We start from the raw sequence: 72089 nt of genomic DNA, 5'->3' as shown, positions 1-72089 counted from the left end.
GGGAGGTACTAGCTCCAACTCGGTTTTACAGTGAAAACTGCTGGAACTTCAAAACGGCACTAGGAAACAGACTGATAAAGCAGAGTAATAGTGTCTCCTGCAAACCGTTCCCTTGGTGCTAGATGAACGAACGTCTCTGTACATGCTCAGTTTTGAGAGATAAATGTGTGTGAAAGCCGTCCTTCACCTAGCTTGTTGGGAACACAAAGTTTCTTTTCAGTTGCAAACACCAATCCATGCATATATATGGGGAGGTACTAACTCCAACTCGGTTTGACAGTGAAAACTGCAGGAACTTCAAACCGGCACTAGGAAACACACTGAGAAACCAGAGTAAAGTTTCTCCTGCAACTCGTTCCTTTGGTGCTAGATGAACGAAAGTCTCTGTACATGCTCATTTCTGAGAGATATGTGTGTGTGAAAGCCGTCCTTCAATTAGCTTGTTGGGAACACAAAGTTTCTTTTCAGTTGCAAACACCATTCCATACATATATATGGGGAGGTACAAGCTCCAACTCGGTTTTACTGTGAAAACTGCAGGAACTTCAAACCGGCAGTAGGAAACAGACTGATAAAGCAGAGAAAAATTGTCCCTGCAACACGTTCCCTTGGTGCTAGACCAACGAACGTCTCTGTACATGCTCAGTTCTGAGAGATAAGTGTGTGTGAAAGCCGTCCTTCACCTAGCTTGTTATGAACACAAAGTTTCTTTTCAGTTTCAAACTCCAATCCATACATATATATGGGGAGGTACAAGCTCCAACTCGGTTTTACAGTGAAAACTGCAGGAACTTCAAACCGGCACTAGGAAACAGACTGAGAAAGCAGAGTAAAAGTGTCTCCTGCAACCCATTCCCTTGGTGCTAGACGAACGAACGTCTCTGTACATGCTCAGTTCTGAGAGAAAAGTGTGTGTGAAAGCCGTCCTTCAACTAGCTTGTTGGGAACACAAAGTTTCTTTTCAGTTGCAAACTCCAATCCATGCACATATATGGGGAGGTACTAGATCCAACTCGGTTTGACAGTGAAAACTGCAGGAACTTCAAACCGGCACTAGGAAACAGACTGAGAAACCAGAGTAAATTTTCTCCTGCAACTCGTTCCCTTGGTGCTAGATGAACGAACGTCTCTCCACTTGCTCAGTTCTCAAAGATAAGTGTGTGTGAAAGCCGTACTTTACCTAGCTTGTTGGGAACACAAAGTTTCTTTTCAGTTGCAAACACCGTTCCATACATATATATGGGGAGGTACAAGCTCCAACTCGGATTTACAGTGAAAACTGCAGGAACTTCAAAACGGCACTAGGAAACAGACTGGTAAAGCAGAGTAAAAGTGTCTCCTGCAACCCGTTCCCTTGGTGCTAGATGAACGAACGTCTCTGTACATGCTCAGTTCTGAGAGATAAATGTGTGTGAAAGCCGTCCTTCACCTAGCTTGTTGGGAACACAAAGTTTCTTTTCAGTTGCAAACACCGTTCCATACATATATATGGGGAGGTATAAGCTCCAACTCGGTTTTACAGTGAAAACTGCAGGAACTTCAAACCGGCCCTAGGAAACAGACTGAGAAAGCAGAGAAAAAGTGTCTCCTGCAAACCGTTCCCTTGGTGCTAGATGAACGAAAGTCTCGCCACTTGCTCAGTTCTGAGAGATAAGTGTGTGTGAAAGCCGTCCTTCACCTAGCTTGTTGGGAACACAAAGTTTCTTTTCAGTTGCAAACTCCATTCCATACATATATATGGGGAGGTACAAGCTCCAACTCGGTTTTACAGTGAAAACTGCTGGAACTTCAAAACGGCACTAGGAAACAGACTGATAAAGCAGAGTAATAGTGTCTCCTGCAAACCGTTCCCTTGGTGCTAGATGAACGAACGTCTCTGTACATGCTCAGTTTTGAGAGATAAATGTGTGTGAAAGCCGTCCTTCACCTAGCTTGTTGGGAACACAAAGTTTCTTTTCAGTTGCAAACACCGTTCCATACATATATATGGGGGGGTATAAGCTCCAACTCGGTTTTACTGTGAAAACTGCAGGAACTTCAAACCGGCACTAGGAAACAGACTGAGAAAGCAGAGAAAAGTGTCTCCTGCAAACCGTTCCCTTGGTGCTAGATGAACGAACGTCTCGCCACTTGCTCAGTTCTGAGAGATAAGTGTGTGTGAAAGCCGTCCTTCACCTAGCTTGTTGGGAACACAAAGTTTCTTTTCAGTTGCAAACTCCATTCCATACATATATATGGGGAGGTACTATCTCCAACTCGGTTTTACAGTGAAAACTGCAGGAACTTCAAACCGGCACTACGAAACAGACTGAGAAAGCAGAGAAATAGTGTCTCCTGCAACCCGTTCCCTTGGTGCTAGATGAACGAACGTCTCTCCACTTGCTCAGTTCTGAGAGATAAGTGTGTGTGAAACCGTCCTTCACCTAGCTTGTAGGGAACACAAAGTTTCTTTTCAGTTGCAAACTCCATTCCATACATATATATGGGGAGGTACAAGCTCCAACTCGGTTTTACAGTGAAAACTGCAGGAACTTCAAACCGGCACTAGGAAACAGACTGAGAAAGCAGAGAAAAAGTGTCTCCTGCAACCCGTTCCCTTGGTGCTAGATGAACGAACATCTCTCCACTTGCTCAGTTCTGAGAGATAAGTGTGAGTGAAAGCCGTCCTTCACCTACCTTGTTGGGAACACAAAGTTTCTTTTCAGTTGCAAACACCAATCCATGCATATATATGGGGAGATACTATCTCCAACTCGGTTTGACAGTGAAAACTGCAGGAACTTCAAACCGGCACTAGGAAACACACTGAGAAACCAGAGTAAAGTTTCTCCTGCAACTCGTTCCTTTGGTGCTAGATGAACGAACGTCTCTGTACATGCTCATTTCTGAGAGATATGTGTGTGTGAAAGCCGTCCTTCACCTAGCTTGTTGGGAACACAAAGTTTCTTTTCAGTTGAAAACTCCATTCCATACATTTATATGGGGAGGTACAAGCTCCAACTCGGTTTTACAGTGATAACTGCAGGAACTTCAAACCGGCAGTAGGAAACAGACTGATAAAGCAGAGAAAAATTGTCCCTGCAACACGTTCCCTTGGTGCTAGACCAACGAACGTCTCTGTACATGCTCAGTTCTGAGAGATAAGTGTGTGTGAAAGCCGTCCTTCACCTAGCTTGTTATGAACACAAAGTTTCTTTTCAGTTTCAAACTCCAATCCATACATATATATGGGGAGGTACAAGCTCCAACTCGGTTTTACAGTGAAAACTGCAGGAACTTCAAACCGGCACTAGGAAACAGACTGAGAAAGCAGAGTAAAAGTGTCTCCTGCAACCCATTCCCTTGGTGCTAGACGAACGAACGTCTCTGTACATGCTCAGTTCTGAGAGAAAAGTGTGTGTGAAAGCCGTCCTTCAACTAGCTTGTTGGGAACACAAAGTTTCTTTTCAGTTGCAAACTCCAATCCATGCACATATATGGGGAGGTACTAGATCCAACTCGGTTTGACAGTGAAAACTGCAGGAACTTCAAACCGGCACTAGGAAACAGACTGAGAAACCAGAGTAAATTTTCTCCTGCAACTCGTTCCCTTGGTGCTAGATGAACGAACGTCTCTCCACTTGCTCAGTTCTGAGAGATAAGTGTGTGTGAAAGCCGTACTTCACCTAGCTTGTTGGGAACACAAAGTTTCTTTTCAGTTGCAAACACCGTTCCATACATATATATGGGGAGGTACAAGCTCCAACTCGGTTTTACAGTGAGAACTGCAGGAACTTCAAACCGGAAATAGGAAACAGACTGAGAAATCAGAGTAAATGTGTCCCCTGCAACCCGTTCCCTTGGTGCTAGACGAACGAACGTCTCTGTACATGCTCAGTTCTGAGAGATAAGTATGTGTGAAAGCCGTCCTTCAACTAGCTTGTTGGGAACACAAAGTTTCTTTTCAGTTGCAAACACCAATCCATGCATATATATGGGGAGGTACTAACTCCAACTCGGTTTGACAGTGAAAACTGCAGGAACTTCAAACCGGCACTAGGAAACACACTGAGAAACCAGAGAAAAATTGTCCCTGCAACACGTTCCCTTGGTGCTAGACGAACGAACGTCTCTGTACATGCTCAGTTCTGAGAGATAAGTGTGTGTGAAAGCCGTCCTTCACCTAGCTTGTTATGAACACAAAGTTTCTTTTCAGTTTCAAACTCCAATCCATGCATATATATGGGTAGGTACGAGCTCCAACTCGGTTTGACAGTGAAAACTGCAGGAACTTCAAACCGGCACTAGGAAACAGACTGAGAAAGCAGAGAAAAAGTGTCTCCTGCAACTCGTTCCCTTGGTGTTAGATGAACGAACGTCTCTCCACTTGCTCAGTTCTGAGAGATAAGTGTGTGTGAAAGCCGTCCTTCAACTAGCTTGTTGGGAACACAAAGTTTCTTTTCAGTTGCAAACACCAATCCATGCATATATATGGGGAGGTACTAACTCCAACTCGGTTTGACAGTGAAAACTGCAGGAACTTCAAACCGGCACTAGGAAACAGACTGAGAAAGCAGAGAAAAATTGTCCCTGCAACACGTTCCCTTGGTGCTAGACGAACGAACGTCTCTGTACATGCTCAGTTCTGAGAGATAAGTGGGTGTGAAAGCCGTCCTTCACCTAGCTTGTTATGAACACAAAGTTTCTTTTCAGTTTCAAACTCCAATCCATGCATATATATGGGTACGTACTAGCTCCAACTCGGTTTGACATTGAAAACTGCAGGAACTTCAAACCGGCACTAGGAAACAGACTGAGAAACCAGAGTAAAGTTTCTCCTGCAACTCGTTCCCTTTGTGCTAGATGAACGAACGTCTCTCCACTTGCTCAGTTCTGAGAGATAAGTGTGTGTGAAAGCCGTACTTCACCTAGCTTGTTTGTAACACAAAGTTTCTTTTCAGTTGCAAACACCGTTCCATACATATATATTGGGAGGTACAAGCTCCAACTCGGTTTTACAGTGAGAACTGCAGGAACTTCAAACCGGCACTAGGAAACACACTGAGAAACCAGAGTAAAGTTTCTCCTGCAACTCGTTCCTTTGGTGCTAGATGAACAAACGTCTCTGTACATGATCATTTCTGAGAGATATGTGTGTGTGAAAGCCGTCCTTCAATTAGCTTGTTGGGAACACAAAGTTTCTTTTCAGTTGAAAACTCCATTCCATACATATATATGGGGAGGTACAAGCTCCAACTCGGTTTTACAGTGATAACTGCAGGAACTTCAAACCGGCACTAGGAAACACACTGAGAAACCAGAGTAAATTTTCTCCTGCAACTCGTTCCCTTGGTGCTAGATGAACGAACGTCTCTCCACTTGCTCAGTTCTGAAAGATAAGTGTGTGTGAAAGCCGTCCTTCAATTAGCTTGTTGATAACACAAAGTTTCTTTTCAGTAGCAAATTCCATTCCTTGCATATATATGGGGAGGTACAAGCTCCAACTCGGTTTTACAGTGAACTGCAGGAACTTCAAACCGGCACTAGGAAACAGACTGAGAAAGCAGAGAAAAAGTGTCTCCTGCAACCCGTTCCCTTGGTGCTAGATGAACGAACGTCTCTGTACATGCTCAGTTCTGAGAGATAAGTGTGTGTGAAAGCCGTACTTCACCTAGCTTGTTGGGAACACAAAGTTTCTTTTCAGTTGCAAACACCGTTCCATACATATATATGGGGAGGTATAAGCTCCAACTCGGTTTTACAGTGAAAACTGCAGGAACTTCAAACCGGCCCTAGGAAACAGACTGAGAAAGCAGAGAAAAAGTGTCTCCTGCAAACCGTTCCCTTGGTGCTAGATGAACGAAAGTCTCGCCACTTGCTCAGTTCTGAGAGATAAGTGTGTGTGAAAGCCGTCCTTCACCTAGCTTGTTGGGAACACAAAGTTTCTTTTCAGTTGCAAACTCCATTCCATACATATATATGGGGAGGTACTAGCTCCAACTCGGTTTTACAGTGAAAACTGCTGGAACTTCAAAACGGCACTAGGAAACAGACTGATAAAGCAGAGTAATAGTGTCTCCTGCAAACCGTTCCCTTGGTGCTAGATGAACGAACGTCTCTGTACATGCTCAGTTTTGAGAGATAAATGTGTGTGAAAGCCGTCCTTCACCTAGCTTGTTGGGAACACAAAGTTTCTTTTCAGTTGCAAACACCAATCCATGCATATATATGGGGAGGTACTAACTCCAACTCGGTTTGACAGTGAAAACTGCAGGAACTTCAAACCGGCACTAGGAAACACACTGAGAAACCAGAGTAAAGTTTCTCCTGCAACTCGTTCCTTTGGTGCTAGATGAACGAAAGTCTCTGTACATGCTCATTTCTGAGAGATATGTGTGTGTGAAAGCCGTCCTTCAATTAGCTTGTTGGGAACACAAAGTTTCTTTTCAGTTGCAAACACCATTCCATACATATATATGGGGAGGTACAAGCTCCAACTCGGTTTTACTGTGAAAACTGCAGGAACTTCAAACCGGCAGTAGGAAACAGACTGATAAAGCAGAGAAAAATTGTCCCTGCAACACGTTCCCTTGGTGCTAGACCAACGAACGTCTCTGTACATGCTCAGTTCTGAGAGATAAGTGTGTGTGAAAGCCGTCCTTCACCTAGCTTGTTATGAACACAAAGTTTCTTTTCAGTTTCAAACTCCAATCCATACATATATATGGGGAGGTACAAGCTCCAACTCGGTTTTACAGTGAAAACTGCAGGAACTTCAAACCGGCACTAGGAAACAGACTGAGAAAGCAGAGTAAAAGTGTCTCCTGCAACCCATTCCCTTGGTGCTAGACGAACGAACGTCTCTGTACATGCTCAGTTCTGAGAGAAAAGTGTGTGTGAAAGCCGTCCTTCAACTAGCTTGTTGGGAACACAAAGTTTCTTTTCAGTTGCAAACTCCAATCCATGCACATATATGGGGAGGTACTAGATCCAACTCGGTTTGACAGTGAAAACTGCAGGAACTTCAAACCGGCACTAGGAAACAGACTGAGAAACCAGAGTAAATTTTCTCCTGCAACTCGTTCCCTTGGTGCTAGATGAACGAACGTCTCTCCACTTGCTCAGTTCTCAAAGATAAGTGTGTGTGAAAGCCGTACTTTACCTAGCTTGTTGGGAACACAAAGTTTCTTTTCAGTTGCAAACACCGTTCCATACATATATATGGGGAGGTACAAGCTCCAACTCGGATTTACAGTGAAAACTGCAGGAACTTCAAAACGGCACTAGGAAACAGACTGGTAAAGCAGAGTAAAAGTGTCTCCTGCAACCCGTTCCCTTGGTGCTAGATGAACGAACGTCTCTGTACATGCTCAGTTCTGAGAGATAAATGTGTGTGAAAGCCGTCCTTCACCTAGCTTGTTGGGAACACAAAGTTTCTTTTCAGTTGCAAACACCGTTCCATACATATATATGGGGAGGTATAAGCTCCAACTCGGTTTTACAGTGAAAACTGCAGGAACTTCAAACCGGCCCTAGGAAACAGACTGAGAAAGCAGAGAAAAAGTGTCTCCTGCAAACCGTTCCCTTGGTGCTAGATGAACGAAAGTCTCGCCACTTGCTCGGTTCTGAGAGATAAGTGTGTGTGAAAGCCGTCCTTCACCTAGCTTGTTGGGAACACAAAGTTTCTTTTCAGTTGCAAACTCCATTCCATACATATATATGGGGAGGTACAAGCTCCAACTCGGTTTTACAGTGAAAACTGCTGGAACTTCAAAACGGCACTAGGAAACAGACTGATAAAGCAGAGTAATAGTGTCTCCTGCAAACCGTTCCCTTGGTGCTAGATGAACGAACGTCTCTGTACATGCTCAGTTTTGAGAGATAAATGTGTGTGAAAGCCGTCCTTCACCTAGCTTGTTGGGAACACAAAGTTTCTTTTCAGTTGCAAACACCGTTCCATACATATATATGGGGGGGTATAAGCTCCAACTCGGTTTTACTGTGAAAACTGCAGGAACTTCAAACCGGCACTAGGAAACAGACTGAGAAAGCAGAGAAAAGTGTCTCCTGCAAACCGTTCCCTTGGTGCTAGATGAACGAACGTCTCGCCACTTGCTCAGTTCTGAGAGATAAGTGTGTGTGAAAGCCGTCCTTCACCTAGCTTGTTGGGAACACAAAGTTTCTTTTCAGTTGCAAACTCCATTCCATACATATATATGGGGAGGTACTATCTCCAACTCGGTTTTACAGTGAAAACTGCAGGAACTTCAAACCGGCACTACGAAACAGACTGAGAAAGCAGAGAAATAGTGTCTCCTGCAACCCGTTCCCTTGGTGCTAGATGAACGAACGTCTCTCCACTTGCTCAGTTCTGAGAGATAAGTGTGTGTGAAACCGTCCTTCACCTAGCTTGTAGGGAACACAAAGTTTCTTTTCAGTTGCAAACTCCATTCCATACATATATATGGGGAGGTACAAGCTCCAACTCGGTTTTACAGTGATAACTGCAGGAACTTCAAACCGGCACTAGGAAACACACTGAGAATCCAGAGTAAAGTTTCTCCTGCAACTCGTTCCTTTGGTGCTACATGAACAAACGTCTCTGTACATGCTCATTTCTGAGAGATATGTGTGTGTGAAAGCCGTCCTTCAATTAGCTTGTTGGGAACACAAAGTTTCTTTTCAGTAGCAAATTCCATTCCTTGCATATATATGGGGAGGTACAAGCTCCAACTCGGTTTTACAGTGAACTGCAGGAACTTCAAACCGGCACTAGGAAACAGACTGAGAAAGCAGAGAAAAAGTGTCTCCTGCAACCCGTTCCCTTGGTGCTAGATGAACGAACGTCTCTGTACATGCTCATTTCTGAGAGATAAGTGTGTGTGAAAGCCGTCCTTCACCTAGCTTGTTTGTAACACAAAGTTTCTTTTCAATAGCAAACTCCATTCCATACATATATATGGGGAGGTACAAGCTCCAACTCGGTTTTACAGTGAAAACTGCAGGAACTTCAAACCGGCACTAGGAAACAGACTGAGAAAGCAGAGAAAAAGTGTCTCCTGCAACCCGTTCCCTTGGTGCTAGATGAACGAACATCTCTCCACTTGCTCAGTTCTGAGAGATAAGTGTGAGTGAAAGCCGTCCTTCACCTACCTTGTTGGGAACACAAAGTTTCTTTTCAGTTGCAAACACCAATCCATGCATATATATGGGGAGATACTATCTCCAACTCGGTTTGACAGTGAAAACTGCAGGAACTTCAAACCGGCACTAGGAAACACACTGAGAAACCAGAGTAAAGTTTCTCCTGCAACTCGTTCCTTTGGTGCTAGATGAACGAACGTCTCTGTACATGCTCATTTCTGAGAGATATGTGTGTGTGAAAGCCGTCCTTCACCTAGCTTGTTGGGAACACAAAGTTTCTTTTCAGTTGAAAACTCCATTCCATACATTTATATGGGGAGGTACAAGCTCCAACTCGGTTTTACAGTGATAACTGCAGGAACTTCAAACCGGCAGTAGGAAACAGACTGATAAAGCAGAGAAAAATTGTCCCTGCAACACGTTCCCTTGGTGCTAGACCAACGAACGTCTCTGTACATGCTCAGTTCTGAGAGATAAGTGTGTGTGAAAGCCGTCCTTCACCTAGCTTGTTATGAACACAAAGTTTCTTTTCAGTTTCAAACTCCAATCCATACATATATATGGGGAGGTACAAGCTCCAACTCGGTTTTACAGTGAAAACTGCAGGAACTTCAAACCGGCACTAGGAAACAGACTGAGAAAGCAGAGTAAAAGTGTCTCCTGCAACCCATTCCCTTGGTGCTAGACGAACGAACGTCTCTGTACATGCTCAGTTCTGAGAGAAAAGTGTGTGTGAAAGCCGTCCTTCAACTAGCTTGTTGGGAACACAAAGTTTCTTTTCAGTTGCAAACTCCAATCCATGCACATATATGGGGAGGTACTAGATCCAACTCGGTTTGACAGTGAAAACTGCAGGAACTTCAAACCGGCACTAGGAAACAGACTGAGAAACCAGAGTAAATTTTCTCCTGCAACTCGTTCCCTTGGTGCTAGATGAACGAACGTCTCTCCACTTGCTCAGTTCTCAAAGATAAGTGTGTGTGAAAGCCGTACTTCACCTAGCTTGTTGGGAACACAAAGTTTCTTTTCAGTTGCAAACACCGTTCCATACATATATATGGGGAGGTACAAGCTCCAACTCGGATTTACAGTGAAAACTGCAGGAACTTCAAAACGGCACTAGGAAACAGACTGATAAAGCAGAGTAAAAGTGTCTCCTGCAACCCGTTCCCTTGGTGCTAGATGAACGAACGTCTCTGTACATGCTCAGTTCTGAGAGATAAATGTGTGTGAAAGCCGTCCTTCACCTAGCTTGTTGGGAACACAAAGTTTCTTTTCAGTTGCAAACACCGTTCCATACATATATATGGGGAGGTATAAGCTCCAACTCGGTTTTACAGTGAAAACTGCAGGAACTTCAAACCGGCCCTAGGAAACAGACTGAGAAAGCAGAGAAAAAGTGTCTCCTGCAAACCGTTCCCTTGGTGCTAGATGAACGAAAGTCTCGCCACTTGCTCAGTTCTGAGAGATAAGTGTGTGTGAAAGCCGTCCTTCACCTAGCTTGTTGGGAACACAAAGTTTCTTTTCAGTTGCAAACTCCATTCCATACATATATATGGGGAGGTACTAGCTCCAACTCGGTTTTACAGTGAAAAGTGCTGGAACTTCAAAACGGCACTAGGAAACAGACTGATAAAGCAGAGTAATAGTGTCTCCTGCAAACCGTTCCCTTGGTGCTAGATGAACGAACGTCTCTGTACATGCTCAGTTTTGAGAGATAAATGTGTGTGAATGCCGTCCTTCACCTAGCTTGTTGGGAACACAAAGTTTCTTTTCAGTTGCAAACACCGTTCCATACATATATATGGGGAGGTATAAGCTCCAACTCGGTTTTACTGTGAAAACTGCAGGAACTTCAAACCGGCACTAGGAAACAGACTGAGAAAGCAGAGAAAAAGTGTCTCCTGCAAACCGTTCCCTTGGTGCTAGATGAACGAACGTCTCGCCACTTGCTCAGTTCTGAGAGATAAGTGTGTGTGAAAGCAGTCCTTCACCTAGCTTGTTGGGAACACAAAGTTTCTTTTCAGTTGCAAACTCCATTCCATACATATATATGGGGAGGTACTATCTCCAACTCGGTTTTACAGTGAAAACTGCAGGAACTTCAAACCGGCACTACGAAACAGACTGAGAAAGCAGAGAAATAGTGTCTCCTGCAACCCGTTCCCTTGGTGCTAGATGAACGAACGTCTCTCCACTTGCTCAGTTCTGAGAGATAAGTGTGTGTGAAACCGTCCTTCACCTAGCTTGTAGGGAACACAAAGTTTCTTTTCAGTTGCAAACTCCATTCCATACATATATATGGGGAGGTACAAGCTCCAACTCGGTTTTACAGTGATAACTGCAGGAACTTCAAACCGGCACTAGGAAACACACAGAGAATCCAGAGTAAAGTTTCTCCTGCAACTCGTTCCTTTGGTGCTACATGAACAAACGTCTCTGTACATGCTCATTTCTGAGAGATATGTGTGTGTGAAAGCCGTCTTCAATTAGCTTGTTGGGAACACAAAGTTTCTTTTCAGTAGCAAATTCCATTCCTTGCATATATATGGGGAGGTACAAGCTCCAACTCGGTTTTACAGTGAACTGCAGGAACTTCAAACCGGCACTAGGAAACAGACTGAGAAAGCAGAGAAAAAGTGTCTCCTGCAACCCGTTCCCTTGGTGCTAGATGAACGAACATCTCTCCACTTGCTCAGTTCTGAGAGATAAGTGTGAGTGAAAGCCGTCCTTCACCTACCTTGTTGGGAACACAAAGTTTCTTTTCAGTTGCAAACACCAATCCATGCATATATATGGGGAGATACTATCTCCAACTCGATTTGACAGTGAAAACTGCAGGAACTTCAAACCGGCACTAGGAAACACACTGAGAAACCAGAGTAAAGTTTCTCCTGCAACTCGTTCCTTTGGTGCTAGATGAAAGAACGTCTCTGTACATGCTCATTTCTGAGAGATATGTGTGTGTGAAAGCCGTCCTTCACCTAGCTTGTTGGGAACACAAAGTTTCTTTTCAGTTGAAAACTCCATTCCATACATTTATATGGGGAGGTACAAGCTCCAACTCGGTTTTACAGTGATAACTGCAGGAACTTCAAACCGGCAGTAGGAAACAGACTGATAAAGCAGAGAAAAATTGTCCCTGCAACACGTTCCCTTGGTGCTAGACCAACGAACGTCTCTGTACATGCTCAGTTCTGAGAGATAAGTGTGTGTGAAAGCCGTCCTTCACCTAGCTTGTTATGAACACAAAGTTTCTTTTCAGTTTCAAACTCCAATCCATACATATATATGGGGAGGTACAAGCTCCAACTCGGTTTTACAGTGAAAACTGCAGGAACTTCAAACCGGCACTAGGAAACAGACTGAGAAAGCAGAGTAAAAGTGTCTCCTGCAACCCATTCCCTTGGTGCTAGACGAACGAACGTCTCTGTACATGCTCAGTTCTGAGAGAAAAGTGTGTGTGAAAGCCGTCCTTCAACTAGCTTGTTGGGAACACAAAGTTTCTTTTCAGTTGCAAACTCCAATCCATGCACATATATGGGGAGGTACTAGATCCAACTCGGTTTGACAGTGAAAACTGCAGGAACTTCAAACCGGCACTAGGAAACAGACTGAGAAACCAGAGTAAATTTTCTCCTGCAACTCGTTCCCTTGGTGCTAGATGAACGAACGTCTCTCCACTTGCTCAGTTCTCAAAGATAACTGTGTGAGAAAGCCGTACTTCACCTAGCTTGTTGGGAACACAAAGTTTCTTTTCAGTTGCAAACACCGTTCCATACATATATATGGGGAGGTACAAGCTCCAACTCGGATTTACAGTGAAAACTGCAAGAACTTCAAAACGGCACTAGGAAACAGACTGATAAAGCAGAGTAAAAGTGTCTCCTGCAACCCGTTCCCTTGGTGCTAGATGAACTAACGTCTCTGTACATGCTCAGTTCTGAGAGATAAATGTGTGTGAAAGCCGTCCTTTACCTAGCTTGTTGGGAACACAAAGTTTCTTTTCAGTTGCAAACACCGTTCCATACATATATATGGGGAGGTATAAGCTCCAACTCGGTTTTACAGTGAAAACTGCAGGAACTTCAAACCGGCCCTAGGAAACAGACTGAGAAAGCAGAGAAAAAGTGTCTCCTGCAAACCGTTCCATTGGTGCTAGATGAACGAAAGTCTCGCCACTTGCTCAGTTCTGAGAGATAAGTGTGTGTGAAAGCCGTCCTTCACCTAGCTTGTTGGGAACACAAAGTTTCTTTTCAGTTGCAAACTCCATTCCATACATATATATGGGGAGGTACTAGCTCCAACTCGGTTTTACAGTGAAAACTGCTGGAACTTCAAAACGGCACTAGGAAACAGACTGATAAAGCAGAGTAATAGTGTCTCCTAAACCGTTCCCTTGGTGCTAGATGAACGAACGTCTCTGTACATGCTCAGTTTTGAGAGATAAATGTGTGTGAAAGCCGTCCTTCACCTAGCTTGTTGGGAACACAAAGTTTCTTTTCAGTTGCAAACACCGTTCCATACATATATATGGGGAGGTATAAGCTCCAACTCGGTTTTACTGTGAAAACTGCAGGAACTTCAAACCGGCACTAGGAAACAGACTGAGAAAGCAGAGAAAAAGTGTCTCCTGCAAACCGTTCCCTTGGTGCTAGATGAACGAACGTCTCGCCACTTGCTCAGTTCTGAGAGATAAGTGTGTGTGAAAGCCGTCCTTCACCTAGCTTGTTGGGAACACAAAGTTTCTTTTCAGTTGCAAACTCCATTCCATACATATATATGGGGAGGTACTATCTCCAACTCGGTTTTACAGTGAAAACTGCAGGAACTTCAAACTGGCACTACGAAACAGACTGAGAAAGCAGAGAAATAGTGTCTCCTGCAACCCGTTCCCTTGGTGCTAGATGAACGAACGTCTCTCCACTTGCTCAGTTCTGAGAGATAAGTGTGTGTGAAACCGTCCTTCACCTAGCTTGTAGGGAACACAAAGTTTCTTTTCAGTTGCAAACTCCATTCCATACATATATATGGGGAGGTACAAGCTCCAACTCGGTTTTACAGTGATAACTGCAGGAACTTCAAACCGGCACTAGGAAATACACTGAGAATCCAGAGTAAAGTTTCTCCTGCAACTCGTTCCTTTGGTGCTACATGAACAAACGTCTCTGTACATGCTCATTTCTGAGAGATATGTGTGTGTGAAAGCCGTCCTTCAATTAGCTTTTTGGGAACACAAAGTTTCTTTTCAGTAGCAAATTCCATTCCTTGCATATATATGGGGAGGTACAAGCTCCAACTCGGTTTTACAGTGAACTGCAGGAACTTCAAACCGGCACTAGGAAACAGACTGAGAAAGCAGAGAAAAAGTGTCTCCTGCAACCCGTTCCCTTGGTGCTAGATGAACGAACGTCTCTGTACATGCTCATTTCTGAGAGATAAGTGTGTGTGAAAGCCGTCCTTCACCTAGCTTGTTTGTAACACAAAGTTTCTTTTCAATAGCAAACTCCATTCCATACATATATATGGGGAGGTACAAGCTCCAACTCGGTTTGACAGTGAAAACTGCAGGAACTTCAAACCGGCACTAGGAAACAGACTGAGAAAGCAGAGAAAAAGTGTCTCCTGCAACCCGTTCCCTTGGTGCTAGATGAACGAACATCTCTCCACTTGCTCAGTTCTGAGAGATAAGTGTGAGTGAAAGCCGTCCTTCACCTACCTTGTTGGGAACACAAAGTTTCTTTTCAGTTGCAAACACCAATCCATGCATATATATGGGGAGATACTATCTCCAACTCGGTTTGACAGTGAAAACTGCAGGAACTTCAAACCGGCACTAGGAAACACACTGAGAAACCAGAGTAAAGTTTCTCCTGCAACTCGTTCCTTTGGTGCTAGATGAACGAACGTCTCTGTACATGCTCATTTCTGAGAGATATGTGTGTGTGAAAGCCGTCCTTCACCTAGCTTGTTGGGAACACAAAGTTTCTTTTCAGTTGAAAACTCCATTCCATACATTTATATGGGGAGGTACAAGCTCCAACTCGGTTTTACAGTGATAACTGCAGGAACTTCAAACCGGCACTAGGAAACACACTGAGAAACCAGAGTAAAGTTTCTCCTGCAACTCGTTCCTTTGGTGCTAGATGAACGAACGTCTCTGTACATGCTCATTTCTGAGAGATAAGTGTGTGTGAAAGCCGTCCTTCACCTAGCTTGTTTGTAAAACAAAGTTTCTTTTCAATAGCAAACCCCATTCCATACATATATATGGGGAGGTACAAGCTCCAACTGAGTTTTACAGTGAAAACTGCAGGAACTTCAAACCGGCACTAGGAAACAGACTGAGAAAGCAGCGAAAAAGTGTCTCCTGCAACCCGTTCCCTTGGTGCTAGATGAACGATCGTCTCTCCACTTGCTCAGTTCTGAGAGATAAGTGTGTGTGAAAGCCGTCCTTCACCTAGCTTGTTGGGAAGACAAAGTTTCTTTTCAGTTGCAAACACCAATCCATGCATATATATGGGGAGGTACTATCTCCAACTCGGTTTGACAGTGAAAACTGCAGGAACTTCAAACAGGCACTAGGAAACACACTGAGAAACCAGAGTAAAGTTTCTCCTGCAACTCGTTCCTTTGGTGCTAGATGAACGAAAGTCTCTGTACATGCTCATTTCTGAGAGATATGTGTGTGTGAAAGCCGTCCTTCAATTAGCTTGTTGGGAACACAAAGTTTCTTTTCAGTTGCAAACTCCATTCCATACATATATATGGGGAGGTACAAGCTCCAACTCGGTTTTACTGTGAAAACTGCAGGAACTTCAAACCGGCAGTAGGAAACAGACTGATAAAGCAGAGAAAAATTGTCCCTGCAAGACGTTCCCTTGGTGCTAGACGAACGGACGTCTCTGTACATGCTCAGTTCTGAGAGATAAGTGTGTGTGAAAGCCGTCCTTCACCTAGCTTGTTATGAACACAAAGTTTCTTTTCAGTTTCAAACTCCAATCCATGCATATATATGGGTAGGTACTAGCTCCAACTCGGTTTGACAGTGAAAACTGCAGGAACTTCAAACCGGCACTAGGAAACAGACTGAGAAACCAGAGTAAAGTTTCTCCTGCAACTCGTTCCCTTGGTGTTAAATGAACTAACGTCTCTCCACTTGCTCAGTTCTGAGAGATAATTGTGTGTGAAAGCCGTACTTCACCTAGCTTGTTGGGAACACAAAGTTTCTTTTCAGTTGCAAACTCCAATCCATACATATATATGGGGAGGTACAAGCTCCAACTCGGTTTTACAGTGAAAACTGCAGGAACCTCAAACCGGCACTAGGAAACAGACTGAGAAAGCAGAGAAAATGTGTCTCCTGCAACCCGTTCCCTTGGTGCTAGATGAACGAACGTCTCTCCACTTGCTCAGTTCTGAGAGATAAGTGTGTGTGAAAGCCGTACTTCACCTAGCTTGTTGGGAACACAAAGTTTCTTTTCAGTTGCAAACACCGTTCCATACATATATATGGGCAGGTACAAGCTCCAACTCGGTTTTACAGTGAAAACTGCAGGAACTTCAAACCGGCACTAGGAAACAGACTGAGAAAGCAGAGTAAAAGTGTCTCCTGCAACCCGTTCCCTTGGTGCTAGATGAACGAACGTCTCTCCACTTGCTCAGTTCTGAGAGATAAGTGTGTGTGTAAGCCGTCCTTCACCTTGCTTGTTGGGAACACAAAGTTTCTTTTCAGTTGCAAACTCCAATCCATACATATATATGGGGAGGTACAAGCTCCAACTCGGTTTTACAGTGAAAACTGCAGGAACCTCAAACCGGCACTAGGAAACACACTGAGAAAGCAGAGAAAATGTGTCTCCTGCAACCCGTTCCCTTGGTGCTAGATGAACGAACGTCTCTCCACTTGCTCAGTTCTGAGAGATAAGTGTGTGTGAAAGCCGTACTTCACCTAGCTTGTTGGGAACACAAAGTTTCTTTTCAGTTGCAAACACCGTTCCATACATATATATGGGGAGGTACAAGCTCCAACTCGGTTTTACAGTGAGAACTGCAGGAACTTCAAACCGGAACTAGGAAACAGACTGAGAAATCAGGGTAAATGTGTCCCCTGCAACCCGTTCCCTTGGTGCTAGACGAACGAACGTCTCTGTACATGCTCAGTTCTGAGAGATAAGTGTGTGTGAAAGCCGTCCTTCACCTAGCTTGTTGGGAACACAAAGTTTCTTTTCAGTTGCAAACACCAATCCATGCATATATATGGGGAGGTACTAACTCCAACTCGGTTTGACAGTGAAAACTGCAGGAACCTCAAACCGGCACTAGGAAACACACTGAGAAAGCAGAGAAAATGTGTCTCCTGCAACCCGTTCCCTTGGTGCTAGATGAACGAACGTCTCTCCACTTGCTCAGTTCTGAGAGATAAGTGTGTGTGAAAGCCGTACTTCACCTAGCTTGTTGGGAACACAAAGTTTCTTTTCAGTTGCAAACACCGTTCCATACATATATATGGGGAGGTACAAGCTCCAACTCGGTTTTACAGTGAGAACTGCAGGAACTTCAAACCGGAACTAGGAAACAGACTGAGAAATCAGGGTAAATGTGTCCCATGCAACCCGTTCCCTTGGTGCTAGACGAACGAACGTCTCTGTACATGCTCAGTTCTGAGAGATAAGTGTGTGTGAAAGCCGTCCTTCACCTAGCTTGTTGGGAACACAAAGTTTCTTTTCAGTTGCAAACACCAATCCATGCATATATATGGGGAGGTACTAACTCCAACTCGGTTTGACAGTGAAAACTGCAGGAACTTCAAACCGGCACTAGGAAACACACTGAGAAACCAGAGAAAAATTGTCCCTGCAACACGTTCCCTTGGTGCTAGACGAACGAACGTCTCTGTACATGCTCAGTTCTGAGAGATAAGTGTGTGTGAAAGCCGTCCTTCACCTAGCTTGTTATGAACACAAAGTTTCTTTTCAGTTTCAAACTCCAATCCATGCATATATATGGGTAGGTACGAGCTCCAACTCGGTTTGACAGTGAAAACTGCAGGAACTTCAAACCGGCACTAGGAAACAGACTGAGAAACCAGAGTAAATTTTCTCCTGCAACTCGTTCCCTTGGTGCTAGATGAACGAACGTCTCTCCACTTGCTCAGTTCTCAAAGATAAGTGTGTGTGAAAGCCGTACTTCACCTAGCTTGTTGGGAACACAAAGTTTCTTTTCAGTTGCAAACACCGTTCCATACATATATATGGGGAGGTACAAGCTCCAACTCGGATTTACAGTGAAAACTGCAGGAACTTCAAAACGGCACTAGGAAACAGACTGATAATGCAGAGTAAAAGTGTCTCCTGCAACCCGTTCCCTTGGTGCTAGATGAACGAACGTCTCTCCACTTGCTCAGTTCTGAGAGATACGTGTGTGTGTAAGCCGTCCTTCACCTTGCTTGTTGGGAACACAAAGTTTCTTTTCAGTTGCAAACACCGTTCCATACATATATATGGGGAGGTACAAGCTCCAACTCGGTTTTACAGTGAGAACTGCAGGAACTTCAAACCGGCACTAGGAAACAGACTGAGAAAGCAGAGTAAAAGTTTCCCCTGCAAACCGTTCCCTTGGTGCTAGACGAACGAACGTCTCTGTACATGCTTAGTTCTGAGAGATAAGTATGTGTGAAAGCCGTCCTTCAACTAGCTTGTTGGGAACACAAAGTTTCTTTTCAGTTGCAAACACCGTTCCATACATATATATGGGGAGGTACAAGCTCCAACTCGGTTTTACAGTGAGAACTGCAGGAACTTCAAACCGGCACTAGGAAACACACTGAGAAACCAGAGTAAAGTTTCTCCTGCAACTCGTTCCTTTGGTGCTAGATGAACGAAAGTCTCTGTACATGCTCATTTCTGAGAGATATGTGTGTGTGAAAGCCGTCCTTCAATTAGCTTGTTGGGAACACAAAGTTTCTTTTCAGTTGCAAACTCCATTCCATACATATATATGGGAAGGTACAAGCTCCAACTCGGTTTTACTGTGAAAACTGCAGGAACTTCAAACCGGCAGTAGGAAACAGACTGATAAAGCAGAGAAAAATTGTCCCTGCAACACGTTCCCTTGGTGCTAGACCAACGAACGTCTCTGTACATGCTCAGTTCTGAGAGATAAGTGTGTGTGAAAGCCGTCCTTCACCTAGCTTGTTATGAACACAAAGTTTCTTTTCAGTTTCAAACTCCAATCCATACATATATATGGGGAGGTACAAGCTCCAACTCGGTTTTACAGTGAAAACTGCTGGAACTTCAAACCGGCACTAGGAAACAGACTGAGAATGCAGAGAAAAAGTGTCTCATGCAACCCGTTCCCTTGGTGCTAGATGAACGAAAGTCTCTGTACATGCTCAGTTCTGAGAGATAAGTGTGTGTGAAAGCCGTCCTTCACCTAGCTAGTTGGGAATACAAAGTTTCTTTTCAGTTGCAAACACCGTTCCATACATATATATGGGGAGGTACAAGCTCCAACTCGGTTTTACAGTGAAAACTGCAGGAACTTCAAACCGGCACTAGGAAACAGACTGAGAAAGCAGAGTAAAAGTGTCTCCTGCAACCCATTCCCTTGGTGCTAGACGAACGAACGTCTCTGTACATGCTCAGTTCTGAGAGAAAAGTGTGTGTGAAAGCCGTCCTTCAACTAGCTTGTTGGGAACACAAAGTTTCTTTTCAGTTGCAAACTCCAATCCATGCACATATATGGGGAGGTACTAGATCCAACTCGGTTTGACAGTGAAAACTGCAGGAACTTCAAACCGGCACTAGGAAACAGACTGAGAAACCAGAGTAAATTTTCTCCTGCAACTCGTTCCCTTGGTGCTAGATGAACGAACGTCTCTCCACTTGCTCAGTTCTCAAAGATAAGTGTGTGTGAAAGCTGTACTTCACCTAGCTTGTTGGGAACACAAAGTTTCTTTTCAGTTGCAAACACCGTTCCATACATATATATGGGGAGGTACAAGCTCCAACTCGGATTTACAGTGAAAACTGCAGGAACTTCAAAACGGCACTAGGAAACAGACTGATAAAGCAGAGTAAAAGTGTCTCCTGCAACCCGTTCCCTTGGTGCTAGATGAACGAACGTCTCTGTACATGCTCAGTTCTGAGAGATAAATGTGTGTGAAAGCCGTACTTCACCTAGCTTGTTGGGAACACAAAGTTTCTTTTCAGTTGCAAACACCGTTCCATACATATATATGGGCAGGTACAAGCTCCAACTCTGTTTTACAGTGAAAACTGCAGGAACTTCAAACCGGCACTAGGAAACAGACTGAGAAAGCAGAGTAAAAGTGTCTCCTGCAACCCGTTCCCTTGGTGCTAGATGAACGAACGTCTCTCCACTTGCTCAGTTCAGAGAGATAAGTGTGTGTGTAAGCCGTCCTTCACCTTGCTTGTTGGGAACACAAAGTTTCTTTTCAGTTGCAAACTCCAATCCATACATATATATGGGGAGGTACAAGCTCCAACTCGGATTTACAGTGAAAACTGCAGGAACTTCAAAACGGCACTAGGAAACAGACTGATAAAGCAGAGTAAAAGTGTCTCCTGCAACCCGTTCCCTTGGTGCTAGATGAACGAACGTCTCTCCACTTGCTCAGTTCTGAGAGATACGTGTGTGTGTAAGCCGTCCTTCACCTTGCTTGTTGGGAACACAAAGTTTCTTTTCAGTTGCAAACACCGTTCCATACATATTTATGGGGAGGTACAAGCTCCAACTCGGTTTTACAGTGAGAACTGCAGGAACTTCAAACCGGCACTAGGAAACAGACTGAGAAAGCAGAGTAAAAGTTTCCCCTGCAAACCGTTCCCTTGGTGCTAGACGAACGAACGTCTCTGTACATGCTTAGTTCTGAGAGATAAGTATGTGTGAAAGCCGTCCTTCAACTAGCTTGTTGGGAACACAAAGTTTCTTTTCAGTTGCAAACACCAATCCATGCATATATATGGGGAGGTACTAACTCCAACTCGGTTTGACAGTGAAAACTGCAGGAACTTTAAACCGGCACTAGGAAACACACTGAGAAACCAGAGTAAAGTTTCTCCTGCAACTCGTTCCTTTGGTGCTAGATGAACGAAAGTCTCTGTACATGCTCATTTCTGAGAGATATGTGTGTGTGAAAGCCGTCCTTCAATTAGCTTGTTGGGAACACAAAGTTTCTTTTCAGTTGCAAACTCCATTCCATACATATATATGGGGAGGTACAAGCTCCAACTCGGTTTTACTGTGAAAACTGCAGGAACTTCAAACCGGCAGTAGGAAACAGACTGATAAAGCAGAGAAAAATTGTCCCTGCAACACGTTCCCTTGGTGCTAGACCAACGAACGTCTCTGTACATGCTCAGTTCTGAGAGATAAGTGTGTGTGAAAGCCGTCCTTCACCTAGCTTGTTATGAACACAAAGTTTCTTTTCAGTTTCAAACTCCAATCCATACATATATATGGGGAGGTACAAGCTCCAACTCGGTTTTACAGTGAAAACTGCTGGAACTTCAAACCGGCACTAGGAAACAGACTGAGAATGCAGAGAAAAAGTGTCTCATGCAACCCGTTCCCTTGGTGCTAGATGAACGAAAGTCTCTGTACATGCTCAGTTCTGAGAGATAAGTGTGTGTGAAAGCCGTCCTTCACCTAGCTTGTTGGGAACACAAAGTTTCTTTTCAGTTGCAAACACCGTTCCATACATATATATGGGGAGGTACAAGCTCCAACTCGGTTTTACAGTGAAAACTGCAGGAACTTCAAACCGGCACTAGGAAACAGACTGAGAAAGCAGAGTAAAAGTGTCTCCTGCAACCCATTCCCTTGGTGCTAGACGAACGAACGTCTCTGTACATGCTCAGTTCTGAGAGATAAGTGGGTGTGAAAGCCGTCCTTCACCTAGCTTGTTATGAACACAAAGTTTCTTTTCAGTTGCAAACACCGTTCCATACATATATATGGGCAGGTACAAGCCCCAACTCGGTTTTACAGTGAGAACTGCAGGAACTTCAAACCGGCACTAGGAAACAGACTGAGAAAGCAGAGTAATAGTGTCCCCTGCAAACCGTTCCCTTGGTGCTAGACGAACGAACGTCTCTGTACATGCTTAGTTCTGAGAGATAAGTATGTGTGAAAGCCGTCCTTCAACTAGCTTGTTGGGAACACAAAGTTTCTTTTCAGTTGCAAACACCAATCCATGCATATATATGGGGAGGTACTAACTCCAACTCGGTTTGACAGTGAAAACTGCAGGAACTTCAAACCGGCACTAGGAAACAGACTGAGAAAGCAGAGAAAAATTGTCCCTGCAACACGTTCCCTTGGTGCTAGACGAACGAACGTCTCTGTACATGCTCAGTTCTGAGAGATAAGTGGGTGTGAAAGCCGTCCTTCACCTAGCTTGTTATGAACACAAAGTTTCTTTTCAGTTTCAAACTCCAATCCATGCAATATATGGGTACGTACTAGCTCCAACTCGGTTTGACAGTGAAAACTGCAGGAACTTCAAACCGGCACTAGGAAACAGACTGAGAAACCAGAGTAAAGTTTCTCCTGCAACTCGTTCCCTTTGTGCTAGATGAACGAACGTCTCTCCACTTGCTCAGTTCTGAGAGATAACTGTGTGTGAAAGCCGTACTTCACCTAGCTTGTTTGTAACACAAAGTTTCTTTTCAGTTGCAAACACCGTTCCATACATATATATTGGGAGGTACAAGCTCCAACTCGGTTTTACAGTGAACTGCATGAACTTCAATCCGGCACTAGGAAACAGACTGAGAAAGCAGAGAAAAAGTGTCTCCTGCAACCCGTTCCCTTGGTGCTAGATGAACGATCGTCTCTCCACTTGCTCAGTTCTGAGAGATAATTGTGTGTGAAAGCCGTACTTCACCTAGCTTGTTGGGAACACAAAGTTTCTTTTCAGTTGCAAACACCGTTCCATACATATATATGGGGAGGTTCAAGCTCCAACTCGGTTTTACAGTGAAAACTGCAGGAACTTCAAACCGGCACTAGGAAACAGACTGAGAAAGCAGAGTAAAATTGTCTCCTGCAACCCGTTCCCTTGGTGCTAGATGAACGAACGTCTCTCCACTTGCTCAGTTCTGAGAGATAAGTGTGTGTGTAAGCCGTCCTTCACCTTGCTTGTTGGGAACACAAAGTATCTTTTCAGTTGCAAACTCCAATCCATACATATATATGGGGAGGTACAAGCTCCAACTCGGTTTTACAGTGAAAACTGCAGGAACTTCAAACCGGCACTAGGAAACAGACTGAGAAAGCAGAGAAAAATTGTCCCTGCAACACGTTCCCTTGGTGCTAGACGAACGAACGTCTCTGTACATGCTCAGTTCTGAGAGATAAGTGGGTGTGAAAGCCTTCCTTCACCTAGCTTGTTATGAACACAAAGTTTCTTTTCAGTTTCAAACTCCAATCCATGCATATATATGGGTAGGTACTAGCTCCAACTCGGTTTGACAGTGAAAACTGCAGGAACTTCAAACCGGCACTAGGAAACAGACTGAGAAACCAGAGTAAATTTTCTCCTGCAACTCGTTCCCTTGGTGCTAGATGAACGAACGTCTCTCCACTTGCTCAGTTCTGAGAGATAAGTGTGTGTGAAAGCCGTACTTCACCTAGCTTGTTGGGAACACAAAGTTTCTTTTCAGTTGCAAACACCGTTCCATACATATATATGGGCAGGTACAAGCTCCAACTCGGTTTTACAGTGAAAACTGCAGGAACTTCAAACCGGCACTAGGAAACAGACTGAGAAAGCAGAGTAAAAGTGTCTCCTGCAACCCGTTCCCTTGGTGCTAGATGAACGAACGTCTCTCCACTTGCTCAGTTCTGAGAGATAAGTGTGTGTGTAAGCCGTCCTTCACCTTGCTTGTTGGGAACACAAAGTTTCTTTTCAGTTGCAAACTCCAATCCATACATATATATGGGGAGGTACAAGCTCCAACTCGGTTTTACAGTGAAAACTGCAGGAACCTCAAACCGGCACTAGGAAACAGACTGAGAAAGCAGAGAAAATGTGTCTCCTGCAACCCGTTCCCTTGGTGCTAGATGAACGAACGTCTCTCCACTTGCTCAGTTCTGAGAGATAATTGTGTGTGAAAGCCGTACTTCACCTAGCTTGTTGGGAACACAAAGTTTCTTTTCAGTTGCAAACACCGTTCCATACATATATATGGGGAGGTACAAGCTCCAACTCGGTTTTACAGTGAGAACTGCAGGAACTTCAAACCGGAACTAGGAAACAGACTGAGAAATCATAGTAAATGTGTCCCCTGCAACCCGTTCCCTTGGTGCTAGACGAACGAACGTCTCTGTACATGCTCAGTTCTGAGAGATAAGTATGTGTGAAAGCCGTCCTTCAACTAGCTTGTTGGGAACACAAAGTTTCTTTTCAGTTGCAAACACCAATCCATGCATATATATGGGGAGGTACTAACTCCAACTCGTTTTGACAGTGAAAACTGCAGGAACTTCAAACCGGCACTAGGAAACACACTGAGAAACCAGAGAAAAATTGTCCCTGCAACACGTTCCCTTGGTGCTAGACGAACGAACGTCTCTGTACATGCTCAGTTCTGAGAGATAAGTGTGTGTGAAAGCCGTCCTTCACCTAGCTTGTTATGAACACAAAGTTTCTTTTCAGTTTCAAACTCCAATCCATACATATATATGGGGAGTTACAAGCTCCAACTCGGTTTTACAGTGAAAACTGCTGGAACTTCAAACCGGCACTAGGAAACAGACTGAGAATGCAGAGAAAAAGTGTCTCATGCAACCCGTTCCCTTGGTGCTAGATGAACGAAAGTCTCTGTACATGCTCAGTTCTGAGAGATAAGTGTGTGTGAAAGCCGTCCTTCACCTAGCTTGTTGGGAACACAAAGTTTCTTTTCAGTTGCAAACACCGTTCCATACATATATATGGGGAGGTACAAGCTCCAACTCGGTTTTACAGTGAAAACTGCAGGAACTTCAAACCGGCACTAGGAAACAGACTGAGAAAGCAGAGTAAAAGTGTCTCCTGCAACCCATTCCCTTGGTGCTAGACGAACGAACGTCTCTGTACATGCTCAGTTCTGAGAGAAAAGTGTGTGTGAAAGCCGTCCTTCAACTAGCTTGTTGGGAACACAAAGTTTCTTTTCAGTTGCAAACTCCAATCCATGCACATATATGGGGAGGTACTAGATCCAACTCGGTTTGACAGTGAAAACTGCAGGAACTTCAAACCGGCACTAGGAAACAGACTGAGAAACCAGAGTAAATTTTCTCCTGCAACTCGTTCCCTTGGTGCTAGATGAACGAACGTCTCTCCACTTGCTCAGTTCTAAAAGATAAGTGTGTGTGAAAGCTGTACTTCACCTAGCTTGTTGGGAACACAAAGTTTCTTTTCAGTTGCAAACACCGTTCCATACATATATATGGGGAGGTACAAGCTCCAACTCGGATTTACAGTGAAAACTGCAGGAACTTCAAAACGGCACTAGGAAACAGACTGATAAAGCAGAGTAAAAGTGTCTCCTGCAACCCGTTCCCTTGGTGCTAGATGAACGAACGTCTCTGTACATGCTCAGTTCTGAGAGATAAATGTGTGTGAAAGCCGTACTTCACCTAGCTTGTTGGGAACACAAAGTTTCTTTTCAGTTGCAAACACCGTTCCATACATATATATGGGCAGGTACAAGCTCCAACTCTGTTTTACAGTGAAAACTGCAGGAACTTCAAACCGGCACTAGGAAACAGACTGAGAAAGCAGAGTAAAAGTGTCTCCTGCAACCCGTTCCCTTGGTGCTAGATGAACGAACGTCTCTCCACTTGCTCAGTTCAGAGAGATAAGTGTGTGTGTAAGCCGTCCTTCACCTTGCTTGTTGGGAACACAAAGTTTCTTTTCAGTTGCAAACTCCAATCCATACATATATATGGGGAGGTACAAGCTCCAACTCGGATTTACAGTGAAAACTGCAGGAACTTCAAAACGGCACTAGGAAACAGACTGATAAAGCAGAGTAAAAGTGTCTCCTGCAACCCGTTCCCTTGGTGCTAGATGAACGAACGTCTCTCCACTTGCTCAGTTCTGAGAGATACGTGTGTGTGTAAGCCGTCCTTCACCTTGCTTGTTGGGAACACAAAGTTTCTTTTCAGTTGCAAACACCGTTCCATACATATATATGGGGAGGTACAAGCTCCAACTCGGTTTTACAGTGAGAACTGCAGGAACTTCAAACCGGCACTAGGAAACAGACTGAGAAAGCAGAGTAAAAGTTTCCCCTGCAAACCGTTCCCTTGGTGCTAGACGAACGAACGTCTCTGTACATGCTTAGTTCTGAGAGATAAGTATGTGTGAAAGCCGTCCTTCAACTAGCTTGTTGGGAACACAAAGTTTCTTTTCAGTTGCAAACACCAATCCATGCATATATATGGGGAGGTACTAACTCCAACTCGGTTTGACAGTGAAAACTGCAGGAACTTTAAACCGGCACTAGGAAACACACTGAGAAACCAGAGTAAAGTTTCTCCTGCAACTCGTTCCTTTGGTGCTAGATGAACGAAAGTCTCTGTACATGCTCATTTCTGAGAGATATGTGTGTGTGAAAGCCGTCCTTCAATTAGCTTGTTGGGAACACAAAGTTTCTTTTCAGTTGCAAACTCCATTCCATACATATATATGGGGAGGTACAAGCTCCAACTCGGTTTTACTGTGAAAACTGAAGGAACTTCAAACCGGCAGTAGGAAACAGACTGATAAAGCAGAGAAAAATTGTCCCTGCAACACGTTCCCTTGGTGCTAGACCAACGAACGTCTCTGTACATGCTCAGTTCTGAGAGATAAGTGTGTGTGAAAGCCGTCCTTCACCTAGCTTGTTATGAACACAAAGTTTCTTTTCAGTTTCAAACTCCAATCCATACATATATATGGGGAGGTACAAGCTCCAACTCGGTTTTACAGTGAAAACTGCTGGAACTTCAAACCGGCACTAGGAAACAGACTGAGAATGCAGAGAAAAAGTGTCTCATGCAACCCGTTCCCTTGGTGCTAGATGAACGAAAGTCTCTGTACATGCTCAGTTCTGAGAGATAAGTGTGTGTGAAAGCCGTCCTTCACCTAGCTTGTTGGGAACACAAAGTTTCTTTTCAGTTGCAAACACCGTTCCATACATATATATGGGGAGGTACAAGCTCCAACTCGGTTTTACAGTGAAAACTGCAGGAACTTCAAACCGGCACTAGGAAACAGACTGAGAAAGCAGAGTAAAAGTGTCTCCTGCAACCCATTCCCTTGGTGCTAGACGAACGAACGTCTCTGTACATGCTCAGTTCTGAGAGAAAAGTGTGTGTGAAAGCCGTCCTTCAACTAGCTTGTTGGGAACACAAAGTTTCTTTTCAGTTGCAAACTCCAATCCATGCACATATATGGGGAGGTACTAGATCCAACTCGGTTTGACAGTGAAAACTGCAGGAACTTCAAACCGGCACTAGGAAACAGACTGAGAAACCAGAGTAAATTTTCTCCTGCAACTCGTTCCCTTGGTGCTAGATGAACGAACGTCTCTCCACTTGCTCAGTTCTCAAAGATAAGTGTGTGTGAAAGCCGTACTTCACCTAGCTTTTTGGGAACACAAAGTTTCTTTTCAGTTGCAAACACCGTTCCATACATATATATGGGGAGGTACAAGCTCCAACTCGGATTTACAGTGAAAACTGCAGGAACTTCAAAACGGCACTAGGAAACAGACTGATAAAGCAGAGTAAAAGTGTCTCCTGCAACCCGTTCCCTTGGTGCTAGATGAACGAACGTCTCTGTACATGCTCAGTTCTGAGAGATAAATGTGTGTGAAAGCCGTACTTCACCTAGCTTGTTGGGAACACAAAGTTTCTTTTCAGTTGCAAACACCGTTCCATACATATATATGGGCAGGTACAAGCTCCAACTCTGTTTTACAGTGAAAACTGCAGGAACTTCAAACCGGCACTAGGAAACAGACTGAGAAAGCAGAGTAAAAGTGTCTCCTGCAACCCGTTCCCTTGGTGCTAGATGAACGAACGTCTCTCCACTTGCTCAGTTCAGAGAGATAAGTGTGTGTGTAAGCCGTCCTTCACCTTGCTTGTTGGGAACACAAAGTTTCTTTTCAGTTGCAAACTCCAATCCATACATATATATGGGGAGGTACAAGCTCCAACTCGGTTTTACAGTGAAAACTGCTGGAACTTCAAACCGGCACTAGGAAACAGACTGAGAAAGCAGAGAAAATGTGTCTCCTGCAACCCGTTCCCTTGGTGCTAGATGAACGAAAGTCTCTCCACTTGCTCAGTTCTGAGAGATAAGTGTGTGTGAAAGCCGTACTTCACCTAGCTTGTTGGGAACACAAAGTTTCTTTTCAGTTGCAAACACCGTTCCATACATATATATGGGGAGGTACAAGCTCCAACTCGGTTTTACAGTGAGAACTGCAGGAACTTCAAACCGGAACTAGGAAACAGACTGAGAAATCAGAGTAATTGTGTCCCCTGCAACCCGTTCCCTTGGTGCTAGACGAACGAACGTCTCTGTACATGCTCAGTTCTGAGAGATAAGTATGTGTGAAAGCCGTCCTTCAACTAGCTTGTTGGGAACACAAAGTTTCTTTTCAGTTGCAAACACCAATCCATGCATATATATGGGGAGGTACTAACTCCAACTCGGTTTGACAGTGAAAACTGCAGGAACTTCAAACCGGCACTAGGAAACACACTGAGAAACCAGAGAAAAATTGTCCCTGCAACACGTTCCCTTGGTGCTAGACGAACGAACGTCTCTGTACATGCTCAGTTCTGAGAGATAAGTGTGTGTGAAAGCCGTCCTTCACCTAGCTTGTTATGAACACAAAGTTTCTTTTCAGTTTCAAACTCCAATCCATGCATATATATGGGTAGGTACGAGCTCCAACTCGGTTTGACAGTGAAAACTGCAGGAACTTCAAACCGGCACTAGGAAACAGACTGAGAAACCAGAGTAAAGTTTCTCCTGCAACTCGTTCCCTTGGTGTTAGATGAACGAACGTCTCTCCACTTGCTCAGTTCTGAGAGATACGTGTGTGTGTAAGCCGTCCTTCACCTTGCTTGTTGGGAACACAAAGTTTCTTTTCAGTTGCAAACACCGTTCCATACATATATATGGGGAGGTACAAGCTCCAACTCGGTTTTACAGTGAGAACTGCAGGAACTTCAAACCGGCACTAGGAAACAGACTGAGAAAGCAGAGTAAAAGTTTCCCCTGCAAACCGTTCCCTTGGTGCTAGACGAACGAACGTCTCTGTAAATGGTTAGTTCTGAGAGATAAGTATGTGTGAAAGCCGTCCTTCAACTAGCTTGTTGGGAACACAAAGTTTCTTTTCAGTTGCAAACACCAATCCATGCATATATATGGGGAGGTACTAACTCCAACTCGGTTTGACAGTGAAAACTGCAGGAACTTCAAACCGGCACTAGGAAACAGACTGAGAAAGCAGAGAAAAATTGTCCCTGCAACACGTTCCCTTGGTGCTAGACGAACGAACGTCTCTGTACATGCTCAGTTCTGAGAGATAAGTGGGTGTGAAAGCCGTCCTTCACCTAGCTTGTTATGAACACAAAGTTTCTTTTCAGTTTCAAACTCCAATCCATGCATATATATGGGTACGTACTAGCTCCAACTCGGTTTGACATTGAAAACTGCAGGAACTTCAAACCGGCACTAGGAAACAGACTGAGAAACCAGAGTAAAGTTTCTCCTGCAACTTGTTCCCTTTGTGCTAGATGAACGAACGTCTCTCCACTTGCTCAGTTCTGAGAGATAAGTATGTGTGAAAGCCGTCCTTCAACTAGCTTGTTGGGAACACAAAGTTTCTTTTCAGTTGCAAACACCAATCCATGCATATATATGGGGAGGTACTAACTCCAACTCGTTTTGACAGTGAAAACTGCAGGAACTTCAAACCGGCACTAGGAAACACACTGAGAAACCAGAGAAAAATTGTCCCTGCAACACGTTCCCTTGGTGCTAGACGAACGAACGTCTCTGTACATGCTCAGTTCTGAGAGATAAGTGTGTGTGAAAGCCGTCCTTCACCTAGCTTGTTGGGAACACAAAGTTTCTTTTCAGTTGCAAACACCGTTCCATACATATATATGGGGAGGTACAAGCTCCAACTCGGTTTTACAGTGAAAACTGCAGGAACTTCAAACCGGCACTAGGAAACAGACTGAGAAAGCAGAGTAAAAGTGTCTCCTGCAACCCATTCCCTTGGTGCTAGACGAACGAACGTCTCTGTACATGCTCAGTTCTGAGAGAAAAGTGTGTGTGAAAGCCGTCCTTCAACTAGCTTGTTGGGAACACAAAGTTTCTTTTCAGTTGCAAACTCCAATCCATGCACATATATGGGGAGGTACTAGATCCAACTCGGTTTGACAGTGAAAACTGCAGGAACTTCAAACCGGCACTAGGAAACAGACTGAGAAACCAGAGTAAATTTTCTCCTGCAACTCGTTCCCTTGGTGCTAGATGAACGAACGTCTCTCCACTTGCTCAGTTCTAAAAGATAAGTGTGTGTGAAAGCTGTACTTCACCTAGCTTGTTGGGAACACAAAGTTTCTTTTCAGTTGCAAACACCGTTCCATACATATATATGGGGAGGTACAAGCTCCAACTCGGATTTACAGTGAAAACTGCAGGAACTTCAAAACGGCACTAGGAAACAGACTGATAAAGCAGAGTAAAAGTGTCTCCTGCAACCCGTTCCCTTGGTGCTAGATGAACGAACGTCTCTGTACATGCTCAGTTCTGAGAGATAAATGTGTGTGAAAGCCGTACTTCACCTAGCTTGTTGGGAACACAAAGTTTCTTTTCAGTTGCAAACACCGTTCCATACATATATATGGGCAGGTACAAGCTCCAACTCTGTTTTACAGTGAAAACTGCAGGAACTTCAAACCGGCACTAGGAAACAGACTGAGAAAGCAGAGTAAAAGTGTCTCCTGCAACCCGTTCCCTTGGTGCTAGATGAACGAACGTCTCTCCACTTGCTCAGTTCAGAGAGATAAGTGTGTGTGTAAGCCGTCCTTCACCTTGCTTGTTGGGAACACAAAGTTTCTTTTCAGTTGCAAACTCCAATCCATACATATATATGGGGAGGTACAAGCTCCAACTCGGATTTACAGTGAAAACTGCAGGAACTTCAAAACGGCACTAGGAAACAGACTGATAAAGCAGAGTAAAAGTGTCTCCTGCAACCCGTTCCCTTGGTGCTAGATGAACGAACGTCTCTCCACTTGCTCAGTTCTGAGAGATACGTGTGTGTGTAAGCCGTCCTTCACCTTGCTTGTTGGGAACACAAAGTTTCTTTTCAGTTGCAAACACCGTTCCATACATATATATGGGGAGGTACAAGCTCCAACTCGGTTTTACAGTGAGAACTGCAGGAACTTCAAACCGGCACTAGGAAACAGACTGAGAAAGCAGAGTAAAAGTTTCCCCTGCAAACCGTTCCCTTGGTGCTAGACGAACGAACGTCTCTGTACATGCTTAGTTCTGAGAGATAAGTATGTGTGAAAGCCGTCCTTCAACTAGCTTGTTGGGAACACAAAGTTTCTTTTCAGTTGCAAACACCAATCCATGCATATATATGGGGAGGTACTAACTCCAACTCGGTTTGACAGTGAAAACTGCAGGAACTTTAAACCGGCACTAGGAAACACACTGAGAAACCAGAGTAAAGTTTCTCCTGCAACTCGTTCCTTTGGTGCTAGATGAACGAAAGTCTCTGTACATGCTCATTTCTGAGAGATATGTGTGTGTGAAAGCCGTCCTTCAATTAGCTTGTTGGGAACACAAAGTTTCTTTTCAGTTGCAAACTCCATTCCATACATATATATGGGGAGGTACAAGCTCCAACTCGGTTTTACTGTGAAAACTGAAGGAACTTCAAACCGGCAGTAGGAAACAGACTGATAAAGCAGAGAAAAATTGTCCCTGCAACACGTTCCCTTGGTGCTAGACCAACGAACGTCTCTGTACATGCTCAGTTCTGAGAGATAAGTGTGTGTGAAAGCCGTCCTTCACCTAGCTTGTTATGAACACAAAGTTTCTTTTCAGTTTCAAACTCCAATCCATACATATATATGGGGAGGTACAAGCTCCAACTCGGTTTTACAGTGAAAACTGCTGGAACTTCAAACCGGCACTAGGAAACAGACTGAGAATGCAGAGAAAAAGTGTCTCATGCAACCCGTTCCCTTGGTGCTAGATGAACGAAAGTCTCTGTACATGCTCAGTTCTGAGAGATAAGTGTGTGTGAAAGCCGTCCTTCACCTAGCTTGTTGGGAACACAAAGTTTCTTTTCAGTTGCAAACACCGTTCCATACATATATATGGGGAGGTACAAGCTCCAACTCGGTTTTACAGTGAAAACTGCAGGAACTTCAAACCGGCACTAGGAAACAGACTGAGAAAGCAGAGTAAAAGTGTCTCCTGCAACCCATTCCCTTGGTGCTAGACGAACGAACGTCTCTGTACATGCTCAGTTCTGAGAGAAAAGTGTGTGTGAAAGCCGTCCTTCAACTAGCTTGTTGGGAACACAAAGTTTCTTTTCAGTTGCAAACTCCAATCCATGCACATATATGGGGAGGTACTAGATCCAACTCGGTTTGACAGTGAAAACTGCAGGAACTTCAAACCGGCACTAGGAAACAGACTGAGAAACCAGAGTAAATTTTCTCCTGCAACTCGTTCCCTTGGTGCTAGATGAACGAACGTCTCTCCACTTGCTCAGTTCTCAAAGATAAGTGTGTGTGAAAGCCGTACTTCACCTAGCTTTTTGGGAACACAAAGTTTCTTTTCAGTTGCAAACACCGTTCCATACATATATATGGGGAGGTACAAGCTCCAACTCGGATTTACAGTGAAAACTGCAGGAACTTCAAAACGGCACTAGGAAACAGACTGATAAAGCAGAGTAAAAGTGTCTCCTGCAACCCGTTCCCTTGGTGCTAGATGAACGAACGTCTCTGTACATGCTCAGTTCTGAGAGATAAATGTGTGTGAAAGCCGTACTTCACCTAGCTTGTTGGGAACACAAAGTTTCTTTTCAGTTGCAAACACCGTTCCATACATATATATGGGCAGGTACAAGCTCCAACTCTGTTTTACAGTGAAAACTGCAGGAACTTCAAACCGGCACTAGGAAACAGACTGAGAAAGCAGAGTAAAAGTGTCTCCTGCAACCCGTTCCCTTGGTGCTAGATGAACGAACGTCTCTCCACTTGCTCAGTTCAGAGAGATAAGTGTGTGTGTAAGCCGTCCTTCACCTTGCTTGTTGGGAACACAAAGTTTCTTTTCAGTTGCAAACTCCAATCCATACATATATATGGGGAGGTACAAGCTCCAACTCGGTTTTACAGTGAAAACTGCTGGAACTTCAAACCGGCACTAGGAAACAGACTGAGAAAGCAGAGAAAATGTGTCTCCTGCAACCCGTTCCCTTGGTGCTAGATGAACGAAAGTCTCTCCACTTGCTCAGTTCTGAGAGATAAGTGTGTGTGAAAGCCGTACTTCACCTAGCTTGTTGGGAACACAAAGTTTCTTTTCAGTTGCAAACACCGTTCCATACATATATATGGGGAGGTACAAGCTCCAACTCGGTTTTACAGTGAGAACTGCAGGAACTTCAAACCGGAACTAGGAAACAGACTGAGAAATCAGAGTAATTGTGTCCCCTGCAACCCGTTCCCTTGGTGCTAGACGAACGAACGTCTCTGTACATGCTCAGTTCTGAGAGATAAGTATGTGTGAAAGCCGTCCTTCAACTAGCTTGTTGGGAACACAAAGTTTCTTTTCAGTTGCAAACACCAATCCATGCATATATATGGGGAGGTACTAACTCCAACTCGGTTTGACAGTGAAAACTGCAGGAACTTCAAACCGGCACTAGGAAACACACTGAGAAACCAGAGAAAAATTGTCCCTGCAACACGTTCCCTTGGTGCTAGACGAACGAACGTCTCTGTACATGCTCAGTTCTGAGAGATAAGTGTGTGTGAAAGCCGTCCTTCACCTAGCTTGTTATGAACACAAAGTTTCTTTTCAGTTTCAAACTCCAATCCATGCATATATATGGGTAGGTACGAGCTCCAACTCGGTTTGACAGTGAAAACTGCAGGAACTTCAAACCGGCACTAGGAAACAGACTGAGAAACCAGAGTAAAGTTTCTCCTGCAACTCGTTCCCTTGGTGTTAGATGAACGAACGTCTCTCCACTTGCTCAGTTCTGAGAGATACGTGTGTGTGTAAGCCGTCCTTCACCTTGCTTGTTGGGAACACAAAGTTTCTTTTCAGTTGCAAACACCGTTCCATACATATATATGGGGAGGTACAAGCTCCAACTCGGTTTTACAGTGAGAACTGCAGGAACTTCAAACCGGCACTAGGAAACAGACTGAGAAAGCAGAGTAAAAGTTTCCCCTGCAAACCGTTCCCTTGGTGCTAGACGAACGAACGTCTCTGTAAATGGTTAGTTCTGAGAGATAAGTATGTGTGAAAGCCGTCCTTCAACTAGCTTGTTGGGAACACAAAGTTTCTTTTCAGTTGCAAACACCAATCCATGCATATATATGGGGAGGTACTAACTCCAACTCGGTTTGACAGTGAAAACTGCAGGAACTTCAAACCGGCACTAGGAAACAGACTGAGAAAGCAGAGAAAAATTGTCCCTGCAACACGTTCCCTTGGTGCTAGACGAACGAACGTCTCTGTACATGCTCAGTTCTGAGAGATAAGTGGGTGTGAAAGCCGTCCTTCACCTAGCTTGTTATGAACACAAAGTTTCTTTTCAGTTTCAAACTCCAATCCATGCATATATATGGGTACGTACTAGCTCCAACTCGGTTTGACATTGAAAACTGCAGGAACTTCAAACCGGCACTAGGAAACAGACTGAGAAACCAGAGTAAAGTTTCTCCTGCAACTTGTTCCCTTTGTGCTAGATGAACGAACGTCTCTCCACTTGCTCAGTTCTGAGAGATAAGTGTGTGTGAAAGCCGTACTTCACCTAGCTTGTTTGTAACACAAAGTTTCTTTTCAGTTGCAAACACCGTTCCATACATATATATTGGGAGGTACAAGCTCCAACTCGGTTTTACAGTGAGAACTGCAGGAACTTCAAACCGGCACTAGGAAACACACTGAGAAACCAGAGTAAATTTTCTCCTGCAACTCGTTCCCTTGGTGCTAGATGAACGAACGTCTCTCCACTTGCTCAGTTCTGAAAGATAAGTGTGTGTGAAAGCCGTCCTTCAATTAGCTTGTTGGGAACACAAAGTTTCTTTTCAGTTGAAAACTCCATTCCATACATATATATGGGGAGGTACAAGCTCCAACTCGGTTTTACAGTGATAACTGCAGGAACTTCAAACCGGCACTAGGAAACAGACTGAGAAAGCAGAGAAAAATTGTCCCTGCAACACGTTCCCTTGGTGCTAGACGAACGAACGTCTCTGTACATGCTCAGTTCTGAGAGATAAGTGGGTGTGAAAGCCGTCCTTCACCTAGCTTGTTATGAACACAAAGTTTCTTTTCAGTTGCAAACACCGTTCCATACATATATATGGGCAGGTACAAGCTCCAACTCGGTTTTACAGTGAGAACTGCAGGAACTTCAAACCGGCACTAGGAAACAGACTGAGAAAGCAGAGTAATAGTGTCCCCTGCAAACCGTTCCCTTGGTGCTAGACGAACGAACGTCTCTGTACATGCTTAGTTCTGAGAGATAAGTATGTGTGAAAGCCGTCCTTCAACTAGCTTGTTGGGAACACAAAGTTTCTTTTCAGTTGCAAACACCAATCCATGCATATATATGGGGAGGTACTAACTCCAACTCGGTTTGACAGTGAAAACTGCAGGAACTTCAAACCGGCACTAGGAAACAGACTGAGAAAGCAGAGAAAAATTGTCCCTGCAACACGTTCCCTTTGTGCTAGACGAACGAACGTCTCTGTACATGCTCAGTTCTGAGAGATAAGTGGGTGTGAAAGCCGTCCTTCACCTAGCTTGTTATGAACACAAAGTTTCTTTTCAGTTTCAAACTCCAATCCATGCAATATATGGGTACGTACTAGCTCCAACTCGGTTTGACAGTGAAAACTGCAGGAACTTCAAACCGGCACTAGGAAACAGACTGAGAAACCAGAGTAAAGTTTCTCCTGCAACTCGTTCCCTTTGTGCTAGATGAACGAACGTCTCTCCACTTGCTCAGTTCTGAGAGATAACTGTGTGTGAAAGCCGTACTTCACCTAGCTTGTTTGTAACACAAAGTTTCTTTTCAGTTGCAAACACCGTTCCATACATATATATTGGGAGGTACAAGCTCCAACTCGGTTTTACAGTGAACTGCATGAACTTCAATCCGGCACTAGGAAACAGACTGAGAAAGCAGAGAAAAAGTGTCTCCTGCAACCCGTTCCCTTGGTGCTAGATGAACGATCGTCTCTCCACTTGCTCAGTTCTGAGAGATAATTGTGTGTGAAAGCCGTACTTCACCTAGCTTGTTGGGAACACAAAGTTTCTTTTCAGTTGCAAACACCGATCCATACATATATATGGGGAGGTTCAAGCTCCAACTCGGTTTTACAGTGAAAACTGCAGGAACTTCAAACCGGCACTAGGAAACAGACTGAGAAAGCAGAGTAAAAGTGTCTCCTGCAACCCGTTCCCTTGGTGCTAGATGAACGAACGTCTCTCCACTTGCTCAGTTCTGAGAGATAAGTGTGTGTGTAAGCCGTCCTTCACCTTGCTTGTTGGGAACACAAAGTATCTTTTCAGTTGCAAACTCCAATCCATACATATATATGGGGAGGTACAAGCTCCAACTCGGTTTTACAGTGAAAACTGCAGGAACTTCAAACCGGCACTAGGAAACAGACTGAGAAAGCAGAGAAAAATTGTCCCTGCAACACGTTCCCTTGGTGCTAGACGAACGAACGTCTCTGTACATGCTCAGTTCTGAGAGATAAGTGGGTGTGAAAGCCTTCCTTCACCTAGCTTGTTATGAACACAAAGTTTCTTTTCAGTTTCAAACTCCAATCCATGCATATATATGGGTAGGTACTAGCTCCAACTCGGTTTGACAGTGAAAACTGCAGGAACTTCAAACCGGCACTAGGAAACAGACTGAGAAACCAGAGTAAATTTTCTCCTGCAACTCGTTCCCTTGGTGCTAGATGAACGAACGTCTCTCCACTTGCTCAGTTCTGAGAGATAAGTGTGTGTGAAAGCCGTACTTCACCTAGCTTGTTGGGAACACAAAGTTTCTTTTCAGTTGCAAACACCGTTCCATACATATATATGGGCAGGTACAAGCTCCAACTCGGTTTTACAGTGAAAACTGCAGGAACTTCAAACCGGCACTAGGAAACAGACTGAGAAAGCAGAGTAAAAGTGTCTCCTGCAACCCGTTCCCTTGGTGCTAGATGAACGAACGTCTCTCCACTTGCTCAGTTCTGAGAGATAAGTGTGTGTGTAAGCCGTCCTTCACCTTGCTTGTTGGGAACACAAAGTTTCTTTTCAGTTGCAAACTCCAATCCATACATATATATGGGGAGGTACAAGCTCCAACTCGGTTTTACAGTGAAAACTGCAGGAACCTCAAACCGGCACTAGGAAACAGACTGAGAAAGCAGAGAAAATGTGTCTCCTGCAACCCGTTCCCTTGGTGCTAGATGAACGAACGTCTCTCCACTTGCTCAGTTCTGAGAGATAATTGTGTGTGAAAGCCGTACTTCACCTAGCTTGTTGGGAACACAAAGTTTCTTTTCAGTTGCAAACACCGTTCCATACATATATATGGGGAGGTACAAGCTCCAACTCGGTTTTACAGTGAGAACTGCAGGAACTTCAAACCGGAACTAGGAAACAGACTGAGAAATCATAGTAAATGTGTCCCCTGCAACCCGTTCCCTTGGTGCTAGACGAACGAATGTCTCTCCACTTGCTCAGTTCTGAGAGATAAGTGTGTGTGAAAGCCGTACTTCACCTAGCTTGTTTGTAACACAAAGTTTCTTTTCAGTTGCAAACACCGTTCCATACATATATATTGGGAGGTACAAGCTCCAACTCGGTTTTACAGTGAACTGCATGAACTTCAATCCGGCACTAGGAAACAGACTGAGAAAGCAGAGAAAAAGTGTCTCCTGCAACCCGTTCCCTTGGTGCTAGATGAACGATCGTCTCTCCACTTGCTCAGTTCTGAGAGATAATTGTGTGTGAAAGCCGTACTTCACATAGCTTGTTGGGAACACAAAGTTTCTTTTCAGTTGCAAACACCGTTCCATACATATATATGGGGAGGTTCAAGCTCCAACTCGGTTTTACAGTGAAAAATGCAGGAACTTCAAACCGGCACTAGGAAACAGACTGAGAAAGCAGAGTAAAAGTGTCTCCTGCAACCCGTTCCCTTGGTGCTAGATGAACGAACGTCTCTCCACTTGCTCAGTTCTGAGAGATAAGTGTGTGTGTAAGCCGTCCTTCACCTTGCTTGTTGGGAACACAAAGTTTCTTTTCAGTTGCAAACTCCAATCCATACATATATATGGGGAGGTACAAGCTCCAACTCGGTTTTACAGTGAAAACTGCAGGAACTTCAAACCGGCACTAGGAAACAGACTGAGAAAGCAGAGAAAAATTGTCCCTGCAACACGTTCCCTTGGTGGTAGACGAACGAACGTCTCTGTACATGCTCAGTTCTGAGAGATAAGTGGGTGTGAAAGCCGTCCTTCACCTAGCTTGTTATGAACACAAAGTTTCTTTTCAGTTTCAAACTCCAATCCATGCATATATATGGGTAGGTACTAGCTCCAACTCGGTTTGACAGTGAAAACTGCAGGAACTTCAAACCGGCACTAGGAAACAGACTGAGAAACCAGAGTAAATTTTCTCCTGCAACTCGTTCCCTTGGTGCTAGATGAACGAACGTCTCTCCACTTGCTCAGTTCTGAGAGATAAGTGTGTGTGAAAGCCGTACTTCACCTAGCTTGTTGGGAACACAAAGTTTCTTTTCAGTTGCAAACACCGTTCCATACATATATATGGGCAGGTACAAGCTCCAACTCGGTTTTACAGTGAAAACTGCAGGAACTTCAAACCGGCACTAGGAAACAGACTGAGAAAGCAGAGTAAAAGTGTCTCCTGCAACCCGTTCCCTTGGTGCTAGATGAACGAACGTCTCTCCACTTGCTCAGTTCTGAGAGATAAGTGTGTGTGTAAGCCGACCTTCACCTTGCTTGTTGGGAACACAAAGTTTCTTTTCAGTTGCAAACTCCAATCCATACATATATATGGGGAGGTACAAGCTCCAACTCGGTTTTACAGTGAAAACTGCAGGAACCTCAAACCGGCACTAGGAAACAGACTGAGAAAGCAGAGAAAATGTGTCTCCTGCAACCCGTTCCCTTGGTGCTAGATGAACGAACGTCTCTCCACTTGCTCAGTTCTGAGAGATAATTGTGTGTGAAAGCCGTACTTCACCTAGCTTGTTGGGAACACAAAGTTTCTTTTCAGTTGCAAACACCGTTCCATACATATATATGGGGAGGTACAAGCTCCAACTCGGTTTTACAGTGAGAACTGCAGGAACTTCAAACCGGAACTAGGAAACAGACTGAGAAATCATAGTAAATGTGTCCCCTGCAACCCGTTCCCTTGGTGCTAGACGAACGAACGTCTCTGTACATGCTCAGTTCTGAGAGATAAGTATGTGTGAAAGCCGTCCTTCAACTAGCTTGTTGGGAACACAAAGTTTCTTTTCAGTTGCAAACACCAATCCATGCATATATATGGGGAGGTACTAACTCCAACTCGGTTTTACAGTGAAAACTGCAGGAACTTCAAACCGGCACTAGGAAACAGACTGAGAAAGCAGAGAAAAATTGTCCCTGCAACACGTTCCCTTGGTGGTAGACGAACGAACGTCTCTGTACATGCTCAGTTCTGAGAGATAAGTGGGTGTGAAAGCCGTCCTTCACCTAGCTTGTTATGAACACAAAGTTTCTTTTCAGTTTCAAACTCCAATCCATGCATATATATGGGTAGGTACTAGCTCCAACTCGGTTTGACAGTGAAAACTGCAGGAACTTCAAACCGGCACTAGGAAACAGACTGACAAACCAGAGTAAAGTTTCTCCTGCAACTCGTTCCCTTGGTGCTAGATGAACGAACGTCTCTCCACTTGCTCAGTTCTGAGAGATAAGTGTGTGTGAAAGCCGTACTTCACCTAGCTTGTTGGGAACACAAAGTTTCTTTTCAGTTGCAAACACCGTTCCATACATATATATGGGCAGGTACAAGCTCCAACTCGGTTTTACAGTGAAAACTGCAGGAACTTCAAACCGGCACTAGGAAACAGACTGAGAAAGCAGAGTAAAAGTGTCTCCTGCAACCCGTTCCCTTGGTGCTAGATGAACGAACGTCTCTCCACTTGCTCAGTTCTGAGAGATAAGTGTGTGTGTAAGCCGTCCTTCACCTTGCTTGTTGGGAACACAAAGTTTCTTTTCAGTTGCAAACTCCAATCCATACATATATATGGGGAGGTACAAGCTCCAACTCGGTTTTACAGTGAAAACTGCAGGAACCTCAAACCGGCACTAGGAAACAGACTGAGAAAGCAGAGAAAATGTGTCTCCTGCAACCCGTTCCCTTGGTGCTAGATGAACGAACGTCTCTCCACTTGCTCAGTTCTGAGAGATAATTGTGTGTGAAAGCCGTACTTCACCTAGCTTGTTGGGAACACAAAGTTTCTTTTCAGTTGCAAACACCGTTCCATACATATATATGGGGAGGTACAAGCTCCAACTCGGTTTTACAGTGAGAACTGCAGGAACTTCAAACCGGAACTAGGAAACAGACTGAGAAATCATAGTAAATGTGTCCCCTGCAACCCGTTCCCTTGGTGCTAGACGAACGAACGTCTCTGTACATGCTCAGTTCTGAGAGATAAGTATGTGTGAAAGCCGTCCTTCAACTAGCTTGTTGGGAACACAAAGTTTCTTTTCAGTTGCAAACACCAATCCATGCATATATATGGGGAGGTACTAACTCCAACTCGTTTTGACAGTGAAAACTGCAGGAACTTCAAACCGTCACTAGGAAACACACTGAGAAACCAGAGAAAAATTGTCCCTGCAACACGTTCCCTTGGTGCTAGACGAACGAACGTCTCTGTACATGCTCAGTTCTGAGAGATAAGTGTGTGTGAAAGCCCTCCTTCACCTAGCTTGTTATGAACACAAAGTTTCTTTTCAGTTTCAAACTCCAATCCATGCATATATATGGGTTGGTACGAGCTCCAACTCGGTTTGACAGTGAAAACTGCAGGAACTTCAAACCGGCACTAGGAAACAGACTGACAAACCAGAGTAAAGTTTCTCCTGCAACTCGTTCCCTTTGGTGTTAGATGAACGAACGTCTCTCCACTTGCTCAGTTCTGAGAGATAAGTGTGTGTGTAAGCCGTCCTTCACCTTGCTTGTTGGGAACACAAAGTTTCTTTTCAGTTGCAAACACCGTTCCATACATATATATGGGGAGGTACAAGCTCCAACTCGGTTTTACAGTGAGAACTGCAGGAACTTCAAACCGGCAGTAGGAAACAGACTGAGAAAGCAGAGTAAAAGTGTCCCCTGCAAACCGTTCCCTTGGTGCTAGACGAACGAACGTCTCTGTACATGCTTAGTTCTGAGAGATAAGTATGTGTGAAAGCCGTCCTTCAACTAGCTTGTTGGGAACACAAAGTTTCTTTTCAGTTGCAAACACCAATCCATGCATATATATGGGGAGGTACTAACTCCAACTCGGTTTGACAGTGAAAACTGCAGGAACTTCAAACCGGCACTAGGAAACAGACTGAGAAAGCAGAGAAAAATTGTCCCTGCAACACGTTCCCTTGGTGCTAGACGAACGAACGTCTCTGTACATGCTCAGTTCTGAGAGATAAGTGGGTGTGAAAGCCGTCCTTCACCTAGCTTGTTATGAACACAAAGTTTCTTTTCAGTTTCAAACTCCAATCCATGCATATATATGGGTACGTACTAGCTCCAACTCGGTTTGACAGTGAAAACTGCAGGAACTTCAAACCGGCACTAGGAAACAGACTGAGAAACCAGAGTAAAGTTTCTCCTGCAACTCGTTCCCTTTGTGCTAGATGAACGAACGTCTCTCCACTTGCTCAGTTCTGAGAGATAAGTGTGTGTGAAAGCCGTACTTCACCTAGCTTGTTTGTAACACAAAGTTTCTTTTCAGTTGCAAACACCGTTCCATACATATATATTGGGAGGTACAAGCTCCAACTCGGTTTTACAGTGAGAACTGCAGGAACTTCAAACCGGCACTAGGAAACACACTGAGAAACCAGAGTAAATTTTCTCCTGCAACTCGTTCCCTTGGTGCTAGATGAACGAACGTCTCTCCACTTGCTCAGTTCTGAAAGATAAGTGTGTGTGAAAGCCGTCCTTCAATTAGCTTGTTGGGAACACAAAGTTTCTTTTCAGTTGAAAACTCCATTCCATACATATATATGGGGAGGTACAAGCTCCAACTCGGTTTTACAGTGATAACTGCAGGAACTTCAAACCGGCACTAGGAAACACACTGAGAAACCAGAGTAAAGTTTCTCCTGCAACTCGTTCCTTTGGTGCTAGATGAACAAACGTCTCTGTACATGATCATTTCTGAGAGATATGTGTGTGTGAAAGCCGTCCTTCAATTAGCTTGTTGGGAACACAAAGTTTCTTTTCAGTTGAAAACTCCATTCCATACATATATATGGGGAGGTACAAGCTCCAACTCGGTTTTACAGTGATAACTGCAGGAACTTCAAACCGGCACTAGGAAACACACTGAGAAACCAGAGTAAATTTTCTCCTGCAACTCGTTCCCTTGGTGCTAGATGAACGAACGTCTCTCCACTTGCTCAGTTCTGAAAGATAAGTGTGTGTGAAAGCCGTCCTTCAATTAGCTTGTTGATAACACAGTTTTTTTCAGTAGCAAATTCCATTCCTTGCATATATATGGGGAGGTACAAGCTCCAACTCGGTTTTACAGTGAACTGCAGGAACTTCAAACCGGCACTAGGAAACAGACTGAGAAAGCAGAGAAAAAGTGTCTCCTGCAACCCGTTCCCTTGGTGCTAGATCAACGAATGTCTCTCCACTTGCTCAGTTCTGAGAGATAAGTGTGTGTGAAAGCCGTACTTCACCTAGCTTGTTGGGAACACAAAGTTTCTTTTCAGTTGCAAACACCGTTCCATACAGATATATGGGGAGGTACAAGCTCCAACTCGGTTTTACAGTGAGAATTGCAGGAACTTCAAACCGGCACTAGGAAACAGACTGAGAAAGCAGAGTAAAAGTGTCCCCTGCAAACCGTTCCCTTGGTGCTAGACGAACGAACGTCTCTGTACATGCTTAGTTCTGAGAGATAAGTATGTGTGAAAGCCGTCCTTCAACTAGCTTGTTGGGAACACAAAGTTTCTTTTCAGTTGCAAACACCAATCCATGCATATATATGGGGAGGTACTAACTCCAACTCGGTTTGACAGTGAAAACTGCAGGAACTTCAAACCGGCACTAGGAAACAGACTGAGAAAGCAGAGAAAAATTGTCCCTGCAACACGTTCCCTTGGTGCTAGACGAACGAACGTCTCTGTACATGCTCAGTTCTGAGAGATAAGTGGGTGTGAAAGCCGTCCTTCACCTAGCTTGTTATGAACACAAAGTTTCTTTTCAGTTTCAAACTCCAATCCATGCATATATATGGGTACGTACTAGCTCCAACTCGGTTTGACAGTGAAAACTACAGGAACTTCAAACCGGCACTAGGAAACAGACTGAGAAACCAGAGTAAAGTTTCTCCTGCAACTCGTTCCCTTTGTGCTAGATGAACGAACGTCTCTCCACTTGCTCAGTTCTGAGAGATAAGTGTGTGTGAAAGCCGTACTTCACCTAGCTTGTTTGTAACACAAAGTTTCTTTTCAGTTGCAAACACCGTTCCATACATATATATTGGGAGGTACAAGCTCCAACTCGGTTTTACAGTGAGAACTGCAGGAACTTCAAACCGGCACTAGGAAACACACTGAGAAACCAGAGTAAATTTTCTCCTGCAACTCGTTCCCTTGGTGCTAGATGAACGAACGTCTCTCCACTTGCTCAGTTCTGAAAGATAAGTGTGTGTGAAAGCCGTCCTTCAATTAGCTTGTTGGGAACACAAAGTTTCTTTTCAGTTGAAAACTCCATTCCATACATATATATGGGGAGGTACAAGCTCCAACTCGGTTTTACAGTGATAACTGCAGGAACTTCAAACCGGCACTAGGAAACACACTGAGAAACCAGAGTAAATTTTCTCCTGCAACTCGTTCCCTTGGTGCTAGATGAACGAACGTCTCTCCACTTGCTCAGTTCTGAAAGATAAGTGTGTGTGAAAGCCGTCCTTCAATTAGCTTGTTGATAACACAAAGTTTCTTTTCAGTAGCAAATTCCATTCCTTGCATATATATGGGGAGGTACAAGCTCCAACTCGGTTTTACAGTGAACTGCAGGAACTTCAAACCGGCACTAGGAAACAGACTGAGAAAGCAGAGAAAAAGTGTCTCCTGCAACCCGTTCCCTTGGTGCTAGATGAACGAACGTCTCTCCACTTGCTCAGTTCTGAGAGATAAGTGTGTGCGAAAGCCGTCCTTCACCTAGCTTGTTGGGAACACAAAGTTTCTTTTCAGTTGCAAACACCAATCCATGCATATATATGGGGAGGTACTATCTCCAACTCGGTTTGACAGTGAAAACTGCAGGAATTTCAAACCGGCACTAGGAAACACACTGAGAAACCAGAGTAAAGTTTCTCCTGCAACTCGTTCCTTTGGTGCTAGATGAACGAAAGTCTCTGTACATGCTCATTTCTGAGAGATATGTGTGTGTGAAAGCCGTCCTTCAATTAGCTTGTTGGGAACACAAAGTTTCTTTTCAGTTGCAAACTCCATTCCATACATATATATGGGGAGGTACAAGCTCCAACTCGGTTTTACTGTGAAAACTGCAGGAACTTCAAACCGGCACTAGGAAACAGACTGATAAAGCAGAGAAAAATTGTCCCTGCAACACGTTCCCTTGGTACTAGACGAACGAACGTCTCTGTACATGCTCAGTTCTGAGAGATAAGTGTGTGTGAAAGCCGTCCTTCAATTAGCTTGTTGATAACACAGTTTTTTTCAGTAGCAAATTCCATTCCTTGCATATATATGGGGAGGTACAAGCTCCAACTCGGTTTTACAGTGAACTGCAGGAACTTCAAACCGGCACTAGGAAACAGACTGAGAAAGCAGAGAAAAAGTGTCTCATGCAAACCGTTCCCTTGGTGCTAGACGAACGAACGTCTCTGTACATGCTTAGTTCTGAGAGATAAGTATGTGTGAAAGCCGTCCTTCAACTAGCTTGTTGGGAACACAATGTTTCTTTTCAGTTGCAAACACCAATCCATGCATATATATGGGGAGGTACTAACTCCAACTCGGTTTGACAGTGAAAACTGCAGGAACTTCAAACCGGCACTAGGAAACAGACTGAGAAAGCAGAGAAAAATTGTCCCTGCAACACGTTCCCTTGGTGCTAGACGAACGAACGTCTCTGTACATGCTCAGTTCTGAGAGATAAGTGGGTGTGAAAGCCGTCCTTCACCTAGCTTGTTATGAACACAAAGTTTCTTTTCAGTTTCAAACTCCAATCCATGCATATATATGGGTACGTACTAGCTCCAACTCGGTTTGACAGTGAAAACTACAGGAACTTCAAACCGGCACTAGGAAACAGACTGAGAAACCAGAGTAAAGTTTCTCCTGCAACTCGTTCCCTTTGTGCTAGATGAACGAACGTCTCTCCACTTGCTAGGTTCTGAGAGATAAGTGTGTGTGAAAGCCGTACTTCACCTAGCTTGTTTGTAACACAAAGTTTCTTTTCAGTTGCAAACACCGTTCCATACATATATATTGGGAGGTACAAGCTCCAACTCGGTTTTACAGTGAGAACTGCAGGAACTTCAAACCGGCACTAGGAAACACACTGAGAAACCAGAGTAAATTTTCTCCTGCAACTCGTTCCCTTGGTGCTAGATGAACGAACGTCTCTCCACTTGCTCAGTTCTGAAAGATAAGTGTGTGTGAAAGCCGTCCTTCAATTAGCTTGTTGGGAACACAAAGTTTCTTTTCAGTTGAAAACTCCATTCCATACATATATATGGGGAGGTACAAGCTCCAACTCGGTTTTACAGTGATAACTGCAGGAACTTCAAACCGGCACTAGGAAACACACTGAGAAACCAGAGTAAATTTTCTCCTGCAACTCGTTCCCTTGGTGCTAGATGAACGAACGTCTCTCCACTTGCTCAGTTCTGAAAGATAAGTGTGTGTGAAAGCCGTCCTTCAATTAGCTTGTTGATAACACAAAGTTTCTTTTCAGTAGCAAATTCCATTCCTTGCATATATATGGGGAGGTACAAGCTCCAACTCGGTTTTACAGTGAACTGCAGGAACTTCAAACCGGCACTAGGAAACAGACTGAGAAAGCAGAGAAAAAGTGTCTCCTGCAACCCGTTCCCTTGGTGCTAGATGAACGAACGTCTCTCCACTTGCTCAGTTCTGAGAGATAAGTGTGTGCGAAAGCCGTCCTTCACCTAGCTTGTTGGGAACACAAAGTTTCTTTTCAGTTGCAAACACCAATCCATGCATATATATGGGGAGGTACTATCTCCAACTCGGTTTGACAGTGAAAACTGCAGGAATTTCAAACCGGCACTAGGAAACACACTGAGAAACCAGAGTAAAGTTTCTCCTGCAACTCGTTCCTTTGGTGCTAGATGAACGAAAGTCTCTGTACATGCTCATTTCTGAGAGATATGTGTGTGTGAAAGCCGTCCTTCAATTAGCTTGTTGGGAACACAAAGTTTCTTTTCAGTTGCAAACTCCATTCCATACATATATATGGGGAGGTACAAGCTCCAACTCGGTTTTACTGTGAAAACTGCAGGAACTTCAAACCGGCACTAGGAAACAGACTGATAAAGCAGAGAAAAATTGTCCCTGCAACACGTTCCCTTGGTACTAGACGAACGAACGTCTCTGTACATGCTCAGTTCTGAGAGATAAGTGTGTGTGAAAGCCGTCCTTCAATTAGCTTGTTGATAACACAGTTTTTTTCAGTAGCAAATTCCATTCCTTGCATATATATGGGGAGGTACAAGCTCCAACTCGGTTTTACAGTGAACTGCAGGAACTTCAAACCGGCACTAGGAAACAGACTGAGAAAGCAGAGAAAAAGTGTCTCCTGCAACCCGTTCCCTTGGTGCTAGATGAACGAACGTCTCTCCACTTGCTCAGTTCTGAGAGATAAGTGTGTGTGAAAGCCGTACTTCACCTAGCTTGTTGGGAACACAAAGTTTCTTTTCAGTTGCAAACACCGTTCCATACATATATATGGGGAGGTACAAGCTCCAACTCGGTTTTACAGTGAGAATTGCAGGAACTTCAAACCGGCACTAGGAAACAGACTGAGAAAGCAGAGTAAAAGTGTCCCCTGCAAACCGTTCCCTTGGTGCTAGACGAACGAACGTCTCTGTACATGCTTAGTTCTGAGAGATAAGTATGTGTGAAAGCCGTCCTTCAACTAGCTTGTTGGGAACACAAAGTTTCTTTTCAGTTGCAAAAACCAATCCATGCATATATATGGGGAGGTACTAACTCCAACTCGGTTTGACAGTGAAAACTGCAGGAACTTCAAACCGGCACTAGGAAACAGACTGAGAAAGCAGAGAAAAATTGTCCCTGCAACACGTTCCCTTGGTGCTAGACGAACGAACGTCTCTGTACATGCTCAGTTCTGAGAGATAAGTGGGTGTGAAAGCCGTCCTTCAATTAGCTTGTTGGGAACACAAAGTTTCTTTTCAGTTGAAAACTCCATTCCATACATATATATGGGGAGGTACAAGCTCCAACTCGGTTTTACAGTGATAACTGCAGGAACTTCAAACCGGCACTAGGAAACACACTGAGAAACCAGAGTAAAGTTTCTCCTGCAACTCGTTCCTTTGGTGCTAGATGAACAAACGTCTCTGTACATGCTCATTTCTGAGAGATATGTGTGTGTGAAAGCCGTCCTTCAATTAGCTTGTTGGGAACACAAAGTTTCTTTTCAGTTGAAAACTCCATTCCATACATATATATGGGGAGGTACAAGCTCCAACTCGGTTTTACAGTGATAACTGCAGGAACTTCAAACCGGCACTAGGAAACAGACTGATAAAGCAGAGAAAAATTGTCCCTGCAACACGTTCCCTTGGTACTAGACGAACGAACGTCTCTGTACATGCTCAGTTCTGAGAGATAATTGTGTGTGAAAGCCGTCCTTCACCTAGCTTGTTATGAACACAAAGTTTCTTTTCAGTTTCAAACTCCAATCCATGCATATATATGGGTACGTACTAGCTCCAACTCGGTTTGACAGTGAAAACTGCAGGAACTTCAAACCGGCACTAGGAAACAGACTGAGAATCCAGAGTAAAGTTTCTCCTGCAACTCGTTCCCTTTGTGCTAGATGAACGAACGTCTCTCCACTTGCTCAGTTCTGAGAGATAAGTGTGTGTGAAAGCCGTACTTCACCTAGCTTGTTTGTAACACAAAGTTTCTTTTCAGTTGCAAACACCGTTCCATACATATATATTGGGAGGTACAAGCTCCAACTCGGTTTTACAGTGAGAACTGCAGGAACTTCAAACCGGCACTAGGAAACACACTGAGAAACCAGAGTAAATTTTCTCCTGCAACTCGTTCCCTTGGTGCTAGATGAACGAACGTCTCTCCACTTGCTCAGTTCTGAAAGATAAGTGTGTGTGAAAGCCGTCCTTCAATTAGCTTGTTGGGAACACAAAGTTTCTTTTCACTTGAAAACTCCATTCTATACATATATATGGGGAGGTACAAGCTCCAACTCGGTTTTACAGTGATAACTGCAGGAACTTCAAACCGGCACTAGGAAACACACTGAGAAACCAGAGTAAAGTTTCTCCTGCAACTCGTTCCTTTGGTGCTAGATGAACAAACGTCTCTGTACATGATCATTTCTGAGAGATATGTGTGTGTGAAAGCCGTCCTTCAATTAGCTTGTTGGGAACACAAAGTTTCTTTTCAGTTGAAAACTCCAATCCATACATATATATGGGGAGGTACAAGCTCCAACTCGGTTTTACAGTGATAACTGCAGGAACTTCAAACCGGCACTAGGAAACACACTGAGAAACCAGAGTAAATTTTCTCCTGCAACTCGTTCCCTTGGTGCTAGATGAACGAAAGTCTCTCCACTTGCTCAGTTCTGAAAGATATGTGTGTGTGAAAGCCGTACTTCAATTAGCTTGTTGATAACACAAAGTTTCTTTTCAGTAGCAAATTCCATTCCTTGCATATATATGGGGAGGTACAAGCTCCAACTCGGTTTTACAGTGAACTGCAGGAACTTCAAACCGGCACTAGGAAACAGACTGAGAAAGCAGAGAAAAAGTGTCTCCTGCAACCCGTTCCCTTGGTGCTAGATGAACGAACGTCTCTCCACTTGCTCAGTTCTGAGGGATAAGTGTGTGTGAAAGCCGTCCTTCACCTAGCTTGTTGGGAACACAAAGTTTCTTTTCAGTTGCAAACACCAATCCATGCATATATATGGGGAGGTACTATCTCCAACTCGGTTTTACAGTGAACTGCAGGAACTTCAAACCGGCACTAGGAAACAGACTGAGAAACCAGATTAAAGTTTCTCCTGCAACTCGTTCCCTTTGTGCTAGATGAACGAACGTCTCTCCACTTGCTCAGTTCTGAGAGATAAGTGTGTGTGAAAGCCGTACTTCACCTAGCTTGTTTGTAACACAAAGTTTCTTTTCAGTTGCAAACACCGTTCCATACATATATATTGGGAGGTACAAGCTCCAACTCGGTTTTACAGTGAGAACTGCAGGAACTTCAAACCGGCACTAGGAAACACACTGAGAAACCAGAGTAAATTTTCTCCTGCAACTCGTTCCCTTGGTGCTAGATGAACGAACGTCTCTCCACTTGCTCATTTCTGAAAGATAAGTGTGTGTGAAAGCCGTCCTTCAATTAGCTTGTTGGGAACACAAAGTTTCTTTTCAGTTGAAAACTCCATTCCATACATATATATGGGGAGGTACAAGCTCCAACTCGGTTTTACAGTGATAACTGCAGGAACTTCAAACCGGCACTAGGAAACACACTGAGAAACCAGAGTAAAGTTTCTCCTGCAACTCGTTCCTTTGGTGCTAGATGAACAAACGTCTCTGTACATGATCATTTCTGAGAGATATGTGTGTGTGAAAGCCGTCCTTCAATTAGCTTGTTGGGAACACAAAGTTTCTTTTCAGTTGAAAACTCCATTCCATACATATATATGGGGAGGTACAAGCTCCAACTCGGTTTTACAGTGATAACTGCAGGAACTTCAAACCGGCACTAGGAAACACACTGAGAAACCAGAGTAAATTTTCTCCTGCAACTCGTTCCCTTGATGCAAGATGAACGAACGTCTCTCCACTTGCTCAGTTCTGAAAGATAAGTGTGTGTGAAAGCCGTCCTTCAATTAGCTTGTTGATAACACAAAGTTTCTTTTCAGTAGCAAATTCCATTCCTTGCATATATATGGGGAGGTACAAGCTCCAACTCGGTTTTACAGTGAACTGCAAGAACTTCAAACCGGCACTAGGAAACAGACTGAGAAAGCAGAGACAAAGTGTCTCCTGCAACCCGTTCCCTTGGTGCTAGATGAACGAACGTCTCTCCACTTGCTCAGTTCTGAGAGATAAGTGTGTGTGAAAGCCGTCCTTCACCTAGCTTGTTGGGAACACAAAGTTTCTTTTCAGTTGCAAACACCAATCCATGCATATATATGGGGAGGTACTATCTCCAACTCCGTTTGACACTGAAAACTGCAGGAATTTCAAACCGGCACTAGGAAACACACTGAGAAACCAGAGTAAAGTTTCTCCTGCAACTCGTTCCTTTGGTGCTAGATGAACGAAAGTCTCTGTACATGCTCATTTCTGAGAGATATGTGTGTGTGAAAGCCGTCCTTCAATTAGCTTGTTGGGAACACAAAGTTTCTTTTCAGTTGCAAACTCCATTCCATACATATATATGGGGAGGTACAAGCTCCAACTCGGTTTTACTGTGAAAACTGCAGGAACTTCAAACCTTCACTAGGAAACAGACTGATAAAGCTGAGAAAAATTGTCCCTGCAACACGTTCCCTTGGTGCTAGACGAACGAACGTCTCTGTACATGCTCAGTTCTGAGAGATAAGTGTGTGTGAAAGCCGTCCTTCACCTAGCTTGTTGGGAACACAAAGTTTCTTTTCAGTTGCAAACACCAATCCATGCATATATATGGGGAGGTACTATCTCCAACTCGGTTTTACAGTGAACTGCAGGAACTTCAAACCGGCACTAGGAAACAGACTGAGAAACCAGAGTAAAGTTTCTCCTGCAACTCGTTCCCTTTGTGCTAGATGAACGAACGTCTCTCCACTTGCTCAGTTCTGAGAGATAAGTGTGTGTGAAAGCCGTACTTCACCTAGCTTGTTTGTAACACAAAGTTTCTTTTCAGTTGCAAACACCGTTCCATACATATATATTGGGAGGTACAAGCTCCAACTCGGTTTTACAGTGAGAACTGCAGGAACTTCAAACCGGCACTAGGAAACACACTGAGAAACCAGAGTAAATTTTCTCCTGCAACTCGTTCCCTTGGTGCTAGATGAACGAACGTCTCTCCACTTGCTCAGTTCTGAAAGATAAGTGTGTGTGAAAGCCGTCCTTCAATTAGCTTGTTGGGAACACAAAGTTTCTTTTCAGTTGAAAACTCCATTCCATACATATATATGGGGAGGTACAAGCTCCAACTCGGTTTTACAGTGATAACTGCAGGAACTTCAAACCGGCACTAGGAAACACACTGAGAAACCAGAGTAAAGTTTCTCCTGCAACTCGTTCCTTTGGTGCTAGATGAACAAACGTCTCTGTACATGATCATTTCTGAGAGATATGTGTGTGTGAAAGCCGTCCTTCAATTAGCTTGTTGGGAACACAAAGTTTCTTTTCAGTTGAAAACTCCATTCCATACATATATATGGGGAGGTACAAGCTCCAACTCGGTTTTACAGTGAAAACTGCAGGAACTTCAAACCGGCACTAGGAAACACACTGAGAAACCAGAGTAAATTTTCTCCTGCAACTCGTTCCCTTGGTGCTAGATGAACGAACGTCTCTCCACTTGCTCAGTTCTGAAAGATAAGTGTGTGTGAAAGCCGTCCTTCAATTAGCTTGTTGATAACACAAAGTTTCTTTTCAGTAGCAAATTCCATTCCTTGCATATATATGGGGAGGTACAAGCTCCAACTCGGTTTTACAGTGAACTGCAGGAACTTCAAACCGGCACTAGGAAACAGACTGAGAAAGCAGAGAAAAAGTGTCTCCTGCAACCCGTTCCCTTGGTGCTAGATCAACGAACGTCTCTCCACTTGCTCAGTTCTGAGAGATAAGTGTGTGTGAATGCCGTACTTCACCTAGCTTGTTGGGAACACAAAGTTTCTTTTCAGTTGCAAACACCAATCCATGCATATATATGGGGAGGTACAAGCTCCAACTCGGTTTTACAGTGATAACTGCAGGAACTTCAAACCGGCACTAGGAAACACACTGAGAAACCAGAGTAAATTTTCTCCTGCAACTCGTTCCCTTGGTGCTAGATGAACGAAAGTCTCTCCACTTGCTCAGTTCTGAAAGATATGTGTGTGTGAAAGCCGTCCTTCAATTAGCTTGTTGATAACACAAAGTTTCTTTTCAGTAGCAAATTCCATTCCTTGCATATATATGGGGAGGTACAAGCTCCAACTCGGTTTTACAGTGAACTGCAGGAACTTCAAACCGGCACTAGGAAACAGACTGAGAAAGCAGAGAAAAAGTGTCTCCTGCAACCCGTTCCCTTGGTGCTAGATGAACGAACGTCTCTCCACTTGCTCAGTTCTGAGAGATAAGTGTGTGTGAAAGCCGTCCTTCACCTAGCTTGTTGGGAACACAAAGTTTCTTTTCAGTTGCAAACACCAATCCATGCATATATATGGGGAGGTACTATCTCCAACTCGGTTTTACAGTGAACTGCAGGAACTTCAAACCGGCACTAGGAAACAGACTGAGAAACCAGATTAAAGTTTCTCCTGCAACTCGTTCCCTTTGTGCTAGATGAACGAACGTCTCTCCACTTGCTCAGTTCTGAGAGATAAGTGTGTGTGAAAGCCGTACTTCACCTAGCTTGTTTGTAACACAAAGTTTCTTTTCAGTTGCAAACACCGTTCCATACATATATATTGGGAGGTACAAGCTCCAACTCGGTTTTACAGTGAGAACTGCAGGAACTTCAAACCGGCACTAGGAAACACACTGAGAAACCAGAGTAAATTTTCTCCTGCAACTCGTTCCCTTGGTGCTAGATGAACGAACGTCTCTCCACTTGCTCATTTCTGAAAGATAAGTGTGTGTGAAAGCCGTCCTTCAAGTAGCTTGTTGGGAACACAAAGTTTCTTTTCAGTTGAAAACTCCATTCCATACATATATATGGGGAGGTACAAGCTCCAACTCGGTTTTACAGTGATAACTGCAGGAACTTCAAACCGGCACTAGGAAACACACTGAGAAACCAGAGTAAAGTTTCTCCTGCAACTCGTTCCTTTGGTGCTAGATGAACAAACGTCTCTGTACATGATCATTTCTGAGAGATATGTGTGTGTGAAAGCCGTCCTTCAATTAGCTTGTTGGGAACACAAAGTTTCTTTTCAGTTGAAAACTCCATTCCTTACATATATATGGGGAGGTACAAGCTCCAACTCGGTTTTACAGTGATAACTGCAGGAACTTCAAACCGGCACTAGGAAACACACTGAGAAACCAGAGTAAATTTTCTCCTGCAACTCGTTCCCTTGGTGCTAGATGAACGAACGTCTCTCCACTTGCTCAGTTCTGAAAGATAAGTGTGTGTGAAAGCCGTCCTTCAATTAGCTTGTTGATAACACAAAGTTTCTTTTCAGTAGCAAATTCCATTCCTTGCATATATATGGGGAGGTACAAGCTCCAACTCGGTTTTACAGTGAACTGCAAGAACTTCAAACCGGCACTAGGAAACAGACTGAGAAAGCAGAGAAAAAGTGTCTCCTGCAGCCCGTTCCCTTGGTGCTAGATGAACGAACGTCTCTCCACTTGCTCAGTTCTGAGAGATAAGTGTGTGTGAAAGCCGTCCTTCACCTAGCTTGTTGGGAACACAAAGTTTCTTTTCAGTTGCAAACACCAATCCATGCATATATATGGGGAGGTACTATCTCCAACTCCGTTTGACAGTGAAAACTGCAGGAATTTCAAACCGGCACTAGGAAACACACTGAGAAACCAGAGTAAAGTTTCTCCTGCAACTCGTTCCTTTGGTGCTAGATGAACGAAAGTCTCTGTACATGCTCATTTCTGAGAGATATGTGTGTGTGAAAGCCGTCCTTCAATTAGCTTGTTGGGAACACAAAGTTTCTTTTCAGTTGCAAACTCCATTCCATACATATATATGGGGAGGTACAATCTCCAACTCGGTTTTACTGTGAAAACTGCAGGAACTTCAAACCGGCACTAGGAAACAGACTGATAAAGCTGAGAAAAATTGTCCCTGCAACACGTTCCCTTGGTGCTAGACGAACGAACGTCTCTGTACATGCTCAGTTCTGAGAGATAAGTGTGTGTGAAAGCCGTCCTTCACCTAGCTTGTTATGAACACAAAGTTTCTTTTCAGTTTCAAACTCCAATCCATGCATATATATGGGTAGGTACTAGCTCCAACTCGGTTTGACAGTGAAAACTGCAGGAACTTCAAACCGGCACTAGGAAACAGACTGAGAAACCAGAGTAAAGTTTCTCCTGCAACTCGTTCCCTTTGTGCTAGATGAACGAACGTCTCTCCACTTGCTAGGTTCTGAGAGATAAGTGTGTGTGAAAGCCGTACTTCACCTAGCTTGTTTGTAACACAAAGTTTCTTTTCAGTTGCAAACACCGTTCCATATATATATATTGGGAGGTACAAGCTCCAACTCGGTTTTACAGTGAGAACTGCAGGAACTTCAAACCGGCACTAGGAAACAGACTGAGAAAGCAGAGTAAAAGTGTCTCCTGCAACCCGTTCCCTTGGTGCTAGATGAACGAACGTCTCTCCACTTGCTCAGTTCTGAGAGATAAGTGTGTGTGTAAGCCGTCCTTCACCTTGCTTGTTGGGAACACAAAGTTTCTTTTCAGTTGCAAACTCCAATCCATACATATATATGTGGAGGTACAAGCTCCAACTCGGTTTTACAGTGAAAACTGCAGGAACTTCAAACAGGCACTAGGAAACAGACTGAGAAAGCAGAGAAAAAGTGTCTCCTGCAACCCGTTCCCTTGGTGCTAGATGAACGAACGTCTCTCCACTTCCTCAGTTCTGAGAGATAAGTGTGTGTGAAAGCCGTACTTCACCTAGTTTTTTGGGAACACAAAGTTTCTTTTCAGTTGCAAACACCGTTCCATACATATATATGGGGAGGTACAAGCTCCAACTCGGTTTTACAGTGAGAACTGCAGGAACTTCAAACCGGCACTAGGAAACAGACTGAGAAAGCAGACTAAATGTGCCCTTGCAACCCGTTCCCTTGGTGCTAGACGAACGAACGTCTCTGTACATGCTCAGTTCTGAGAGATAAGTATGTGTGAAAGCCGTCCTTCAACTAGCTTGTTGGGAACACAAAGTTTCTTTTCAGTTGCAAACACCAATCCATGCATATATATGGGGAGGTACTAACTCCAACTCGGTTTGACAGTGAAAACTGCAGGAACTTCAAACCGGCACTAGGAAACACACTGAGAAACCGGAGAAAAATTGTCCCTGCATCACGTTCCCTTGGTGCTAGACGAACGAACGTCTCTGTACATGCTAAGTTCTGAGAGATAAGTGGGTGTGAAAGCCGTCCTTCACCTAGCTTGTTATGAACACAAAGTTTCTTTTCAGTTTCAAACTCCAATCCATGCATATATATGTGTACGTACTAGCTCCAACTCGGTTTGACAGTGAAAACTGCAGGAACTTCAAACCGGCACTAGGAAACAGACTGAGAAACCAGAGTAAAGTTTCTCCTGCAACTCGTTCCCTTTGTGCTAGATGAACGAACATCTCTCCACTTGCTCAGTTCTGAGAGATAAGTGTGTGTGAAAGCCGTACTTCACCTAGCTTGTTGGGAACACAAAGTTTCTTTTCAGTTGCAAACACCGTTCCATACATATATATGGGGAGGTACAAGCTCCAACTCGGTTTTACAGTGAAAACTGCAGGAACTTCAAACCGGCACTAGGAAACAGACTGAGAAAGCAGAGTAAAAGTGTCTCCTGCAACCCGTTCCCTTGGTGGTAGATGAACGAACGTCTCTCCACTTGCTCAGTTCTGAGAGATAAGTGGGTGTGAAAGCCGTACTTCACCTAGCTTGTTATGAACACAAAGTTTCTTTTCAGTTTCAAACTCCAATCCATGCATATATATGGGTACGTACTAGCTCCAACTCGGTTTGACATTGAAAACTGCAGGAACTTCAAACCGGCACTAGGAAACAGACTGAGAAACCAGAGTAAAGTTTCTCCTGCAACTCGTTCCCTTTGTGCTAGATGAACGAACGTCTCTCCACTTGCTCAGTTCTGAGAGATAAGTGTGTGTGAAAGCCGTACTTCACCTAGCTTGTTTGAAACACAAAGTTTCTTTTCAGTTGCAAACACCGTTCCATACATATATATGGGCAGGTACAAGCTCCAACTCGGTTTTACAGTGAAAACTGCAGGAACTTCAAACCGGCACTAGGAAACAGACTGAGAAAGCAGAGTAAAAGTGTCTCCTGCAACCCGTTCCCTTGGTGCTAGATGAACGAACGTCTCTCCACTTGCTCAGTTCTGAGAGATAAGTGTGTGTGTAAGCCGTCCTTCACCTTGCTTGTTGGGAACACAAAGTTTCTTTTCAGTTGCAAACACCGTTCCATACATATATATGGGGAGGTACAAGCTCCAACTCGGTTTTACAGTGAAAACTGCAGGAACTTCAAACCGGCACTAGGAAACAGACTGAGAAAGCAGAGTAAAAGTGTCTCCTGCAACCCGTTCCCTTGGTGCTAGATGAACGAACGTCTCTCCACTTGCTCAGTTCTGAGAGATAAGTGTGTGTGTAAGCCGCCCTTCACCTAGCTTGTTGGGAACACAAAGTTTCTTTTCAGTTGCAAACTCCATTCCATACATATATATGGGGAGGTACAAGCTCCAACTCGGTTTTACAGTGAAAACTGCAGGAACTTCAAACCGGCACTAGGAAACAGACTGAGAAAGCAGAGAAAAAGTGTCTCCTGCAACCCGTTCCCTTGGTGCTAGATGAACGAACGTCTCTCCACTTGCTCAGTTCTGAGAGATAAGTGTGTGTGAAAGCCGTACTTCACCTAGCTTGTTTGGAACACAAAGTTTCTTTTCAGTTGCAAACACCGTTCCATACATATATATGGGGAGGTACAAGCTCCAACTCGGTTTTACAGTGAGAACTGCAGGAACTTCAAGCCGGCACTAGGAAACAGACTGAGAAAGCAGAGTAAAAGTGTCTCCTGCAACCCGTTCCCTTGGTGCTAGACGAACGAACGTCTCTGTACATGCTCAGTTCTGAGAGATAAGTGTGTGTGAAAGCCGTCCTTCAACTAGCTTGTTGGGAACACAAAGTTTCTTTTCAGTTGCAAACTCCAATCCATGCATATATATGGGGAGGTACTAGCTCCAACTCTGTTTGACAGTGAAAACTGCAGGAACTTCAAACCGGCACTAGGAAACAGACTGAGAAACCAGAGTAAATTTTCTCCTGCAACTCGTTCCCTTGGTGCTAGATGAACGAACGTCTCTCCACTTGCTCAGTTCTGAAAGATAAGTGTGTGTGAAAGCCGTACTTCACCTAGCTTGTTGGGAACACAAAGTTTCTTTTCAGTTGCAAACTCCATTCCATACATATATATGGGTAGGTACAAGCTCCAACTCGGTTTTACAGTGAAAACTGCAGGAACTTCAAACCGGCACTAGGAAACAGACTGAGAAAGCAGAGTAAAAGTGTCCCCTGCAACCCGTTCCCTTGGTGCTAGACGAACGAACGTCTCTGTACATGCTCAGTTCTGAGAGATAAGTGTGTGTGAATGCCGTCCTTCACCTAGCTTGTTATGAACACAAAGTTTCTTTTCAGTTTCAAACTCCAATCCATGCATATATATGGGTAGGTACTAGCTCCAACTCGGTTTGACAGTGAAAACTGCAGGAACTTCAAACCGGCACTAGGAAACACACTGAGAAACCAGAGTAAAGTTTCTCCTGCAACTCGTTCCCTTGGTGCTAGATGAACGAACGTCTCTCCACTTGCTCAGTTCTGAGAGATAAGTGTGTGTGAAAGCCGTACTTCACCTAGCTTGTTGGGAACACAAAGTTTCTTTTCAGTTGCAAACACCATTCCATACATATATATGGGGAGGTACAAGCTCCAACTCGGTTTTACAGTGAAAACTGCAGGAACTTCAAACCGGCACTTGGAAACAGACTGAGAAAGCAGAGTAAAAGTGACTCCTGCATCCCGTTCCCTTGGTGCTAGATGAACGAACGTCTCTCCACTTGCTCAGTTCTGAGAGATAAGTGTGTGTGTAAGCCTTCCTTCACCTTGCTTGTTGGGAACACAAAGTTTCTTTTCAGTTGCAAACTCCAATCCAAACATATATATGGGGAGGTACAAGCTCCAACTCGGTTTTACAGTGAAAACTGCAGGAACTTCAAACCGGCACTAGGAAACAGACTGAGAAAGCAGAGAAAAAGTGTCTCCTGCAACCCGTTCCCTTGGTGCTAGATGAACGAACGTCTCTCCACTTGCTCAGTTCTGAGAGATAAGTGGGTGTGAAAGCCGTACTTCACCTAGCTTGTTATGAACACAAAGTTTCTTTTCAGTTTCAAACTCCAATCCATGCATATATATGGGTACGTACTAGCTCCAACTCGGTTTGACATTGAAAACTGCAGGAACTTCAAACCGGCACTAGGAAACAGACTGAGAAACCAGAGTAAAGTTTCTCCTGCAACTCGTTCCCTTTGTGCTAGATGAACGAACGTCTCTCCACTTGCTCAGTTCTGAGAGATAAGTGTGTGTGAAAGCCGTACTTCACCTAGCTTGTTTGAAACACAAAGTTTCTTTTCAGTTGCAAACACCGTTCCATACATATATATGGGCAGGTACAAGCTCCAACTCGGTTTTACAGTGAAAACTGCAGGAACTTCAAACCGGCACTAGGAAACAGACTGAGAAAGCAGAGTAAAAGTGTCTCCTGCAACCCGTTCCCTTGGTGCTAGATGAACGAACGTCTCTCCACTTGCTCAGTTCTGAGAGATAAGTGTGTGTGTAAGCCGTCCTTCACCTTGCTTGTTGGGAACACAAAGTTTCTTTTCAGTTGCAAACTCCAATCCATACATATATATGGGGAGGTACAAGCTCCAACTCGGTTTTACAGTGAAAACTGCAGGAACTTCAAACAGGCACTAGGAAACAGACTGAGAAAGCAGAGAAAATGTGTCTCCTGCAACCCGTTCCCTTGGTGCTAGATGAACGAAAGTCTCTCCACTTCCTCAGTTCTGAGAGATAAGTGTGTGTGAAAGCCGTACTTCACCTAGTTTGTTGGGAACACAAAGTTTCTTTTCAGTTGCAAACACCGTTCCATACATATATATGGGGAGGTACAAGCTCCAACTCGGTTTTACAGTGAGAACTGCAGGAACTTCAAACCGGCACTAGGAAACAGACTGAGAAAGCAGAGTAAATGTGTCCCCTGCAACCCGTTCCCTTGGTGCTAGACGAACGAACGTCTCTGTACATGCTCAGTTCTGAGAGATAAGTATGTGTGAAAGCCGTCCTTCAACTAGCTTGTTGGGAACACAAAGTTTCTTTTCAGTTGCAAACACCAATCCATGCATATATATGGGGAGGTACTAACTCCAACTCGGTTTGACAGTGAAAACTGCAGGAACTTCAAACCGGCACTAGGAAACACACTGAGAAACCAGAGAAAAATTGTCCCTGCAACACGTTCCCTTGGTGCTAGACGAACGAACGTCTCTGTACTTGCTAAGTTCTGAGAGATAAGTGGGTGTGAAAGCCGTCCTTCACCTAGCTTGTTATGAACACAAAGTTTCTTTTCAGTTTCAAACTCCAATCCATGCATATATATGTGTACGTACTAGCTCCAACTCGGTTTGACAGTGAAAACTGCATTAACTTCAAACCGGCACTAGGAAACAGACTGAGAAACCAGAGTAAAGTTTCTCCTGCAACTCGTTCCCTTTGTGCTAGATGAACGAACATCTCTCCACTTGCTCAGTTCTGAGAGATAAGTGTGTGTGAAAGCCGTAGTTCACCTAGCTTGTTGGGAACACAAAGTTTCTTTTCAGTTGCAAACACCGTTCCATACATATATATGGGGAGGTACAAGCTCCAACTCGGTTTTACAGTGAAAACTGCAGGAACTTCAAACCGGCACTAGGAAACAGACTGAGAAAGCAGAGTAAAAGTGTCTCCTTCAACCCGTTCCCTTGGTGCTAGATGAACGAACGTCTCTCCACTTGCTCAGTTCTGAGAGATAAGTGTGTGTGTAAGTCGCCCTTCACCTAGCTTGTTGGGAACACAAAGTTTCTTTTCAGTTGCAAACTCCATTCCATACATATATATGGGGAGGTACAAGCTCCAACTCGGTTTTACAGTGAAAACTGCAGGAACTTCAAACCGGCACTAGGAAACAGACTGAGAAAGCAGAGAAAAAGTGTCTCCTGCAACCCGTTCCCTTGGTGCTAGATGAACGAACGTCTCTCCACTTGCTCATTTCTGAGAGATAAGTGTGTGTGAAAGCCGTACTTCACCTAGCTTGTTTGGAACACAAAGTTTCTTTTCAGTTGCAAACACCGTTCCATACATATATATGGGGAGGTACAAGCTCCAACTCGGTTTTACAGTGAGAACTGCAGGAACTTCAAACCGGCACTAGGAAACAGACTGAGAAAGCAGAGTAAAAGTGTCTCCTGCAACCCGTTCCCTTGGTGCTAGACGAACGAACGTCTCTGTACATGCTCAGTTCTGAGAGATAAGTATGTGTGAAAGCCGTCCTTCAACTAGCTTGTTGGGAACACAAAGTTTCTTTTCAGTTGCAAACTCCAATCCATGCATATATATGGGGAGGTACTAGCTCCAACTCGGTTTGACAGTGAAAACTGCAGGAACTTCAAACCGGCACTAGGAAACAGACTGAGAAACCAGAGTAAATTTTCTCCTGCAACTCGTTCCCTTGGTGCTAGATGAACGAACGTCTCTCCACTTGCTCAGTTCTGAAAGATAAGTGTGTGTGAAAGCCGTACTTCACCTAGCTTGTTGGGAACACAAAGTTTCTTTTCAGTTGCAAACTCCATTCCATACATATATATGGGGAGGTACAAGCTCCAAATCGGTTTTACAGTGAAAACTGCAGGAACTTCAAACCGGCACTAGGAAACAGACTGAGAAAGCAGAGTAAAAGTGTCCCCTGCAACCCGTTCCCTTGGTGCTAGACGAACGAACGTCTCTGTACATGCTCAGTTCTGAGAGATAAGTGTGTGTGAATGCCGTCCTTCACCTAGCTTGTTATGAACACAAAGTTTCTTTTCAGTTTCAAACTCCAATCCATGCATATATATGGGTAGGTACTAGCTCCAACTCGGTTTGACAGTGAAAAATGCAGGAACTTCAAACCGGCACTAGGAAACACACTGAGAAACCAGAGTAAAGTTTCTCCTGCAACTCGTTCCCTTGGTGCTAGATGAACGAACGTCTCTCCACTTGCTCAGTTCTGAGAGATAAGTGTGTGTGAAAGCCGTACTTCACCTAGCTTGTTTGGAACACAAAGTTTCTTTTCAGTTGCAAACACCATTCCATACATATATATGGGGAGGTACAAGCTCCAACTCGGTTTTACAGTGAAAACTGCAGGAACTTCAAACCGGCACTAGGAAACAGACTGAGAAAGCAGAGTAAAAGTGACTCCTGCAACCCGTTCCCTTGGTGCTAGATGAACGAACGTCTCTCCACTTGCTCAGTTCTGAGAGATAAGTGTGTGTGTAAGCCTTCCTTCACCTTGCTTGTTGGGAACACAAAGTTTCTTTTCAGTTGCAAACTCCAATCCAAACTTATATATGGGGAGGTACAAGCTCCAACTCGGTTTTACATTGAAAACTGCAGGAACTTCAAACCGGCACTAGGAAACAGACTGAGAAAGCAGAGAAAAAGTGTCTCCTGCAACCCGTTCCCATGGTGCTAGATGAACGAACGTCTCTCCACTTGCTCAGTTCTGAGAGATAAGTGTGTGTGAAAGCCGTACTTCACCTAGCTTGTTGGGAACACAAAGTTTCTTTTAAGTTGCAAACACCGTTCCATACATATATATGGGGAGGTACAAGCTCCAACTCGGTTTTACAGTGAGAACTGCAGGAACTTCAAACCGGCACTAGGAAACAGACTGAGAAAGCACAGTAAAAGTGTCCCCTGCAACCCGTTCCCTTGGTGCTAGACGAACGAACGTCTCTGTACATGCTCAGTTCTGAGAGATAAGTATGTGTGAAAGCCGTCCTTAAACTAGCTTGTTGGGAACACAAAGTTTCTTTTCAGTTGCAAACACCAATCCATGCATATATATGGGGAGGTACTAACTCCAACTCGGTTTGACAGTGAAAACTGCAGGAACTTCAAACCGGCACTAGGAAACAGACTGAGAAAGCAGAGAAAAATTGTCCCTGCAACACGTTCCCTTGGTGCTAGACGAACGAACGTCTCTGTACATGCTCAGTTCTGAGACATAAGTGGGTGTGAAAGCCGTCCTTCACATAGCTTGTTATGAAAACAAAGTTTCTTTTCAGTTTCAAACTCCAATCCATGCATATATATGGGTACGTACTAGCTCCAACTCGGTTTGACATTGAAAACTGCAGGAACTTCAAACCGGCACTAGGAAACACACTGAGAAACCAGAGTAAAGTTTCTCCTGCAACTCGTTCCCTTTGTGCTAGATGAACGAACGTCTCTCCACTTGCTCAGTTCTGAGAGATAAGTGTGTGTGAAAGCCGTGCTTCACCAAGCTTGTTGGGAACACAAAGTTTCTTTTCAGTTGCAAACTCCATTCCATACATATATATGGGGAGGTACAAGCTCCAACTCGGTTTTACAGTGGTAACTGCAGGAACTTCAAACCGGCACTAGGAAACACACTGAGAAACCAGAGTAAATTTTCTCCTGCAACACGTTCCTTTGGTGCTAGATGAACAAACGTCTCTGTACATGCTCATTTCTGAGAGATATGTGTGTGTGAAAGCCGTCCTTCAATTAGCTTGTTGGGAACACAAAGTTTCTTTTCAGTAGCAAATTCCATTCCATGCATATATATGGGGAGGTACAAGCTCCAACTCGGTTTTACAGTGAACTGCAGGAACTTCAAACCGGCACTAGGAAACAGACTGAGAAAGCAGAGAAAAAGTGTCTCCTGCAACCCGTTCCCTTGGTGCTAGATGAACGAACGTCTCTCCACTTGCTCAGTTCTGAGAGATAAGTGTGTGTGAAAGCCGTACTTCACCTAGCTTGTTTGGAACACAAAGTTTCTTTTCAGTTGCAAACACCGTTCCATACATATATATGGGGAGGTACAAGCTCCAACTCGGTTTTACAGTGAGAACTGCAGGAACTTCAAACCGGCACTAGGAAACAGACTGAGAAAGCAGAGTAAATGTGTCTCCTGCAACCCGTTCCCTTGGTGCTAGACGAACGAACGTCTCTGTACATGCTCAGTTCTGAGAGATATGTGTGTGTGAAAGCCGTACTTCACCTAGCTTGTTGGGAACACAAAGTTTCTTTTCAGTTGCAAACACCAATCCATGCATATATATGGGGAGGTACTAACTCCAACTCGGTTTGACAGTGAAAACTGCAGGAACTTCAAACCGGCACTAGGAGACAGACTGAGAAAGCAGAGAAAAATTGTCCCTGCAACACGTTCCCTTGGTGCTAGACGAACGAACGTCTCTGTACATGCTCAGTTCTGAGACATAAGTGGGTGTGAAAGCCGTCCTTCACCTAGCTTGTTATGAACACAAAGTTTCTTTTCAGTTTCAAACTCCAATCCATGCATATATATGGGTACGTACTAACTCCAACTCGGTTTGACAGTGAAAACTGCAGGAAATTCAAACCGGCACTAGGAAACAGACTGAGAAACCAGAGTAAAGTTTCTCCTGCAACTTGTTCCCTTTGTGCTAGATGAACGAACGTCTCTCCACTTGCTCAGTTCTGAGAGATAAGTGTGTGTGAAAGCCGTGCTTCACCTAGCTTGTTGGGAACACAAAGTTTCTTTTCAGTTGCAAACTCCATTCCATACATATATATGGGGAGGTACAAGCTCCAACTCGGTTTTACAGTGGTAACTGCAGGAACTTCAAACCGGCACTAGGAAACACACTGAGAAACCAGAGTAAATTTTCTCCTGCAACTCGTTCCTTTGGTGCTAGATGAACAAACGTCTCTGTACATGCTCATTTCTGAGAGATACGTGTGTGTGAAAGCCGTCCTTCAATTAGCTTGTTGGGAACACAAAGTTTCTTTTCAGTAGCAAATTCCATTCCATGCATATATATGGGGAGGTACAAGCTCCAACTCGGTTTTACAGTGAACTGCAGGAACTTCAAACCGGCACTAGGAAACAGACTGAGAAAGCAGAGAAAAAGTGTCTCCTGCAACCCGTTCCCATGGTGCTAGATGAACGAACGTCTCTCCACTTGCTCAGTTCTGAGAGATAAGTGTGTGTGAAAGCCGTACTTCACCTAGCTTGTTGGGAACACAAAGTTTCTTTTAAGTTGCAAACACCGTTCCATACATATATATGGGGAGGTACAAGCTCCAACTCGGTTTTACAGTGAGAACTGCAGGAACTTCAAACCGGCACTAGGAAACAGACTGAGAAAGCACAGTAAAAGTGTCCCCTGCAACCCGTTCCCTTGGTGCTAGACGAACGAACGTCTCTGTACATGCTCAGTTCTGAGAGATAAGTATGTGTGAAAGCCGTCCTTAAACTAGCTTGTTGGGAACACAAAGTTTCTTTTCAGTTGCAAACACCAATCCATGCATATATATGGGGAGGTACTAACTCCAACTCGGTTTGACAGTGAAAACTGCAGGAACTTCAAACCGGCACTAGGAAACAGACTGAGAAAGCAGAGAAAAATTGTCCCTGCAACACGTTCCCTTGGTGCTAGACGAACGAACGTCTCTGTACATGCTCAGTTCTGAGACATAAGTGGGTGTGAAAGCCGTCCTTCACATAGCTTGTTATGAACACAAAGTTTCTTTTCAGTTTCAAACTCCAATCCATGCATATATATGGGTACGTACTAGCTCCAACTCGGTTTGACATTGAAAACTGCAGGAACTTCAAACCGGCACTAGGAAACACACTGAGAAACCAGAGTAAAGTTTCTCCTGCAACTCGTTCCCTTTGTGCTAGATGAACGAACGTCTCTCCACTTGCTCAGTTCTGAGAGATAAGTGTGTGTGAAAGCCGTGCTTCACCAAGCTTGTTGGGAACACAAAGTTTCTTTTCAGTTGCAAACTCCATTCCATACATATATATGGGGAGGTACAAGCTCCAACTCGGTTTTACAGTGGTAACTGCAGGAACTTCAAACCGGCACTAGGAAACACACTGAGAAACCAGAGTAAATTTTCTCCTGCAACTCGTTCCTTTGGTGCTAGATGAACAAACGTCTCTGTACATGCTCATTTCTGAGAGATATGTGTGTGTGAAAGCCGTCCTTCAATTAGCATGTTGGGAACACAAAGTTTCTTTTCAGTAGCAAATTCCATTCCATGCATATATATGGGGAGGTACAAGCTCCAACTCGGTTTTACAGTGAACTGCAGGAACTTCAAACCGGCACTAGGAAACAGACTGAGAAAGCAGAGAAAAAGTGTCTCCTGCAACCCGTTCCCTTGGTGCTAGATGAACGAACGTCTCTCCACTTGCTCAGTTCTGAGAGATAAGTGTGTGTGAAAGCCGTACTTCACCTAGCTTGTTTGGAACACAAAGTTTCTTTTCAGTTGCAAACACCGTTCCATACATATATATGGGGAGGTACAAGCTCCAACTCGGTTTTACAGTGAGAACTGCAGGAACTTCAAACCGGCACTAGGAAACAGACTGAGAAAGCAGAGTAAAAGTGTCTCCTGCAACCCGTTCCCTTGGTGCTAGACGAACGAACGTCTCTGTACATGCTCAGTTCTGAGAGATATGTGTGTGTGAAAGCCGTACTTCACCTAGCTTGTTGGGAACACAAAGTTTCTTTTCAGTTGCAAACACCAATCCATGCATATATATGGGGAGGTACTAACTCCAACTCGGTTTGACAGTGAAAACTGCAGGAACTTCAAACCGGCACTAGGAAACAGACTGAGAAAGCAGAGAAAAATTGTCCCTGCAACACGTTCCCTTGGTGCTAGACGAACGAACGTCTCTGTACATGCTCAGTTCTGAGACATAAGTGGGTGTGAAAGCCGTCCTTCACCTAGCTTGTTATGAACACAAAGTTTCTTTTCAGTTTCAAACTCCAATCCATGCATATATATGGGTACGTACTAGCTCCAACTCGGTTTGACAGTGAAAACTGCAGGAAATTCAAACCGGCACTAGGAAACAGACTGAGAAACCAGAGTAAAGTTTCTCCTGCAACTTGTTCCCTTTGTGCTAGATGAACGAACGTCTCTCCACTTGCTCAGTTCTGAGAGATAAGTGTGTGTGAAAGCCGTGCTTCACCTAGCTTGTTGGGAACACAAAGTTTCTTTTCAGTTGCAAACTCCATTCCATACATATATATGGGGAGGTACAAGCTCCAACTCGGTTTTACAGTGGTAACTGCAGGAACTTCAAACCGGCACTAGGAAACAGAATGAGAAACCAGAGAAAAAGTGTCTCCTGCAACCCTTTCCCTTGGTGCTAGATGAACGAACGTCTCTGTACATGCTGATTTCTGAGAGATAAGTGTGTGTGAAAGCCGTCCTTCACCTAGCTTGTTGGGAACACAAAGTTCCTTTTAAATAGCAAACTCCATTCCATACATATATATGGGGAGGTACAAGCTCCAACTCGGTTTTACAGTGAAAACTGCAGGAACTTCAAACCGGCACTAGGAAACAGACTGAGAAAGCAGAGAAAAAGTGTCTCCTGCAACCCGTTCCCTTGGTGCTAGATGAACGAACGTCTCTCCACTTGCTCAGTTCTGAGAGATACGTGTGTGTGAAAGCCGTCCTTCACCTAGCTTGTTGGGAACACAAAGTTTCTTTTCAGTGGCAAACACCAATCCATGCATATATATGGGGAGGTACTATCTCCAACTCTGTTTGACAGTGAAAACTGCAGGAACTTCAAACCGGCACTAGGAAACAGACTGAGAAACCAGAGTAAAGTTTCTCCTGCAACTCGTTCCCTTGGTGCTAGATGAACGAACGTCTCTGTACATGCTCATTTCTGATAGATATGTGTGTGTGAAAGCCGTACTTCACCTAGCTTGTTGGGAACACAAAATTTCTTTTCAGTTGCAAACTCCATTCCATACATATATATGGGGAGGTACAAGCTCCAACTCGGTTTTACAGTGGTAACTGCAGGAACTTCAAACCGGCACTAGGAAACAGACTGAGAAAGCAGAGAAAAAGTGTCTCCTGCAACCCGTTCCCTTGGTGCTAGATGAACGAACGTCTCTCCACTTGCTCAGTTCTGAGAGATAAGTGTGTGTGAAAGCCGTCCTTCACCTAGCTTGTTGGGAACACAAAGTTTCTTTTCAGTTGCAAACTCCATTCCATACATATATATGGGGAGGTACAAGCTCCAACTCGGTTTTACAGTGAAAACTGCAGGAACTTCAAACCGGCACTAGGAAACAGACTTAGAAAGCAGAGAAAAAGTTTCTCCTGCAACCCGTTCACTTGGTGCTAGATGAACGAACGTCTCTCCACTTGCTCAGTTCTGAGAGATAAGTGTGTGTGAAAGCCGTCCTTCACCTAGCTTGTTGGGAACACAAAGTTTCTTTTCAGTTGCAAACTCCAGTCCATGCATGTATATGGGGAGGTACAAACTCCAACTCGGTTTGACAGTGAAAACTGCAGGAACTTCAAACCGGCACTAGGAAACACACTGAGAAACCAGAGTAAAGTTTCTCCTGCAACTCGTTCCTTTGGTGCTAGATGAACGAACGTCTCCGTACATGATCATTTCTGAGAGATATGTGTGTGTGAAAGAAGTCCTTCAATTAGCTTGTTGGGAACACAAAGTTTCTTTTCAGTTGCAAACTCCATTCCATACATATATATGGGGAGGTACAAGCTCCAACTCGGTTTTACAGTGAAAACTGCAGGAACTTCAAGCCGGCACTAGGAAACAGACTGAGAAAGCAGAGAAAAAGTTTCTCCTGCAACCCGTTCACTTGGTGCTAGATGAACGAACGTCTCTCCACTTGCTCAGTTCTGAGAGATATGTGTGTGTGAAAGCCGTCCTTCACCTAGCTTGTTGGGAACACAAAGTTTCTTTTCAGTTGCAAACTCCAATCCATGCATGTATATGGGGAGGTACTAGCTCCAACTCGGTTTGACAGTGAAAACTGCAGGAACTTCAAACCGGCACTAGGAAACACACTGAGAAACCAGAGTAAAGTTTCTCCTGCAACTCGTTCCTTTGGTGCTAGATGAACGAACGTCTCCGTACATGCTCATTTCTGAGAGATATGTGTGTGTGAAAGAAGTCCTTCAATTAGCTTGTTGGGAACACAAAGTTTCTTTTCAGTTGCAAACTCCATTCCATACATATATATGGGGAGGTACAAGCTCCAACTCGGATTGACAGTGAAAACTGCAGGAACTTCAAACCGGCACTAGGAAACACACTGAGAAACCAGAGTAAAATTTCTCCTGCAACTCGTTCCTTTGGTGCTAGATGAACGAACGTCTCTGTACATGCTCATTTCTGAGAGGTAAGTGTGTGTGAAAGCCGCCCTTTACCTAGCTTGTTGGGAACACAAAGTTTCTTTTCAGTTGCAAACTCAATTCCATACATATATATGGGGAGGTACAAGCTCCAACTCGGTTTTACAGTGAAAACTGCAGGAACTTCAAACCGGCACTAGGAAACAGACTGAGAAAGCAGAGAATAAGTGTCCCTGCAACCCGTTCCCTTGGTGCTAGACGAACGAACGTCTCTGTACATGCTCAGGTCTGAGAGATAAGTGTGTGTGAAAACCGTCCTTCACCTAGCTTGTTGGGAACACAAAGTTTCTTTTCAGTTTCAAAAACCAATCAATGCATATATATGGGTAGGTACTAGCTCCAACTCGGTTTGACAGTGAAAACTGCAGGAACTTCAAACCGGCACTAGGAAACAGACTGAGAAACCAGAGTAAAGTTTCTCCTGCAACTCGTTCCCTTGGTGCTAGATGAACGAAAGTCTCTCCTCTTGCTCAGTTCTGAGAGATAAGTGTGTTTGAAAGCCGTACTTCACCTAGCTTGTTGGGAACACAAAGTTTCTTTTCAGTTGCAAACACCGTTCCATACATATATATGGGGAGGTACAAGCTCCAACTCGGTTTTACAGTGAAAACTGCAGGAACTTCAAACCGGCACTAGGAAACAGACTGAGAAAGCAGAGTAAAAGTGTCTCCTGCAAACCGTTCCCTTGGTGCTAGACGAACGAACGTCTCTGTACATGCTCAGTTCTGAGAGATAAGTGTGTGTGAAAGCCGTCCTTCACCTAGCTTGTTGGGAACACAAAGTTTCTTTTCAGTTGCGAACTCCATTCCATACATATATATGGGGAGGTACAAGCTCCAACTCGGTTTTACAGTGAAAACTGCAGGAACTTCAAACCGGCACTAGGAAACAGACTGAGAAAGCAGAGTAAAAGTGTCTCCTGCAAACCGTTCCCTTGGTGCTAGACGAACGAACGTCTCTGTACATGCTCAGTTCTGAGAGATAAGTGTGTGTGAAAGCCGTCCTTCACCTAGCTTGTTATGAACACAAAGTTTCTTTTCAGTTTCAAACTCCAATCCATGCATATATATGGGTACGTACTAACTCCAACTCGGTTTGACAGTGAAAACTGCAGGAAATTCAAACCGGCACTAGGAAACAGACTGAGAAACCAGAGTAAAGTTTCTCCTGCAACTTGTTCCCTTTGTGCTAGATGAACGAACGTCTCTCCACTTGCTCAGTTCTGAGAGATATGTGTGTGTGAAAGCCGTCCTTCACCTAGCTTGTTGGGAACACAAAGTTTCTTTTCAGTAGCAAATTCCATTCCATGCATATATATGGGGAGGTACAAGCTCCAACTCGGTTTTACAGTGAACTGCAGGAACTTCAAACCGGCACTAGGAAACAGACTGAGAAAGCAGAGAAAAAGTGTCTCCTGCAACCCGTTCCCATGGTGCTAGATGAACGAACGTCTCTCCACTTGCTCAGTTCTGAGAGATAAGTGTGTGTGAAAGCCGTACTTCACCTAGCTTGTTGGGAACACAAAGTTTCTTTTAAGTTGCAAACACCGTTCCATACATATATATGGGGAGGTACAAGCTCCAACTCGGTTTTACAGTGAGAACTGCAGGAACTTCAAACCGGCACTAGGAAACAGACTGAGAAAGCACAGTAAAAGTGTCCCCTGCAACCCGTTCCCTTGGTGCTAGACGAACGAACGTCTCTGTACATGCTCAGTTCTGAGAGATAAGTATGTGTGAAAGCCGTCCTTAAACTAGCTTGTTGGGAACACAAAGTTTCTTTTCAGTTGCAAACACCAATCCATGCATATATATGGGGAGGTACTAACTCCAACTCGGTTTGACAGTGAAAACTGCAGGAACTTCAAACCGGCACTAGGAAACAGACTGAGAAAGCAGAGAAAAATTGTCCCTGCAACACGTTCCCTTGGTGCTAGACGAACGAACGTCTCTGTACATGCTCAGTTCTGAGACATAAGTGGGTGTGAAAGCCGTCCTTCACATAGCTTGTTATGAACACAAAGTTTCTTTTCAGTTTCAAACTCCAATCCATGCATATATATGGGTACGTACTAGCTCCAACTCGGTTTGACATTGAAAACTGCAGGAACTTCAAACCGGCACTAGGAAACACACTGAGAAACCAGAGTAAAGTTTCTCCTGCAACTCGTTCCCTTTGTGCTAGATGAACGAACGTCTCTCCACTTGCTCAGTTCTGAGAGATAAGTGTGTGTGAAAGCCGTGCTTCACCAAGCTTGTTGGGAACACAAAGTTTCTTTTCAGTTGCAAACTCCATTCCATACATATATATGGGGAGGTACAAGCTCCAACTCGGTTTTACAGTGGTAACTGCAGGAACTTCAAACCGGCACTAGGAAACACACTGAGAAACCAGAGTAAATTTTCTCCTGCAACTCGTTCCTTTGGTGCTAGATGAACAAACGTCTCTGTACATACTCATTTCTGAGAGATATGTGTGTGTGAAAGCCGTCCTTCAATTAGCATGTTGGGAACACAAAGTTTCTTTTCAGTAGCAAATTCCATTCCATGCATATATATGGGGAGGTACAAGCTCCAACTCGGTTTTACAGTGAACTGCAGGAACTTCAAACCGGCACTAGGAAACAGACTGAGAAAGCAGAGAAAAAG

Source organism: Camelus dromedarius, chromosome 23 (assembly GCF_036321535.1).
Source record: "Camelus dromedarius isolate mCamDro1 chromosome 23, mCamDro1.pat, whole genome shotgun sequence".
In the NCBI taxonomy this organism is placed as follows: domain Eukaryota; kingdom Metazoa; phylum Chordata; class Mammalia; order Artiodactyla; family Camelidae; genus Camelus; species Camelus dromedarius.
The sequence above is the reverse complement of the archived record's forward strand: the minus strand, read 5'-3'. Positions refer to the sequence as shown.